Source organism: Agelaius phoeniceus, chromosome 6, assembly GCF_051311805.1.
Source record: "Agelaius phoeniceus isolate bAgePho1 chromosome 6, bAgePho1.hap1, whole genome shotgun sequence".
Taxonomy (NCBI): Eukaryota; Metazoa; Chordata; class Aves; order Passeriformes; family Icteridae; genus Agelaius; species Agelaius phoeniceus.
Window position 1 is genome coordinate 20,055,818 of NC_135270.1, and position 60,948 is coordinate 20,116,765.

A 60,948-nucleotide genomic window follows, 5' to 3' on the forward strand; every position below is an offset into this window, starting at 1 on the left:
GGTCTCTCAACCACATCCCTTTTTCTCTTGAGGACATAAGAAGAGCACACCAAAACTGTACTGTACAGGTTTTACACATTAGTGAAGCAATGATGAGTTTCTCCATGTCTTTCTCAAGGGAACTTTGAAGTCATTCAAAGAGCTTTGGGAATGTATATTTTAATAACAACCCAGGACCGTACTTGCTGGGCTTTGCATTTGGCTTTGCCATTTTGTTTACTACAGAGTTTGTGAAATAGGGACAAGCCATAAACATCCACCTAGCCACACTTCTGCAATGACATGCTCTGACATGCTCGAGTATTTTCGGTGGAAGTGTTCCTGCAGCCTTCTTTGTGGGTTTTCAAGTCATCCAGTTAGGGAGAAAAACAACCATAACATGTTACTGAGGTCACAGATGAATAAGACATTATGAATAGTCATGCTGGAAACAAAAGCTTTGGTGAATACTTGGTGAGAACTGTGGGGGTTGACAAAAGTTTGCAGAGCAATTCAAATTAATGAAGCACATGGAAAAATGTTACCTTGTGGATATTTTCCAGGAGAAAAGAGCTTTTGAATAAACTGTTCGATGTTGGGATTCACTTGCCCTTATTCTCATCTGAGTTGTGAATCATCTGATCATCGGCTTGAAGGTAAATCATTAAGTAAAAAAATTTAGGGGGCGGAGGGGGAGGAGAGGGTGGCAATCAATGTGTCAGGTTTACCCTATGTCCCAGAGCAGTGAATAATTGCTGTTACTGTAGCAACAGATGGCTTAATGCCTAAGCTTAAACTTCTCCCCAGCAGTGTCAGATCTTCTGAGCGGGTCATAAATAAATGTGAATATATAGATATAATTTTTGCATCAGAAACTTTGCCAACAGATAAAATACCTCTCTTTCTTATGCCATTTTAAAGGAGAGCATATACTAACATGCCCACATAATAATAACTTGCCCATTTGTGACAAAGTTTTTCTCCATATCACATCTTATTGCCAACAGTAACAGTCAACAACTTCCTTCATGAACTGCTGTGATTTTATCTGGAAGTTTCAATTAGATGTGGGCTTGTAAACTTTTCTCAACTATAGATTGTGAACATTTATACATTTATTCTCCCAGCTGTGTAAAATGATACAGTTCTTTACAGCTCTGGACCTGAAAGATAAATATCATATAACCTGTCTTCAATGTTGCAGAAAGTCTACAGTAGAAAAACATTCCAGATTTTCTAAGATCAACTCCAGAGCCTTACATACATAATTTTCCAAGCTAAACATCAACTCTGTGGTCATGGGTCCAGACATAACTGTCCTTAATATGTTAAATAGCAGAAACATGCTGGAACAAAAAGATAGGGTGAAGTTGAGTGTTAGAACATTTACTTTTCTCAATCTTACATAATCTTAGCACGTTAATCTGTTTTTCCTACCTCTGAGGTAGATTTTATAGATTTTTCTCAAGTGATGCAATATACTTCAAGTTCACTTTGGTCATTCAGTCACTTACTTCCCCTTTCTTCCACAAAATAAGAGAAGGTTTGCCACCTGTCAGGAAATTTCCAGTGAAAGGACAAAATTGGTAGCAGCAATCAGCTGAAAGTAAGAATGTGCTTATTACATGAAAGTACGTGCTTAGCAATTAAAATTTTCTAAAGCAACATTGTAGTTGTTTGTGTGCTTTATGTACAGTATTAAAAATAAAATAGTCTACCACATGTAATTTATGAAAGCAGCCAATAACGAGTTCATTATTGCATAGCAAGACAATGTTGCAGTCGTGGTTACAGGCCTAGCCAAAGTCTTTGATCCTCTGGTTCATTAATGTATAAATGAAAAGACCTTAGCTAATTATCTCAGTAACTGGTCTCACTCAGGTCCCAGTCAGTTCTTATTCAAGGCTTACTCTTACTCTTTCATTTTCTGTCCTCTATGCAGGGAGTGAGTCACCTGAGTCATGATTTATTGTCCTTTCGCACAGGAGATTTGTTATTTTCATACCTATGTCCAAGGGACTCATCTGTCTATAAAATTTGCAGTTGAAATAATTTGAAAAATGCCAGGTGATGTTGCTATTTGCAGTGACACCACTGGGTATTAGTAAAGAGAAGCTGATTTTAAATAGCCAAATGCAGCACCCAAGAGTTGAGCCAGCCCCAGGGCTGAAATGAGTATCATCAGAGCATCACTGCACTCTTTGGGCTTCTTCCTCTGCTCCCAGGCAACCAGGCTGTGAAACTGGGAATGAGAGTCCATGTTAACAGGGCATTTAAAAAATCCAGTGAAGGTGAATTTTTGAATATACCAGCCTGGCTACTAACAGTGCGGTCTCTCAGAAGTGAACAGCAAATAATTCTTTCTATCAGCTCTCAGCTGTCTATACTAAAACATATAGTTTAAAGCTTTTGTTCACTTTCAAATATTTCAAATGGTCACTTCTTTTCAGATAAATTTTAGTCAAAATTATATGTGTATATATATATATATATATATATAAAATATGTGTATTTATAAAATAGAAATTCATTCTGAAATTTAAATTATTGAAATCTGATCTTGACTGTGATTCTAAAATGTGGTCTTCATTTTATACACAGCTTTTCAACTTGCATCTCAAAGAATAGTAATAGTTACAAGTGGTGCTTCATTGATCATTGCCAGTCTCTCTCCCCTTCTTTCCCCATCTTTTTCATTATTTTAATAATGACAGTTCAGTGACAGCAAATAGAAACATTATGTTCCTGCCTTAGAAGTTGCATACCAAATTATTTTACGCCAGGATTCTATGACACATTCTATATTTCTTATTATTATAAACAAATCACATTCCATGAAGAATTATGTCATTAGAAACTCACATCTAATTCATAAGCAACAATATTTAGATGATAAATGTTTGGAATAGTAAGATGGCTGATATGCCTTCAAGTTCTAGTATAGTTCCTTTTTTGTTGTATCTTTCAATGAAACAATGTATGAACATATCATGGCTTACCTGCCTCCACTGCAATGATTTTCCAGGGATGAGACCTGGTGCTGGGAATGGAATCTGTTTTATGCAACTATGCTATGTGGAGAAAAATGCTGAAGGTAATATTTAACAGTGGTTGGACTCACATATAATTCACCACTATTTTCAGGGGAATTTGCTTCTGTGATGTTTTTACTGCACACAATTGCACATGAACAGATGGCTGCTTTCTTTCTTTCTCGTATCCTTATGGACAATGGATTTTATGGTGCCTTGGCCCCTCTACCTACCAGTATTATTGGAGATGTGAAAAGAGATATGGGGTACAGTTTAGAAGATGAAATGACATGGTGAGAGGACTAAGACAGTAGATTATAACTGGAGTATATTTTTCAACATGATCAGGGCAAAACTGAGCTGAATAAACTTCTGGCCAGAATGTGATAAATCTCTGAAGAGTCTGTAAAGGAAGAGGTATGAGCACCATTCTGAGGAATGTTTAAAACTATTCTAGATGATAGACTGGTTACAATGATAATTATAACAGTAGTTACAATTCATTAAATACATGAATTGACCAAGAAACTGCTTTAAAGGGACAAAAGACCCCTAAAGCCTATAGCAACATGGTTTGATCACTTACCTGGCTTGGTTTGAACAGGAAGCTAAACTAGACACATTCTGATGTCCCTGGGAGCCTAAAGTGTCCTATGAAATCACAGAGCGGTTAAGGTCAGAAAGGATCATTGCAGGACATCTAAAAATATAAAAAGCAAATAAAACATACAATCAAATGTATGGTGGAGAAAAAAGATATGGAAAGTGACCATGCCATTTCCTATGAAGTTGGAAACTTCTCTTTGTATTTTCCCACTTTTTTCCGCCTCTTCCCTTATCTTCTCCACTCCGTTTTGTCTTCTGTAAATTTTGGAATACTAACTTATTTCCTGTGTTTCCTGTGTTGTGATCTGAGAACATGCTCCTTGTGCTCTTTCTGTCCATATGCAAGAATGCTCAGATCTACAGATCTTTTGCCTGCCCCCCATTTAGGTTAGACCTTCAAGACTTTTAACTAAATTATGTACCTGGCAGAAAGAACAGAATATCCAATCCATTTTAGTAGCAATGGTGTAATCTCCTAGTACAGAAATTGACTGAAAGTCTCTGTCTATTCTTTCCTCCAGATCTGGCAGCCTCAGTAGGTGTTTCCCTCAGGTGTGCTCTGGAGAGGCATTTCTGCAGTGTGTGTACGTGTGTGGGGGTGCATGATAAAGCCACCTGTCTCCTTAATCAGTGGGGAACTGATTCCCACCAGTGGGGTGATTGCAAGAGGCATTGCTGCCTCTTAATATGTCTGCATGTAAGTAGAAGCATCTCCTGCAGGGCATGAGACCAGTGATGAAGTTTCCTGGAGATCACAACTCCAGCTCCAAGGCTTTCACTGTCTTAGGGAGCAGCTCAAGGAGAGACTCACTCCTTTGAAATTCAGGGCTGTTTTGCTGTGGGTCACTGAGCCCAGTTTGCAAGCCACAGAATAAATCCTTTTAAAGTCACTACAATTCTTCTCATTCTTTCCTCCCACAGACGCAGAATGCCAGCTGCTAAAAGCCATTTCAGAAAGGGCATGGGAGAAATCCGGGAGAAGGCTTTTCTTTCTAAATAAATCAAGTCATTAATTCTGACTAATGCAATGTTGTGTAGCAACCCTATACAGGGGTGATGAGGTGCCAGCTTCACATCAGTGTGCCTCACTGCAGTGCCTGTGATACTGTTCACATGGTCACCTCCCAGATTGAATAGTCTGGTTTGTAAGAGGCAGATGAAGCTCCTCAGTGCAAACATCCACAGGACTGAATTACATTGGCCCCTTGTCCTGGAAAAAGTGATGTATGTCTGCTATAATCTGGGAACAACGTGCCAGATGTAAGGATAAGAAACATGAAATCTTTGCCGAGTAAAAGGCATCTGGAAAATATTAGGATTATCAGACATGAACAGCTCACCTCAGATACTAATGCAACAGAACTCCAAGGATAAAGGCTGAACTTCTGTCCCCCTCAAGTTTAATTACCATGATAAGTGCTAGTGCAATAGCCTGGTACACAGTCTGGTATATCCAAGATCTCCCTTTATGGCATCTCTAATAAACTCAGCAGAGTCTTCATCTTTAGACATAACCACTGGAACTTGGAATGCCTCATGAACAGGAATGTGCTCATCTTTGTAGTGTTACATCTTTATAGTGTTTCAAGAAGAGTAGCCTCCTTAGCATTGTGACTGAGAAACCTTGAGAGGCAAATTGCTGAAAGATTCTGACAGAATCCAGACGACTAACCCAAGCATCTGAAATCCTCTCTCTCTCCTCCTTAGAGAAAGTCTCTCTCCACAGTGCAAGTTTTGTAGCGGCAACCAGCTGACTTCCAATGGGGTCAGTGTTAAATATTTGCTTATTCTATCCCCCATCTTCCTTAGAATGATATTTCTGGTCACACATGCATCAGACATGCATATTCCCTGGCAGATAGTGTGCTAACTCCCAACTAAAGGATGCAAAGAAAAACTCTTTGGAAATATAAGGATATAGCACAGACATCCAGTGAAAGTTTCTCTTAAAAGTTATTTAAGTGAAAGCCTAGTAAGGAAAGGGTGCATTGTCTCAATTTCTTTATACAAACAAATAAAAGTCCTTGCAGTTCCATGGAATTTAACGCAGTTAATCATAAACTTGATATTTGCATCTCACAGGCACTGAACATTGTGCAGTTACTGGAACTGGGATAAACTGGTTTCGAAAGATTTGCCTGCTATAGCTATGTTCAAGGGTTAACCCTCACTCCCCTGCTCAGATGTTGGCAAAGGAAATCCTCTCATAATCACAAAGATTGGAAGTTAGCCTATGAATTGTTCACATCTCTATCTTGCAGGTAGCTGCTTGCTTTGAGATGCCCTCAAAAGATCTGTTCTGGTAAGACTCCTAAGGCTAACTTGAACGATGAAGGGTTGGGTTTTTATTGTCCTTTGTACCTATATAGCTCTTAGACCCCCCTCCATTCATTTCTGTGAAGCTATTCCAACTTAACCTAATGGCAGATATATCCATTGCCTGACTCTAAATGCTGAAATCTTGGAGTCTTCTTTCCCAAATGTACTCTTGTACATGAATGTACTCTTTTAAATTCACTCAGCTCACATTTATACACCAAGACAGAAAAGTGCATAAGAAGTTTCTCAGTTTATCCCCTCTGCAGTCATTCAGTTATGCAATGCTCACTCACATGCATGCAGACATGCATGAAAATGCACTCATCCAGAATCCTGCTCTTCAAAGTCATGAAGAGTGAGAAGCTCACATTGAAGATCACATTCATGCTGTCCTGGGCCTTTGCTGGGCATATTCCAATTTGAGCAATCCAGGGGAGTAGCAGTGCTACCATAGATCCCTCCTAACTATCAAATCTGTCATCTCTCAGTCAGTTGCTCTGGATCTCAATTTGTCTGTCTCTGTATTCTCAGTTAGGACATGTGTTGTGCCATCCTGTCCTTACACTGCTTTTGATCTAAATCTGGACATGGGTAATTTTGTCCAGGGTTGTCCTTGACTCCTCATCTCTGTTTCATTATCCCAGGCTGTATGGATTACAAGGGTGACTGCCTTGCAAGTAGCTGATTACAGTGTGAACAGTTCCAATTTTTTCATGTAACTGGTCCTGCCATTCCTTTTTAATCTGATTTTATTGGCTCCTAATGTGTTCTGGTAGCATCTTGTTGCTTTATTTTTTAATTTTTTGCTTTCCCAGTACATAACAGAAATTATGCATGCTCCTTGTAGGTCTCTTCTAGAGATTAGAGACCTACAACCCAAATAAACTAATCTAGAGATTAGCTCAACCTAAATTCTCTTTCCTGAACAGTTTTTAAGTTTGGGAAAGTTCCAACCATTTAGATTTTAAATGACCCCATAGGGCTCTTAGGGAATCCAACACTCTTAACCGGGAAAAGTTTAATTTGGGAAAACACACTGCATCATAAGAATCAGCACTCTGTGTCTGGGAGCCATTTACCCACTTGCAGGTTTCCTAAAATGTTTGATATATTTTGTATATAGTGAAATACAGTCACTTACAGTGACTGTACAGCACTTACAGTGCTTACTCTTACTTTCCTTAAAATTGTACTACAATTTCAAAGTATCTACATGACACAAGACCTCTTCTAAGTTCTATAGCTGTGCTCCAGTTCCTATCTCTGTCCTAGTACAAACTTATAATTTCTATATTCACCAAATTTTGGGAGTGAGAGGTACAACACCCAGGAATGGTTATGCTTCTCCTGATTCCTTATGGTTTTAGCATGTTCTGGTTTATTAATGGAACAGCAGAAGTATTTGAGGCCTACTAAAAGTTTATCTCATGATATCTATGCTCCTTTCTTTTTTAATCTTTGTGCATTACTTTGTGTTTGCCTTCTTTATGTTCTCATGATTTTGCTTTGGTTCTGTCAGCTTCAAAGTGTTTGCTAAGAGATTCAAACCACAACAGCTAGAAAAGACCCATTAGGTCATTTTGCCTGTTGTTTAACACCTCTATTGCATAGTTATGAAGTTTTCCTCTGAGACAGCATTGCACAGTCAGTATTGCCTCATAATAAATTAAATCTTTTGGAGTTCTGAATAGGCAGTGTACACAGCTATATAAAGATACTATTAGATATACATTGTCAAAATCTCACAGAAATCCAGGGGACTGTGTCAGCTCATATGGGCAAAAGATAGTCTTACAAATAGATTCTTACGAATTGATAGTGTGGACTCCATACAAATTTTTAACATTTTTTCTTCAAATCACAAGCAACACATGATTGATGCTGCCCTGCATTTAATGGCTTCCTCATTGCTACACATAATTTTATTTGTCACAGATATTATTTATTAGTATTAATCTTTGTCTCCCTATTTCTCATACAAGTTTATTCCCAATGGTTTGCACAACAATGGTGCATTGAGTTGGTTTGACCTGCACACTGAGGAGACTAAAACAAATAAATAATTAATTATAAGCCTATATTATCTCTAGGATTTGCATTTCTTTCTTTCTTTCAGTGTTTGTATAAGCAATTTGTGTTCGCCCTGACAGTTCATTCTGGCCATTTATTACCCTTATCTTTTCCATGGAAAACTTGATATGTTATTTATATCTATTTTTCTTTCTATCCTATCCCCATTCTATTTCTCACTGCAGATGTCTGTGCCTTTTTTTCTTATTAAGCTCTCTCTCAGAGCATAGACAGTTTTGCAGTGGTCCTTGCAAAGTTTCTTACATAACTTTTTTTATGCAAGTTTTTCAATTCACAGACGCATACTTGATTTTGCCTTTTCTGTACCTTTAGACTGACATGATGAGAGAAACCACTGCAATGTTTTCAAGAAAAAAATCCAACTCTTGATCTGTGTGGCAAGGAGACTAAAGGGTGGTGGGGGTCCTCTCCAGGAATAGAAGTGGTGCTTAAATGGTATTTTCTGGTTGGCAGAGGTATTTGTGGGAAAGGAATTTGAGGGTGTTTGTTTTTTTATCCCTTTGTTTATCAGGTTATCCAGTACCTCTTTTGAGGCATATCTGGATTTTCAGGATACATTCTTCTCCTGGGGAGAACATACAGACCCAAGGAACTTTGTTGCTTAATGATTTTCAGTTTATCAGATCAACTAACAGAAGGTTGGGGTCTGCTTGATGACTATTATGAAATACTAGAAATACTAGAATATATAGCTGTATTGGTTTAAAATTTGAATCTTCACAAAATTATCTGCAAAGCTCATATTCTGCTGTGACCATTGCCAACCTTCTTATCATTACTTTCTTATAATTTGTCTAGACAGTGATTGGCAGAACTGTAATGGATTTTTCTTGAGATTGATTATGTTTGGAAAAATGCAGACAAAATGCTTAGGCTGTTTTCTAGACTCAGGTCATTATTTGGGAATATTAAAAAAAAAACCTACCATTTTTTCCTTCTTTTCTATGTGAAAAGAAATCTGATTTACAGAACTGCTAAGTACTAAAATCTGAAATGAGAATGAATAGTAGATGTTCTTTCAGTACTTTACATAACTATAGAATAATAAGTGTTTTAAATACATGGTGCTCAGGCAGCTGAAAATGGATACCTTAAATTAATAAACGCCTTTGTCTTGATCTTTTTAGGATTCTCCATTAAAATAGGGACAATAAATTACTTTCTCATCCCACCAGGGATTCATGAAAATCAATAAATGTTTTTGTGCTAATACTGTAATGTTAGTGCTAATGCATTAGTACAATGTAATACACTAATCTACATATATTAAATGTTTATTTACATTATAAGTACATGTGTAACTATAATACCTAAAATACCATGAGGATGAACAGCATAAGAAAACTAATAAGCAAATGAACAGAAGTTTTCAGCACAAGTTTGATTCATATGCAGCAAATACAGCTCAGGGCCACTCCCTGTATGCATAGTATTGGGTAGCTTCCCTTTGAATGAGTACCCCGTGGTCTGTGCCCTAAGTACTGTGCCTCCCAACCTGTCCCAAGGTTAATAATGTTCTCTTAGTTCTGTTCCCTGTGTACAGTTCCTAGGTTTTGAATAAGTGGCGTGCAGAGATGGCTGTTTTGGCATTGAGTAGCCTCTGGGTTGATCCCATGAACAAGGCCTTTAGCTCCCCCCTACAGACCTCTGCCAGCTGTACTGAGAGTAGCTGCTGGAGCAAATGGAGGACCATTGGAAAATTTGCTTTTTCAAGTTGGTGGATGTACAGGAATAGCCTATTTTATCTGCTAGGAAAGCCTTGGGAAGCCAGGAAGTGGAGAACACTTGCTGCAAAAGAAAGCTGAGGGAACGAGGCTCTGCCTCATGAATCCATCACGTAGATTTTGATTTGAGGGGAGAGCAGTGGATGTTGTCTCCCTGGACTTCAGCAAGGCTTTCAACACTGTCCTTCACAACATCCTTGTAGGGAAACTCAGGAATTGTGAGCTGGATTAATGGACAGTCAGGTGGGTTGAGAACTGGCTGAGTGGCAGATCCCTGAGGGTCATGTTCAGCTCACAGGGTCTGGCTGGGGCCCTGTCACTGGTGGTGTCCCCCAGGGTTCAATACTGGGCCCAGTCTGGTTTACCTAATTCATCAATGACTTGGAGGAAGGGGCAGAGGCCTCCTCAGCAAGTTCCTGCAGACACAAAGCCAGGAGGAGTGGCCCATACCCCAGAGAGCTGTGCAACCCTTGAGAAGGGCCTGGACAGGCTGGAGAGACGGGCAGAGAGGGACCTTCTGCAATTCACCAAAGGCAGGTGCAGGTCCTGCTCCTGGGCAGGAACAGCCCCCTGCAGCAGCACAGGCTGGGGCTGAGCTCTTGGAAAGCAGCTCTGTGGAGAAGGACCGGGGGTCCTGGTGGAAAACAAGCTGTCCATGAGCAGCAGTGGCCAAGAAGGCCAATGGGATCCTGGGGTGCATTTGGAGCAGCAGTGCCAGCAGGCCAAGGGAAATGATCCTGCCCCTCTACTCAGCCCTGGTGAGGCACATCTGGAGTGCTGTGTCCAGTTCTGGGCTCCTCAGGACAAGAGAGATTTGGAGCTCCTGAAGCAGGTCCAGCAGAGAGCTACAGAGATTATTAAGGAGCTGGAGCATCTCAGTTAGGAGGAAAGGCTGAGGCAGTCTGGCCTGTTCAGGCTGGAGCAGAGATGAATGAGAGGGGACCTTATCAATGTCTATTGGTGTGTGACAGGAGGGTGTCAGAGGATGGAGCCAGGCCTTTCTCAGTGGTGCCAAGCAATAGGAAAAGCGGCAATGGGCAGAAACTGATGCACAGGAGTTCCACCTGAACATGAGGAAGAACTTTTCTGTGAGGGTGACTGAGCACTGGAACAGGCTGCCCAGAGAGGGTGTGGAGTCTCCCTCAATAGAGATATTCAGGATCTATATGGACACAATCCTGTGCCATGTGCTCTGGGATGGCCCTGAAGGTTGAACCAGAAGATCCACTGTGACCCCTTCCAAGCTTGCCCATTTCATGATTCTGTGATTTGTCAATAAGCTTTAAACTGGCTAACTTTGGTTGGATTTTATTTGGAACGGTAAATAGTACACTAGTAATTTGACAGCCTGTTGTAATCAGTCTGTGCTTCAAACATAAATGTTCCTGAGCTGTCCAAAGAAAAGGCAGTAATACAAATACAAATTATAAATACAAAGTACAGAACTTTCCTTAGCCTTTTTTGAATTTGTCAGAAAAACATATAGTAGTATATTCATACTAGTAATTTTGACAATTACTCAAAATTTTGTTGCAAAGCCAATGCCCATGATGGAAAATTTCAATTTAGCCAAAGAGCTAAAGGCTAAAATTTAGCAAACTGTGAAGAAAAAATTACAAGGTCTTGCAAGCCTAAATCGTAGGAAAACTTAGTAATAGGTGGCATTTGCCTGTAACATAGAATACAGCTTGGAAATAGTATCTCTTCTATTTCTTCTGGCTTCTCTAGTGATGTTTTTACATAAAGTATATTATCTTCCAAAGTTTATGAATCCATTCTGATTTTGTTGCAGCAGAATGAAGGCAGGAATCACATATTATTTGAGAATACTGTGTATTCTCAAACTGTTTGGCATGTCTAACCTACACATCAGCTTTATACCCACCTTTTGATATTCCACTGGAATTTAACAAATGAAGCAGAGATTAATATTAATGAAAAAACAGAAATTTCCATACATTTGTTGTCTGTTTTCATCAGGTGTCAGACATTACAGTGAGAGACGCCAATTTAAGAATCTAGACAGATTTAGGTAATTTCCTTGATGCTTGATGGCTATAATTAAATTAATTCTGGGAATCTGCACTGGCACTTCTGCCATACTGTGATTGTGGCCTCCAAGTTCCTAGTTATAAAGTTTTTAATGTTTTCTCTGCCACCTAGAACTGTGTGGGGACCAAATTCATGTTAATTTTGTGGCTGCAGTGCTAAAGAAGGGTATGCTGAGGGAAAGGCCTGGCTGTCTCCGAAAGCCACCCGTAATCCTCTCTGTGCTGAACCACATGTAAGTGTCAATAAGCATACTTGGGAGCATGGGGGCAGCATAGTTGGCCAGGTAGGGCAGTAAATTTAGGGAGCCACCACCCTGTGTGGCACCCTGCCTTTGAAAATAGCACAGTAATAAATAATGCATGCTGGTGTGCCGACCAAGCTAGCTTCACCCTGTCCAGACCTGTTGGTACAATCTGCTTTTTTGTCTGTCTGGAAGTATTCTGCGTCTTAGCCACCAAAGCTGTCTCTGCCCTTAGGAGCTGAAACAGAAAAGGCCAACAGTCACACAAACAGAAAGTGACATTCCAGTCTCAGTACCACACTGGAACCATTTATTTTCTGCTTTTGCTGATGTCCTTTCTAGCAATAGGAAAATTCTGCTTTCCCTGTCTATGATGTGACCCAGTGGTCACATCCTCCTGGGGTGCTTCTGCAGCATATAGATTAATTTCAGTGTGATTCTTTAATCTCCCATGTTTTGCTCAGTGGCACAATGTAAGACTTTCTTCCTAAAGGTACCCTTCCTGGGAAGGAAAGTGCTCTTTTCTGCTTGCTAGTTCTTTGCTTCTTAGCTTTTCCTGCTCTGGACTAATTGTTCATGCTGATATCATGCTAAGGCATTATTTTGATGATGAAAGCTATAAATACTCATCAAGACATGACTTGGTATGCAAATACTTGGACTCAGTGACATGAACACTTAGAGAAATCTTGTAAGTGCTAGGCCTATCAAAATAGTTGCTTAGCTGTCTGCAGGGACAGCTTCAGTCCTTGGTGTTGTAAATGCAAGACAATGAAGCTTTCCAAGATGGATATTTACAGTCTTCCTTCTTCCTCAGGGACAACTTTCTTTGATAGGTGAGACTCAATGGAAGCCATGGAACTTGATCTAGCCTGGGTGAGAAATAATTGAATCTTCCCAAGCAACACTTGTACACAGGTGCACCTTATCTATGTGATCAAAAGGAACTTAGTTTTTAATTGGTGGTAGTGTGGATGATAGGAACAAAGGTGACATTCCTTGAGTCTGAGATCCATTATTTATCTTGAAATCAGGTTCAGCATAAATTGTATTTGTGAAATATTTCCCCTACATTGACAATGAGCCTTGATTAATAATTAATACTATCTCTGGATGTTGAAGGACAATCCATTTCCTGTGCTTGGTAAATCTAGCACTGAGAACTCCTGTCAGCATCTGTCAGGGGAAGATTTATGATGAGACTTGGGACCAAAAATGAGCAAAGATTAGAAAATTCACTTCACGCAGACCACTGAACAGTCACTGAATAATAATTTTTAGCATTTCTTGGTTTATACATACAAATTAATGAAACCTCAGAACGTACGCACATTTTAGTGCATTTTTAACTGTTTCCATGTTGGTGCATTGTTTGACTAGTGAAATAATGAGAAACAGAAAAGGTTTCCTATTTTCATTTGGGCACCTGGTTGCCTGCTCAGGTTCATGGTTGCAGGCTGGAGGAGTAACTCATATGTGGTCAAGGAAAACTTTGGACTATGCACATCTATTGATTCTCTGCCCTGCTAACCTGCATATAGCTGAACTTTCATACTCAACCCCATATACCCACACACTGATTATTTTTTCCCTCATTTTGTTTCTTACCTACTCTCAAATACCCAGAGAAGCTGAAAGACCAATAGACTGCCCTTTCATGCATTTTTCAGGATTCTCAATGTATAAAAGAAAGGTCTGAGCTCATCACATGGGCTCACCCAGTCTACCTCCCTGTCAGCACATCCATCTCCTAATGTTATTTCCAGACTAATTTTAATTTAGGACGTTCCTGCTTTACACTTCTCCCCATTCTAATTATGATCTCCCTATCTACCTGAAATAACCTCCATTTAAAAAATAAAATAAAAATGAAGGGATGGTCTTAAAAAAACAACTACAAAGAAATCAATCCCTCATCCATTACCAGGTTTTTCTTTTGTTCTGGAGCCACGCGTGTAACCCGGTTAGACCTGTTCTCTTTGAATGCCGAGGACTGAGCTGGCCTTATGCAAACGCTCTCAACCTCATCTTGGTTGTTGTTGTTGCAGGTCCAATCAAATGAACAGGAAGTGACCTAAGGAATTCCCCTATTGGCTGCTTGAGTGTTCAGCAAAATGTTTTAAAATTAGTATCACATCCATTTATCTTCACTCCTGGGAGTCTTTAGTTGACATAACCTAGTACCTGTGCTTACCAACCTACTCTTCTGTAGACAGTTTTCCCATTGCCTCAGTTCAGGATTTCCACTCCAGAATCTTCAGCTAAATGAGGTAAGGTGTTTGGGGTATTTATTTTTTTTTCTTTAATGCACTTCCTTTAAAATACCACCAGTGACAATAATTTAAAAAAGAAAAAAATTGTCTGCTGGACTCCTGGCCACTATACCAAGCCTCTCCCCATTTTGGAACAGCAGCTAAGGTCATTTATTCAAAAGGCTTTTTAATGTTACAATAAAGATTTCTGCTTTCCTGGTTTGAACTTGTATCTTCTATTCAAGTATTTCTGTTGTGTTTATGTTTGAATGGGGCCAGATCCTGAGAATCTTTTCTATTATGATGAATCTAATAATATTCCCGGTCCTAAATATGCTGCTTTTGTCGACAGAGTTGTCATCTGTTCAGTAAGACAAGGGGTGAAAAAGTGGACTTTCTCAATGCTATGGAGAGTCCTCGTGTCACAGAACTGGGATACACTCCACAGTGACTGTGTTTTGGTTCATTTTAGTGATGAGGATGTTGATGGGCATGGTGTTTGTAACAAAAAAACCCAAAGTACATTTATAATTTGGCTTGGTTTCAGCCTCAAGGCAGTTTCTTGGCAGTTGTGTGATGAAGGAGGTTCTGCTGATCTTAGTTCAGTCTAAGCAAAAACTGCACAGAACCCAGCTCAGGCACTGGGTAGGTAAATATAGTGTGAGGCCCGCAGTGTTTTTGCTTGTTTAATTTGTTTCTGTTCCAATGGTAATTTTATTTTAATAGAACCAGAACTGGCCCCTTAAGGTATAGACACAATTGTTAAGGTAGCTGTAGAAGAGAATGTGAAGAAAAAGTTGCTCCAAATCTGTGTTGATTTTGTGAAATATGTGTAATGGACTTAGTGACAAATGTTTGCATTTCACCCTGTGAGACATTTTAGGCACATACTTGTGTGTATATTGTTATAGAGTTATTCAATTATATCAGTAATGTGCTTTTTGATTACTATCTAAAGGCATATGTTGTGTTTGCTTCTAAAGTACATTCAACTATCCTTTCTTTCCTACCTTTGCCATTTTTTACAACCAAACAACTGTTAGAATTAAACAAGCTCATAATGACAGAAATGTACCTTGAGGATAAAGTTTCATTTAGTCATTTTATTTATACTTGTCTCACTTGATGCCGTGGATCAGCAGATCTAACATGCACCAGTATTTCCTGCAATTTGTGAAAACTTCAGTAATATTAAATAATGCGCTCCTTTAATGCTTTGATGGGAAATTTGCAGGGTGTAGTTTAAGCCGGTTGTGTGACATCTATTTTGTGCTGTAGAAAATATCAGAGCTGGAGAATATAGCAGTTTTATATTTAATGCAAATGCAGAAATCAAAGAAAAAGGCTGCAATTAAAACTAGAAAAACAACAGGATTAAGGTGTTTCACTTACAAATATCACAATGACAGTTTAATTCCTGCCCCAAACAATTTTCAAAACCAAGTGATTGTTGCAATAGCAACGTAAGACTTGCCAGAATTTTTCAGAGATAATTATGTGACTTCAAGTAGAGCATATATTATAGAAAACTTCCCATCTTGAAAAAAAAGTCCAGAAGTCCAGTAATGGGAAATTCCCCAGAATGTTTTCAAGTGTCTCAGCAATTAAATACCATTCTTCTAAAAATATTTTATCTCATTTTCAGTCTGACATTGATCTCATTTATCTCATTTTCAGTCTTGCTTTAACATTCAGCCACCTGATTTTGTTGTCTTTTGATGGTTATTGGGAAGTTCCCCTGGGTAGGAAATTTCTGTTCCTTGTGTAGGTAGCTGGGGACAAGTCTTTTCTTAGCCTAGTCTCTGATAATTGTGGTAGTCTGAGCTCCAAAGCCTGTTCCTTTTCATGGAGACACTTGCAGTACAGTGAAAGATCTTAACCTGTTTCACTGTAAGCTTTTCCATCCTTTAATCACTTCAATTCTCTCCTCTAATTTTTCAACATTAGCTGTGAAATTTGGAAGTCAGGATGGATCAGAGTCTGTAGAGTGCCAAACAGAGATATTATGAGTCAATATACTGGGAATTCCAGTTCAGGGGTTTATGAAGTGTGCCCAAGGCTTTCTTAGAGCAGCCATTCTCCAGACACCCTTCTCCCCCTTGAGCACTGGTCCTGTATGCAGACACTAGGTTATCATTAGCAGAGTCACTGTTCCCTTGCATTTAGCATTTCTATTTTTTTTCTACTTCGTCACTTGTAAAGCCTATAACAATGGTAAAAATACACATTTTCCCCAAGTCCTCATAATAAAGGCTCTCATATCAGATCAGAATATCTCTTTGCTTGCCCCAGCACAAGTTAGGTCATGCTTCACAGCCACCTGTAGTGTGAGAACCATATATTTACCCCAGTTGTGGTGAGATCAGGTAGTAGAATGTGGTCTGCTTTACACGGGATATTATTACCTTTTTGTCACCTGAGAGAATATGCTGTGGTATTGCCATAGTAATTTCTTATTACTTTCGATATTCTCGGGGTGTTGAGGGTTATCAGCAGTGGTGGAAACAATGGGAAAGCTGGACAAGTTAAAAATCAAATCATTTAGCTCCCACTCAACTTCCTTAATTTTTTTTCATTCCCAATGAATTTTCTTGTTAACATCTGTACTTGTTCTGTCTGAGAAGTGCAAGGTAGCAAGGTGCAGTGGAAAGAGATCAAACTAAAAAAATAATCATCCAGAAACACAGATGAAGAGATATTAGAGAGGAAAAAGAAGGATTTCTGTATATGAGTCAGTGTTCAGGCAGCAGGGATATGTTAGTCTGTTGCGTGTCCCACAGCAATTTGCGCCAAACTCCCCTGTGAGGATGGAATTCTACACCTGCTGAAAAAGTGTGTATTTATGTACAATTCTCACAGAAAAGGATTAATGATTTTATTGACTCAGCAAACTCAGAGAACTGCCCACAAGCCATGACACCTTTCCAGAATCAGCGCTTAGGTTTCCTTCCTTGTTCACCCCTTCCATGCTTTTTATAAACATGTTTCACTTAGTGACAAGACCAAGCCAGGAAAACTTCTCGCTAACCGTAATGTAGCCTAGATCTGTTCTGTGGAGTCTATAGTCACATGCTTTCTGTTCCTATTAACTTGTTCAGATTCAATCCTCACAAAATTGTCTGACCTCTTTCTGCAATACCATGAATACCATCTCTGTGAACTGGGGCAATGACCTACTGGTTGGAAAGTGGGTGCTCCAGGACAGAACTGTCCGGCTTAAAAATTGGTCAGTGTGCTGAGATCAAGATACAGGTAGAGATGAATGACCCTTTCTTAATCTGAGGGCAATGTGCCCACCCTTTGTAAGACTTTCTGGTCTTACAGAGCTCTCTTTCTCATTAGCCTTCCTACAGCTGTAAAGTAAGTATTCTTGGTGAGGTATAGGCATTCCTGCAACAAGCAGCACATAAAAAGAAAACCGCCACCAACTTAGTTGTTATTTGTCATTACTAATGACACACAATATTAGGATGTGGTACAACAAAATGTAAAGGGTTTTTTTCTTTTCATGTCCACAAGGAAATGAGCAGAAACACTATTTTTGTAGCTAGCATAGTTTGTGTTGTTTAATAAAGTGTCTGTCCCATCTCATAGCTTCACTACTACTGAATTTCAGCCGTAAGCTCATGAAATTTTCTTCCTAATGATAAGCGCCTTGTGAGCTTTGGTGAAGTTCAACACAATCTTCAGCAAAGCGCTCTGGCTTCAGCCGCTCAGCTGGTGTCCAAGGGCACTTCAAGATCTCAAACCATGAATGGCTGCATCTCTCCCTCACTGTCCCTGCCTCAGCACACTCTGCAGCCTACGTGTGTTATGGTCTCTGATGATATGAAGAAGTATTTCAGTAAAAGTTCAAGAAAAAGGTACATTGTAGACTTGGTAACAGTGAAACTCACGAGTAACACTGCAGATCAGAAGGCTAAGCAAAGAAGGATTTGTTCTCACAGATGGTATACAAAAAAAAGTAAGGATTTATTTTTGTTTTTGAGGAAGTCACCAGGAGTCTTAGTATGAGGGCTCCTTTGAGCTCTACTGGGGATGCAGTTTGCACCAAATCCCTCATGAATGCCTAGAATACTTGGGGCGTTTGTTGGTCATTGGTCTACAGACAGGTGAGAATGAGTAAACATGGAGTCATGTAGCCAGTGGAGCAATCGACTGGCATTTGGCATTTTGCATGTCTCCCTCTGAGGAAGAGCTCTCAAAGGCTGCCTTTCCAAAAGCTGACATTGCACATGGTTATCATTACCTATTCCTCTGCTGATCTTGTGAAATGTGCTTCACAGGAAAGAGTATGAGACCTAGCAGACAGAACAGCCAACTGGAACTGGGTAATCACTGGTTACAGACCAAATAGATGGGGTAATAAAAGAGAATTGGTTTGTGGTGGTGGAAAAAAAGTAATTTTACCTAAAGGAGCTACAAAAACATGGAATAAAAGTTCCTGCCTATTATGGAGGAAGGATACAGACATAAATATTTGAGATACTTTCTCAACTCACAATCAGATGTAGCCAGAATAGTCTCCCGAGCCCCTGTAAGTCTGTAAGGATTAAGAAACTATGTGTAAAAATGTATTCTATTGCCTAAATTAGTAGTGCCATCCCAAGAAGAATTGGTTTTGTTTTTTAAAACCATTCCAGGTTTTCTTTCATTTAGCAGTGAGCAGTTAACTAATTTATGTTGCTATATAGTTAAAGAACCCTTGTAAAACTGCCCAAGATGCTGTGGTCAGGAATCAGACTAAGTTCATGATATAGTGATTACCCCCAAACTTTCTTAATGATTTTTACTGCAACATGTAATTATTATTACACAATAGTTTAAAAGCTTGCATCTTGATGATGCACTTTCAAAGTATGCTTGGTTAAGCAATTGTCTCATAGATTGGAGGGGCTTTATCAGGGAGTCAAATTCTGACACACTCAAGGGTGCTGTTCTCATCTCTTTTGCAGTAAGATCTAACATAGCACTCACATAAAAGGCTTAATATTCCCAGGCACCTGCCCTGACAGAGGAAGATGAAAAAGTTTTAGAAGATTGAATTAATGGGTGATTAGATGAGTAAGATATCCTTATAGACTTATAAAAATTGGAATGTACAAAATGAAATAGATGCGTTTTTTTCTGCATTTAGTGACTCACAGATATCCTTACCCTCTCTATGACTTTTAATGATGGAGCTGTAATACTTTGTAACAACAAGTAGAAACCTCCTTTCCTTCTTTAAAATCTTAAATACATTTGGACGAGAGTCAATCCTGTAAATTTCTTTGTTTGCCTGTTGCTAATTCCAACAGTCATAACAAACACCTTGCTCTAAATACATGGAATTATAGATTAATTTAGGCTGGAAAAAATCTCTAAGATCATTGAGTCCAATCATTAACTCAGCACTGCTGAGTCTACCACTACACCAAGTCTCTAAGTGCCATATCTATGTGTATCTTAAATATCTCCAGGTGTGGAGACCCTATCACTTGCCTGGGCTGCCTGTTCTAGTGCCTGCTAACCTTTTTGGTTTCCTGATATTCAGTTAAAACTCCCCTGGTGTAACTAGAGACCATGTTCTCTCATGCTGTCACTTGTCACCTGAGAAAAGAGACTCCTTTCAGGTAGTTGTGGAGAGTGATAAAGTCTCCTCTGAGCCTTTTTTTCTCCAGGCTAAAAAACCCCAATTCCCTCAAATGCTCCTCGTAAGAGTTGCAAATCCCTTATCTCCTCCACGGGCTTTCTTCCTGTAACTTTTAAAAGAGGAATTAGATTATTTTTTCTCCAATTCCAACCAATTCTGTTTTCTAATCTGCATGGCTCCTTGATTTAAAAATCCTTTAAAATGCACAGCTGTTGGTATTTGGCATGTCTGTTGTGTCCGTAGGTATAAGTGAGTGGCTGGCATTGTCTTGTAGAGAGAGAGGGGCTGTTCATGCCACGAGTCCTAGACAGAGCTCCTTTCCACTTGCATGCCTGCAGGTTTTGCCCTGTGCTGCAGTAGGTTTTTTTTGCAGGAACACATGTATGGCCTGAGAGCTAGGGTGCCCAGGGCCGTCCTTCCGCAAACTGTGGACTATAAGCAGCAGATCAAAGCATCAGCCTTTCTTATGCTATAAAACATCTTAAATCTTTAAAAATCTAATGAAGATTTAATCATTAAAGGTAAAAAGTAAAGAAGAAAAAACTCTCCAGCATCTGCAAATAGCTGTTATAAGGATCTCTGATAATACTCCTTTTTCAGAACATTGTTAAAATAGGTATGATTCCGTGGTAAAAAAACCACTTTTGAGGAAAATAGCTGTTTGAAATAGCCTGGAAACATTTTCATTGGTTTTGTTGGGAAATCTCTTCCAGTTACATTGATGACTAAGATACATAGCAGTACAGGGGAACAAAAAGAACTGGAGGAAGCAAAGTTCTTTTTCTGATTTCTGACTCCTCCAGCCTCCCTCCCAGAGTCCACCTCTGCAGTCACTGTAAGACCAGGCATTCTTGTGCCACAGATAGATACTTGAAGATGATATTTTATTCTGTTTTTCTGGTTACAGGATTATGGTGTATTGAAGAAAAATTACTTGTCCTGGTCAGTCAGTCTGACTAATTAAACGGCAAAAAATTAAAGAAAGAGGGGAAAAAAGGAAAGAAAAATTTAAAAAAGAAAAGTAAAAGAGGAAGATGAAGAATAGAGGTGTTCTGTGAAAAAGAATGAAAGGGATCACAAACTTCACATCCTAGCTTGGTTTTGAGGCTGCCTGCATTTCAAGATTAGTGTGGTTGGGCTCTGCAGAGGGTTCCCTGGTCACCATGTGCACAGCAGGCATGTTAGGGGAGTTTATTGCTCCCAGTGCAGCTGCTCTGGGGTAATTTTACTGCCTGTGTACCTCAGTTTTATGCTTCACATTTCTGTCTTTCACAAACAATTCCACATAACAGAGTTGCACATTTGATGCTTGAACAACTTGAATATACGTTTTTACATGTCAGTTGATTCCCTGTTGCCAGGGAACTTTCTTTTAAAAATTCCTTTCTTTCATTGTGATTAAAAGAGAAAATAAAAATAACCCAAAACCCAACCAACAAAAAAACTCTAAACAACACAACTAACAAGACCCAACCAACTAACCAACCAAAAAACCCAAACAAACAAACAAGCAAACAAAAAGGAAGGAAGGAAAAACCCCTGTAGAAATAGCCACAGTTCCACAGAAAAGAAATTTTGAAATTCAGCCAGCTCTGCTTAGGAATTCCTAACTCATTTTCAGGATCATACATAGGTCAAGGGTAGCTTTTTTGATTTAATACTTCAAGTGCAGGTTTAATTGTTTGGCTAACTTATCATTCAAATCTCTACTATTCATATAATAGCCATGATGCATAGAAGAATCTTGTTTTCAGTTTGAACAGGTCTCCTTTTTTTTCCTTGAGAATTCTTTCTCTTGTTGAATACCTTCTCCCTGCCCTCAAAAAACCCACATTCAACCTAACTCATCTGCATGTTGAAAGATTTCCCAGAGACGTGATGCAATGGATAGCAATGGAGCTTGAGCTGGAAGATAGGAGTTGGACTGACTTCCCCATTGACTTGTTACGTGTCTTAAGTGAATAATTTCAGCTCAATGTCTCTGTTTTCCTATTTGTAATGTGGATGCACTGCTGGTTCCTTCCTTCATTTCTATGTTTTGTGCTATTTACTGCCTTTGCTGTGTGTGCGGACTCTTCTGCTCCGTGGTTGTCAGTGTTTCAGTTCTTCCATCACCATAGATTCTACTACAGTAGATGAGCCCTGCAGGCTTAATTTTCAGAAGAACTTAGAAGTAGCTCAGTTCCCAGCTGAGTACCTACTTCTCATGGACTCAATTTTGTTTTTTTTTTTTTCTGTGAAATAGTAAATTAAGAGATGGAGAGTGTGTGGGTTCATATATGGGAAAGCAAACCCTCCCAGTCTTTCAGGTTTTATCTCTCAAGAAAGTCACTTTACTGTTTACACTTAATTTGATGCTTTTTCCTAGTAATTTTTGAACCACTTAGCTGCTTTTTCTTTGTGCATTTTGCATGATACTTCTGACTTTAGTCCTAGAACCAAGTGTTGCTTTGACTGGTTCCATTGATGGAAAAGAATAGTATTGAGCTCTTTTCTGACACCAGGTTATTCTGTAGCAAAGGATGTGAAACAGGAGAGAGTTCACATAAGAATTGAAAGAGCACATTTGTACAAAACCCAGTGGGAAAAGCTCTACCGTCAAACCAGCCCCGGCTGTTGAGGCAGATGCCTGGCTTTGCTTTTTTTGTTTATATTCCAGCAAATCAAAGCTGACCTGTGTTGTTATCGGAGTAGAGCAGCAGGTGCAAAAAAATAACTCTGCTGCCAACTCAAACGAAAGGGTAAGACTAATACCCTCTGGGAGGTATTGAGGAGATAACAGAGAGCCATGCCAGCAACTGAATTAACGGCTCTATTTACGGTGGGTTTTACTTAATAACCTGCTCCTAACACTGACACATAAATACTCCATTGTATTGTTTAACGCAACCACTGGAGAAATCAATGGAAACAGGATGGGCAGCTCTTGCTGTGCCAGGTGAGAAGGAGCGACGCCACGGAAGCGTTGCTCTTCTAACCACAGGCAGGAGGGAGACAAGGAAGGTGGGAAGGTGTTCTTGGCTTTTACAGAGGTGGGGAGAGAGACATCGTTTCCCACAGCTTCTTGACTTACCTGTAGAAAGTGGCTACAGAGCAAGGAAACCTCATTTCCCTATTTTCTGTTTGCTTTAATAAAGGCAGTGAGCATAAACAGGTGGTGGCACATATGTAAAGTCCTGTCCCAGTGACATGTGGCTCTGGGAGGCTCACAGTGCTGGGAGCAAGGGGGAAGTGAGCCTGCTGCTCCACCAGCAGTGCAGCAGACAGCCCTTGTGCTGGAGTGGGACACTAGGGAAGTGGTCTTGCAATCTCTTACTCTTTTCTCAACAAATACAATATGAAGAAACTGCATGGATACAGCTGGGCTCCAAGTAAATGTTTACTGAAAACACAAATGTGAAAGACTGCGTCGTAGCAAAAGTAATGGTCAGACAGCAGCTTTCTGAAACGGTGTCGATGGGTCCCACTGGGATGTTTCGGTGATAGCCACCCATGTGGGGACAATTTCCTTTGCAGACAGAGATTCACCTTGGGATACTTGGTAGTCTGGGGAGGAATGCAGGGCAAACAAGCATCCTGGATGGAGCTATCCCATAGGTGGGATCAGCAAGTCCCAGCTTGATGCGAGGGTATGTGGTAGAGGAGTTAAAAACCTTCTCTGGCAGCTCTGCAGAATGACTCTTCCCACCATGAACCCTGCATTAGCTCTGCTACATCTTCTCTTTGAAATATGCTCTTCCTATCCCATCAGCAAAAGAGTGTGATCATACTGTGGTTAGTCAGGCGGTGGGTTGTAACATGGTATAAATACTTCTATCAACTGGGCTGGATCCCCAGAAAGCTGCATAGTTTAGCATAAAATTCTTTGTGCTTAATTTCCAGCTTCTCTGTTAATTTGTGCTGCAGCCCTCACATATTTAATGAAGAAGTACAATCAGTTTGTTGATTGAATGAATCAATTAATATAAAAAGTAGTAGTCCAATGGGAAAATTTGCACATTCCCCAAGGCATCTTGCTGCTTCGGGCCTCCATCCCAAGTTCCTTATTCTGTTTGCTTCTCTCTCAGAAACCAGCCCTAAAGAGGAACTTTGCAGTTTCCAGGTAGAGGCCCTTTATTAAAACAAAACATATGAAAAAGAGTTTACAAAATGGAAAAGAGAAAAAACACAATTGTGCTTTTTTTTTTTTTTTTAAAGTAGGCAAATTAGTGGTTGTTACTGTTGAAAACCAGACAAAAGTCCCATAACAAAAGAGAAGTGTTGGTGGTGATAGTGGTTAAAGTGAACTTCCACATGAAATACTGGCTGCTGCTGCAGCATGTATCTGAGTGGCTGTTATGTCAGCACCGAGTCAGCATCTAATGAGAGCCAAACATGAATACAAACACAATTATTACTGTTATTATTGTCATTATTCACTAACAACTGAACAGTCACACAGGCTATATTAGCAGTATGGAAAACATTTCCCTCAATACGCTGTTAGTCTTTAAAGCAATGCAAAGAGAAGCTGTCGTGGAAGGTAGAGGGAAGTGGTTGGGGAACCAGAGCCAAGGGAGAAGGAGAAGGTGTTAGAACATGATGGTAATATTTTGTTAGCTGATGAGGTTCATGCGTAATTATAGACGTGTGGCTTGTCAAGTTACAGGGCCATCTAGAGTGCTTTTTGGCCATTTGTATATTTAGTGTATTGTAAGCAAAAGAAAGGTGTTTAGCAAAAGGAGATTAGGGAGATGAGCTGGCTCCTGGTTAGAGGAAGGATGTACCAGAGAGATAGGAAGGACATGAAAGGAGGTGTGGAGTTGTTCCATGAGGTGTGGTATTAAGTGCTGAAAGAAGAATAAAGAGCAAAGGCAGTTTTTCCCATTATTGTGTTTCCAAGACTCTGTATCCCTGAGGCTAGCCTGATGAATCTATGGCAAATGACTTCTAAATATTCAGGAAAAAATGGTTGACCCAAATTATCATGAACTTGCTGAGGTGGTGCAGACAGACAGTAATGAAAGCATTGCTATATACCAGTCAAAGCCAACTCTGAAAAATAAAAAAGAAAATAGCTTATTTTTGGCCAGTTATTTTTGGCCAGTTTTTAGTGAATCTAGCTACTTGTTCCAAACATTCTAAGAATACATTACTGCAAATATAATCCAAATATCTATCAAAAGAAATAAATTTTTTCCTGACTCGCTTTTGTATCAGCTCTATGATAGCTACTTCTAATATTATTATATGGATCTGTGCACAGAACTTTGGCAAAAAGGAGGATGAAGTTTTTGACAGTAAAATAAATGATGATATTATCCTTTTCATATTAAAAAACTAGTGGCATGGCAAGAAGGTGCACATCTAGCCTGTGATGTGACAGGAAAGTATGGATCTGAAACACCAGATCCTTGATAAGTGGCAGGTTGCATTTCACTGTTTTCTCTGCTAAAGTAACATGACAATTGGGAAAATTTGAAGTACAAGCCCTTGGTAGTTAACACGGTCAGACACATCTATGCCTTGAGGATTCTCTGTTCACAATCTGCCTTCTGTTTGCTTCTGATTTAGAAAAACAAACAAACAAATATCTCCTCTTATAAAATTCTTCCTTTTATTTTCATTTTACTAATGAGTACCTTGAAAATTGAAGTCAGTTCATATGAAGATTATTGGGGAAAAAAAGGGGTCAGAGAAAAACAACCTATGAAACTTTGCATATCATCAAGTAATTTTTTTTCCTTGCATTCATAAAGTGAACTTTGTTCTCTCTCAAAAAGGAAACTGAACTATGGTTTTGTCTTTAAATTACATCGTTAAAAGAGAGATAAGAACCAAACCCAAACCCTGGAGCAGAGGGATAGCCCAGATACAGATCTAGATCCTAACTTTTCTACCCAAGGTTCTCTTCAGTTAAAATATATATGCAAGATTTTGAAGCATCCATATGAACATGTTTAAACAACCACCACATATCTCTTACAAAAGTTGCCTTGTAGTGCATCATGAAAATAAGATCTTTAGTAATAAAATATTCCAATCAAGCTTTATTTGATTTTGTTTATCACGATCCTATCTGTAATGTAGGTATATGTTAAACATTCCTTTCCCATTCATCTTCCTTTTTCTGGTCTTTCAGTTTACCTTCATGTATACATTTAATGTACAAGGTTCAAAGAAAACAAAAGAATAAACCAAAGTCTTCCTTTCCAAAAGCCCACAACAGTAAATGATCAAGGTCTCAATATAGTCTCTGAAAGCTCACTGAGAGCTCACCAGTTTTGCACATGTAAAGGTGGGTTTATGCATATGAACCACAGCTCTATACTCCAAAAAATACATAAGCAAAGAATCGTGCACTTCAAAGAGTTGTAGTAGGAAATAAGATTTGCCCAAATAACCCAAAGCAGAATCCTGAATACTAAAAATTTTGGAGATTATTTAGTAAAGTTTTTATAAAAATGATTCCTTGAACTTTATAGTCATAATGTGATTCAGTAACCAGATTTTGTTACTGTGGCCCAAAGGGCACATGAGATGGACTAAAAATGAAATGCATCAAATGCTCAGTATGTTTTACAACAAATACTGGGTGTGATCAGAGTGTTTCTTCATATGAACTTTCTTCAAAGCTTTCTAAGATTTTTTTAGTTCTCTTAGTGGTGAGTCTTCAGGTTATCATCAAACAGGTGAAGCTGCATAGACTGTCACCTGAATGGTACCTTGCAGGCCACAGCAGAGTGGTCCAAAGTTGAACTTTTTGCTGTGAAACAGATGCCTGTGCATAATCAGCCTGCAGATGCATTGTTTCTTTTGAGGCTTCTCTCTGCTCTGTAGGCAGGGAAGGTAAGGAAACAAGGAAGTGTGTGTGCTAGCTACACACAAGGAAACAAGAAACCTGTAGTGTGCTAGCTACAATTGAATCTACGTGGCCAGAAGAGAAGCTAACACACTGCAGAAAAGGTCACATCTGAAAGTGAGCAAGGATGATACCTTATGTAGGAGTCTGGCACAGACACCAGGCATGAACCTGAGACCTTTGCAAATTAGACAGATAAAGATCACAGGGCAATCTTTGGGTCAGCCATGGCTGTATATATAGACACACTGGCTCAGACTAGGACCCTGGAGCCCTGGTAGTAATGCACATTAAATGAAAGGGAATAAAAAAAACCATAACAGAAGACCCAAAGCTCACAGTAACATGCAAACAGGCTTTCAACATTCATATATTCAGCTTGTGCCTGCCCTTACCACCACTGGAGGTGTAAAATAGCTGGTTGGAATGCAAAGCAGCTAATTGATCATATACATTACAAGTACAAGGCATTTAGGTTTCCAAAGCAGCCGTATGTGTAAAACAAGTCCACTATGTGGACAAGTGCTATGTCCTACATGTCCTTTGTGAGGTCTTGAAAACTTTGCCCATTTAGTAGTCTTTTGATTTTTCAAGAAAAGGATTAAAAATACAGACTTTGTTACTCTTCAGTTGCAATTAACACATGGTATTATTTATTTTAGATCACTGTGTAAGTCTTTGACTGTAATCCAAGATGCAGTAATGATCTAAAATATTTAACATACTCTGTAGATACTTGTTCCATAAACTCCAAGCCCTGAAAAGCAGGGATTGTGTCTTCACTGTGTACATAACACACTTCAAAGAAAATAGACCCAGGTGAAATCTACATTTGAAGTTCAGCCATAATGGTAAAAGGGGAAAAATGGGGAAGAATCCCATAGGTAAATATGCCAAAAGAGATCCACCCTTTTGGACACGCCAGGAGGAGCTGCACTGAGCTTGTCTCAGCTAGAAGTCCCTCTTAGACTTTGCATAGCTTACAGGTGGAGTCATGGCTTAGTAGTTTCAGTCTGTTTTGCCCTAGACGTTGTTGTTGTGTTTTGAGCAGAGTGCTTTACCAGTGGGATGGATGGCAGGATGGTTTTGAGCAGAGTGTTGTGTTTTGAGCAGAGTGCTTTACCAGCAGGATGGCTGGGGGCCCCGTCCCCTGTGGACCCCTTTCTCTTATGGGCTCCCCTTCACACCCCCTTAGTTCATTTCAGAGTTGTCCCCATGAGCAGCTATACAAATTGATATCAGAACAATCACTCTGTACTACTGAACTACTTCAGGATTCAATCACTTTCTCTGTACTGCTTATTCGCCTTTCCTGTGTTTGGAATTTTCATGTCATTTAATATAAGCTGTTCTCAAAAGATTCTGGTTCAAAGAAAGGAGAAACTCTTTCCATGGTTGTTAAGATTCATTGTGTTGAATGTGGAAATGGGGATCAGAGTAATTTATTTTCAGAGCACACCTGTAGTGCAATAAAATAATTCGCATAGAGTGCACTATACAGTGTTCAAGGTTCAAGGATTTGTAAATATGTTTTTCTGTAATGCTGGATTTGCTCCACAGGCAGGCCATGGCTCCTTGTTCTTTCCATTACCGCTGTTTACTCAGAGTGGTCAGGTGGTCATGGAAGAGAAGAAGAGCAGAGCAAATGACCTGCTTCTACTGCCAACTTGCTGGGTTGTGGCTCAGCCAAAGCTCCTTCAGACTCCAGTGAGAGCTTTTACTAAGAGAGACCTTCAGGGTTTAGTCTTAAAATACCACCTGATATAATGAATGTTGGTGAAAGATTTTGTTTTTAAATGCATTAATCCCTTCTAATAGGACTCTAGAAGGAATTTTGCTGCACACCAGTGCACAACTATATCTAACTGCGCTGGCTGAGTGAAGTGTTATTTGCGTAGTGTTATAACTCCAGAGACAGCACCATTTCAGGGGAACAGAATGGGATTGTGTGTACAGACACCTGCCATGCAGACATAGACATTTGTGTGTGTATGTCTATAAAAATACATGTGATTATATATTCAAATGATATTTCATCCATGCTTTCATTTAAAATGTACCATGTCATAGTAGAGGGAAAGATTTCAAGGGTTTTTTTATTTTATTTTCCAAAATATAAGCTCAGCTAGAGACCCTTTTAATACAATTTCCAGAGGAAATGAGGCTTTCCTGGTAATTCCGTGTTTTGGCTTTTACATATGGCATATAAGAGTCTTTGAGTTTCATCACCAATTTTAATTAAATTTGATATGGGGGTAGAAGTCCCAGAGATATGAAGTTTTTACAAGATTAATGAAAACTGGCTGCCAAGCACAGAAGGAAAATCCATTAATACTTGATCTGAAAGAAAGAGTGACGCTTGAGCTCACTGCTTTGAGACAATGAGATATTATGAATGCCCCAACCGTGGGAAAAACTTCAATCAGCACTCACATCTTACTAGACACTAGAGAATCCAACCACAAGATACACATTCATAGGAAACAAGGCTTCATTAGTTCCACAACTCACTTTGATACATGGAATATAATTAAAAGAAAACTGAACATTTTATGTGTCCTTCCCCTTGAGGTTTCACACCCTTTAACTGGGTTTGTCTGTATGCTGGGGAGATTTGAGCATTTGGCCCTGGACTAATGAGGAACACACTGGTTCCAATATCCTGACTCAAAATCTTTTCAAGTATGGGATGAGACACTGCTATAAGCATAAATCTTCCATGAATTTTTAGCAAAGAAAGGCATATATAGGATGACATGAAGAAAATCCCAGTTTAGTTTTCATACAAAAAATATTGTTGAGCATAATGCTGTATGCTTCCAAGCAAAGGTGTGGAAGCTGTTAGTATGACTTTATAATCCTCCTGAACAAAGTGCTAGAATGATTTCCAAAGAAGGAACACCCTTGCATTAAGATAAAGGAGGTGACCTGAAAATTTTCAAGACACCAAAAAACCTGTTCCTTGAGTAATACACAGAACTTTGGCAAAGTTTAGGTTAAAGCTAAATCCAGTCCTTCTTCTGTGATTAATGTCATATTGTAAATTCTCCTTCTTAGGCACAATTGTTCCTACAGGTGATACTAGAAATTAATTGAGTTATTGAGGTTGAGATAATTTATTTAGCTTCCCAAACTGGAATGATTGATTAATTAAATTGTAAAGCAAGTTCCATGGACATTATTTGAAAATAATATTAATGTTCAGGGATACGGCGAAGAGCAGTTATCTGCTAGGCTGCGACAGGGAGAGGACATTTTAAAGGAAAATGACTAAAATCCATATCTCAGGAAGAGGCTGTCAAAGTTCTTCTTTTCAGATCTGTAATGTGCATTGGTTTCAGTTACTGCTAGGGTGGAAAAACTGTGCAAGACACATGATTTGGTTTATTTAGCTATCCATAGCTTCAGTTGCTGAATAAAAGCGTCATAGGATCTTTTGGTTTGGAAATTCACCCGATTAGTTATGAAGAAGAAAAAATTAACTGAATTTTCAGGACTAAATTACTCAGAAATAATTTCAGTTCATATGCACGCTTTCCCAGGTGTACTTGTAAGCCTTTTGCACAAGTTATGAATTCTGTGTAGAATTCCAGAAACTACAGAATTTGCGGTATACAAAACCACATAACACAGTACTTTTAATTCTGAGATAGATAGCTTCTGAAATTGTGAATTCAGTTCAATGAATTTAAATTATGAATTGCATATTATAATTTTTTAAAAAGAAATGAATTCAACAAACTAAGTTTCTAAGTGTGTTTTCCTAATCCTCAATTTTTATTGTTTTCCTAGAATAGATGGTATTTTACCTCACCTCTATTTGATACTGTAATAAGGTCTTTTTCATTAATATTTCATTCATTCATACCTAATTGTCTTTAATGATTTAAACCAAATTTAAAGAAATAACTTGATACATCATCAACCTTTATAGCCTCCGAAGTGTATGTATTGACTGTCATACGTTATTGCTTAAAAGTTCTTGCACGTCAAGTATATAATTTATATGCATTATAGGCTGAACATGTTTATAATCATGAGACTGAATTCAAATTCTTCCTCACACCTTCTCACTCACAATACTAAGTCACTTGGCCTTTACACAGGGCTGAAAAAAGTCTTCTAACTTGTATAAATGTACTGACTGATGTGATAATCATCTTTCAATTTGCCAGAATGGGACAAGAAGAATCTCTCTCAATTGTTAATGTTTTATAACAGAATATCTCTACTATGAGAAATTAAATCCTCCTTGCTAGTGGTCACTGAATCACAGATTGGCTAGAATTAAAAGTGGAAAGAGACTGACAAATCATCCATGGTTTGATTTTGCCATTCTGTGTATCTACCAAAAAAAAAGCCCTAAGCTACTTTACACTGTAAAGCACCATTCTCTGTGATAAACACTCTAAGGCTTTGGTTTTTTAGGCAATTGTCAGTAACCTCTCTCCCTTTCCCTCTATAATACATATCGGGGGTAGGGGGGTGCAGGGAGGAGGGGGAAGAAATAGGTACTTGTAAGTTTTAAGTTACATGGTTTATTTTAAATGACAGAGGAAAATACCAATCCAGGTAATTTTCAGACTGCTTCTTTAAAACCAAGGCTGTAAGTGTTTCTATTGACTCCTTGTCTTTTATCAAAAAGGTTGCTGGGCATCAGCTTGTAGGGGGTACAGATGTGCTCTCAGTGGATATTTTTCACTGGCCTCAGTGGATAAACAGCCAAGACCAGTGGCTTTACCCTTCACAAGTCTATTTTGTATTTCATAACCTTTTTAATTCTAGGGTGAAGTCTAGTTGCATGCACATGCCATCCTGATGTCTAATGTTTTGTTTTTACAGACTTTGCGGCTTTCAATATTTTTGAACAGGGGTTTGGTTTTCTTTTTTTTTTTTCCCCTGTGTATATAAGAATTACAATCCAAAGCCTTTGTAATGTTTAACAAGCTACTTTCCCGATGTCCTCACAAATATCTTTGGTTATTATATATATTTTTAAGCTTTACAACTTCACACCACTGAAAGATAATATAAAACGTCGAGTACCCATCACTGGGGAATTTTGTATACTTTAATTGGAATGGTTAAACATGGGATAAATGTAACATTTTTCTAGAATGTCATACAAGTAGGTTTTTAGTTTTTAAAGTAAAAAAAAGTACAGGACAATATTACTCATGATGCTAATGCTAAGATACATGGAAAGGAAATTTTGCTTAAAAGAGGGAATGCGGTCTTGGGGGTGCTGTCACTCCACTATATTGATTCTGTACAGACAGCCACAAGAATGGCTGTCTCATTTACAAGATCTTTGGCCATCTGATTTTTTTGATTGGTTGAAATGTATGATCTGTGATATTTGTTACCAAGAAGTGTTATAGACACTGCTGACACAGATCAGATAAGAAACTGGGTCAGCTGACAAGATATTCCCTGTAAGGCTACCTCCCTGTAACACTTTGGGTATATCCTTCTGTGTGAAGGATTTTCTGAGCATGGCTTGTAGTCTACCATATAGTTTCATTTGCAATTATTGGAAAGTTCTTTCTTTCTCCTAAAAGAAAAAAGAAAAAAAGAAAAAAAGAAAAAAATAGGAAAACTTGTTTAAATCACATTTCTCTTTAAAGCAGAAAAAAAAAAGTAAAACTATTTAGTATTTCATTTCTCAAAGCTTGGCAGTTTTCATGTGTTGCTCTGTCAGGAGCCTTGTCTTTTCATTCGGCTTCTTTTCTGATTACAGATTATTCATTTATGGATGGGCAGCTGTAGAAACTTGCTTCTTGCGTATGCAAATTAATCATGGTAATGTTTATCATAAGGAGATTTTGTGGCAGTGGAAAAGGGGTTGTGTCAACATGTTCTTGATTTCAGTTGTGTCTTCTACAAATGGAATTGGCCTCCTTGCTTCACCTTCAGTGGATTTTTTTTTTTTTTTGCCATTTACCTCTTGGACTAGACACCGCTCACTAAGGAAGCTGTTTGATTCACTTACAGATCATGATTTTGGAAGGAGCTGGCAGGATGAGTATCAATTCCAGCAGCAATCTACTCCACCAGCAGCCTTCCTGGACAGACGGATATTCCACATGCAATGGTAGGAGGAATTGAACTGCTCTGAGCAGTATTTTTGGGAATAAAGCCAGGGGAAAGGGGCTGCTACACCTTTAAGCATGTACAAGTATTATTTTTCAGTAGTACTAATTTACCGGAGTTTCACTTCTGGTAAGAAAAATTTTCTTTTGTTACTTCATTTGTAAAAAGCTGAACTTACAATAGGGACCAGTTTATTGTTCATTTCCTTACTGGCTCTCTTTCTTAAAATTTAACTTTGTTGAAAATGCCAGAAGTTCTCTCTTAGTCCAGAATTCTTTCTCTCGTACCTTTACCCCTCGTGCTTCCTCTGAACCAACATTACTGTTTAATGCTAATCACCCCTCTGGCTTTCCAGGGGAATAGTATTTTTATTCCTTTGCTGTATTTGCTTTTTCGATTCAAATTTCTAGATAGCTTTATAATTAGACTGGCATTAGAGCACTAAGTAGCTTGTGGCTTGTGATTTTTTCTCTTTATTTCTCTTTACTGTTTTCTGATTAATATCTGGGTATGTAAAAATGTATTCATATATATTCTCTCAGTATAAAAATATATATAAACCTGTATCTGTATAGGTGCTTGACATACTTTTAGAATTCTCTTCATTATTCAATGGACAGGTAAAATTTAAAATCTACGCAGACAATCATATGCTACTCTTGTCCTTTGGATCCAAATAATACTACAACAAACCTTACAATTAAAGTTCCCACTTAAAGAAATGCTTATTCTTTTTGCTGTGTAATTTCTAAATACACAGGAATACATCAACATATGCTTAATAAATGTGCTTGTTTTTCTATAATATTGTCATACACGAAAAAAGTAATGTCTGAGTTTCACTCTTCCATAGGATTTTGTGGAGGCAAATGGTGGGGGTCTACATCCAAGTTGCAGGGCGAAACTCCTCAGGATTCACTTATGCTTTAGAGGTACAGGAATCTCAAAGCTCAGACCAGCCTGCCCAGTAACTCACCACTAAACTTACTTTTACCTAAGATACTTTCTCCTCTCACGAAAGTATCTTTGCTAACATTAGGATTCTCATGGCCTTTGAAATCACTTTACTCTTCTGAAGTGATAAGAATACAAATCAATCTCCTTTTCAGGGGATATATGACAGCTCCAGCATACCTTTTTTCGCTGACATACCACATTTTAAATAATTTCCACACTCATTCCCCACATCCTTCAATAGTAGGATGAGGAACAGTACTGCAAACTCCCTAAGTTACTTACACAAGCCTTGTTGGCTAATATTGATAGAGAAAGCTGAATAACTATGGGTATTGTTTCTTTGTTACCTGGAAACTGTCCTGTACCTTAGCTGAAGAAGCCTGAGGTCTAGTGCGCCTGAGTTAAGGTGATTTCCTAAAATGTGCCAGTTCTGGTGCTTGTGGTCCTCTGGCAATATCCACTGCTGTCAGTGTTTCTCACTGTGTGGTTAATTTTCTTCTAGAGGAGACTGGGAACAGGCTGGTGCCATATCCTGGAGCAAGGTCCCTGCAGAGCTAGGCCATGGCAGTCTCTCCTCCCTCTGTAATCTCTCATGCCGTCAGCCTTAAACCCTTCTTGCACTTGTGAACATTTTATCTCACTGTCACCTCTGTCTGGCATAGTCCATTTTCCTCCTTTCCCAGGGAATAAATTGCACTGAACTCTGTGAGGACAGACCAAAGCAATCCTGCCTTTGCTCTTATCTTACATAATGATCCTGTCCCATGTAGAATTTCTTCCATTTGCACATGCAAATTACTGTCGTGCAATGACATACAACTGAGAGCAGTTAAGGAGATTGCCAAGAAAAGACTCAGACATTCTAACAAGAAAATTAGGCAGCTTCCATAGCTAAAAATGAGTTTTATAACTACATTCAGAAACCACCTTACATGACTACAGCAATAATCTGCACCATCAGAATGCCAGCTCTGTCGTGGAACCATGGCCCACACTGATAGGCTTTTACTGTGGAACATTATGAGAGTGCTTTTAACTTTCTTTTTCCCAACCCCATAATTAATATTTAGCCCCTACTAAGTTCTTATTCAAAGAATAAGAATAAGAATCATGTCTCCTTATGAGAGTTTTGCAAGGCTTTTCCATCATTTTCTGATGCAATAAAGTAATTTTTCCACACATCCCTTTTCAGCAGTATTTCTGTAAAGTCTCTTCCCTCAGAGAACTTTGGTGTATTTAGCCAACATTAATAAGTTAATTCCTGCAAATCAATCAGCCAAGAAGTGTGTAATGAAATAATGCCCAATTTTTAGTTGGAAAACTGAGGCCAAAACCCCCACAATATCTTCTCCAGCAATAGCTACTGAGCCAATGTTAAGGCCTGAGAAAAGCATCTAGATCTGCAGACTTCCAAGACATGCAATTTGGCTGTAGATCTTATTGTTGATGACTATTATGCTATCAGAGACAGCAAATATTTTTTTTCTTTTCCAGTATCCAGTAGCTTCTATGGAACCCAGTGGCACGAAATACACCCACAGTACTGGACTAAGTTTCAAGTCTGGGAGTGGCTGCAGCACCTCCTTGATACCAACCAGCTGGATGCCAACTGCATACCTTTCCAGGAGTTTGATATCAATGGGGAACATCTGTGTAGTATGAGCCTGCAGGAATTCACTCAGGCAGCTGGGACAGCAGGACAACTGCTTTACAGCAACCTCCAGCACCTAAAATGGAATGGTAAATAAATACTAGAGAGAGACATGTGTACATTACTCTGAATTCTGGATCTTCAGAAGTCATTTACGTTCCCCAGAAGCCTGCCTGGCAGATTATACTTTCTATGTTTGCTATTCTGCTTATAGCACATTTATGGTATTGCTAAATTTCTTGGATATGACTTAAGGCAGAAATCTGAAGGATGAAGAAGAGAGGGAATGTTTTCTACTCCAAAATCAGCCCTCTGGCTCAGGTGTAGAAGTTGCTGCTTGGAGCTAATACATTTGATTTCTCTGTGCTCATTCTCACACTTCCCATCTGCCAATTTGCTTTCTTGCAGGTCAGTGTGGAAGTGACATGTACCAATCTCATAATGTCATTGTGAAGACAGAGCAAACAGGTGAGTAGCAGTTGGGTAAATTGTCCTTTGAAAAGAGGGGATCCCTCTTCCAAGGGAGACAAATCAAAGTGGCATTAAATAAAAGGGAAAGTGTATCATGCAGAATTAAAGAAGCAATACAGATGTCAGTCCGTGCCTACTTCTGAAGTTGCAGGTAATACCACATGCATGTGGCCACTTTTCCTGGGAGACCTCTGCAGTATCAGCAGTCTACACTGATGTTCAAAGTTGGAATAGTTTGAGGTGCTCCATGGAAGCAGCTTTGTAGAGAACTTCATTCTACACTTCATTCAAAAGATTTCAAAACAACTATGTTAACAATATGCTCCATTAAAAAAAAAAAAAAAGGAAGAAAGAAAGGAAGAACAAATATTTTGTTGTGAAGTGCTGTAATGTTTAAAACACGAGGAGATTTCCAAAAACCAGCTTGGAGAGAAAACAAAATGTTACATTTTAAATGTTACATTTTCTCCACAGGTTTCAATGAAACTGAAATTCAGGCAGTAGTTTGGTTTGATCAAATCTGCATTTTTGCTGTTGCAGTTCTTTCTGAGTGTGTTTATAGTTAGATCCCTTTCCTCCCAGGGCTTTGTTCAACTGAGAAAAGAACTTGAGCTTGATTCAACCGTCCTCTTCAGGCACAATTATTTTCCTTGTTCCTTTGCCAGATCACGCCTGTCCATATCCACACACTCTATCCCACTAGTCCCAGCCTCTTTGTATGTAGGTGTGCCCATGAGCCACATTTTGATATCTGCTGGCAGAAAAAATACTGATCTGTTGCATGTGGTGTCTCCAACAAATACTGTCAGCCTGTTTATCCACTTAACCTGTTGGAGCCCAGCCTCTCCAGCCAGGAATATTGCCCACATTCTCCTTGCAGCAGGCAAGGATTGCAATCTGCAATCCACTCCTGCTATGGGAGATGTGCATGAGGCAGCCTTGCTGCTTTCCATAGAGGTAACTCCAGTAATCCTTTAAGTCCTGATTTATGAGATCCTGGTGTGATATTATTTCCTCCTCCTACCAGACATGAGGCAAAGCACCTCAGCTGCGTATCTTGGAAAGGACTAACTGACGGGTGGTTCTCCTGGATGAGCTGAATCAGGAATGGCCTGGTGGGCCTCTGGTGGTGCCAACCACGGCCAGTTGGAGTGGGTTAAGTTTCTGCATGTGGGGGAGCAGGAATTGTGGATTAGAGCTGCTGGGAAAGTTACTTCTTGTGAGGCAGCAGGGACAGGGCTGGTGGTTTTGAGGGGAAGCCCGGCTCACTCCAGTAAATCATCACAGCTGCAAAGACATGGGTACTGAAAAAGGGCAAAATGAACAAAGGTGAACACTTTCCCCGTGTTCTGGCTGTGTAAGGCCTGTTTTCAGAGGCAACATTAGGCAGATCAGGTGTCCAAGCAAGCAAAGGGTGTGTGCTATTGTAGGAACGCAAGCTCTGGGTGCCCAAACATGCAGCTATTAGTTAGCATGCCTGCTAAATTCCTATGTCATAAGTGGTAACTTGGCCAAACATGATTATTTAGCTGTAACTCATTTTGGGGTTTTTGATTTCATTTATATGAACATGAAAAAAATTAGGTTTAACCTAGATTTGAACTTTCTATCTCATCCCTTCTGACCTGGTTTCAAAAGAAAAAGAGATTTTTAAAGCTTCTGACCTTAAACATGCACTGTGAAGGAGGTAATTTCCAGACCAGTGTACAGGTCATAAAGACAATATTTCTGTTCTGCTTATATTGATCCATATGACCAGAAGGTCACTAAAAATTATTCCTCTTTAATCATGAAGGTGGTTTTTAGGTTAAGGATGGGGACATAGTGTGCCTGGAATAAAATGGCCCTTCATCTAGCTTTAGGCTTTGATGTTTCTCACTATGTGCTTAAACAATAAGCTGTGTTTCAGAGAGGACTTTCGAGTTCTACCATTATAGAAATAAACACTCATCATAAGCATCCTTCTTTTTTACTAGATATTTGAAAACACTTTCATCTCTGTGGCTCCAACGCACTGTCATAATCATCAGGGGCTGAGAATTCAGGACTGGATTGGGTAGAATTAGAGTTGATCTGGCATAGGAAACCTCCTCCAAGGCCAGGCATAAATGATATACTAGTCAGGAAAAGGAAGAGCATAATACATTATTTCTAAAAGTCAGTGCTTTGTGTAAATATATTTGCCTGAATATGCAAAACTCCATGCATAATTTGAGTGAAAGGAAATAATTTTGTACATAGCCCCTTCACTTCTTGGTTCTCTTGACAGCTTTTCTTCTTTTTTTTTCACATTTTAAATTCTTTCAGTGCTCAATATTTACCTCTGTGCTGAAAAACGTTCTTTTGGTGATCTAATTTTCTTTTTGGTCCTTTACCTTCAGATCCATCATTAATGGTGTCCTGGAAAGAAGAGAATTATCTTTATGACAGTGGCTATGGTAGCACAGTAGGTAACTAACATCACAATACTTCATGCATTCTGAGATGGCTTTATTGTTGTCTGAGGCTATTAGTTTAAACGTCTTCTTTTTAATTCCCAGACTTATTGGACAGTAAAACATTCTGTCGTGCTCAGATTTCCATGATGACACCTAGTCACCAATCTTCTGGTAAGAAACTTGTAATTATATTTTTAATTGTTTGTCACTTGTCCCAGAGCTACTGACATGTAATAGTCTCTGTGGTCTTCTGTCGTAGGATTGCATCTGAGCTTCCAGTAATTTTCAACCAAGCAATGATGATTCTGACAGATTTATTAGCTGTCATTATTACAATAGCTTTCTTTAAAGAAATGCTTCTGTCTTCTCTCTGTCAAGAGGAAGATGATCAAATAATCTGTAATCTCCACATATCTTTTAAAGTGACTGAGTCAAAGGGGTAAACATTAGTGTCAGAGAGACAAGACATTCCAGCTACACCACGCTTTCCTGAGGTGCAGCACACGGGGCAAACAAGTGCCCCATTCCTCCCCAAAGCGGCTGTGCTCCCCGGTGAGCCCGTGATTCATGCTGAACAGGCTGCTGGCTTTGGGCCGGGCTGGGCTTGGCCTGGGGCAGCTGCAGGGCAGGCACCAAGCCCTGTGCCCAAACGCACCGGCACAAGGGCTTCTGCTGCAGCCTCTCTGAGCTGACACGGGGTGCCCACTGAACCCCCCGCCTTCCGTGAGGAAGAGCTCAAAGCTGCCTGCTGAAGGGCAGGAGACACAGCAAAGCTGTGCCCGGCCAAAGTGCAGTCTGATCACACTGGTGAAGGCCCTGTGGGCCCTGTCCTGGCACCAGCACGGAGGCGGGAGAGCGAGGCAGTGGGGAAAGAATAAAGCAGAGGTGGCAGGGGAGCGAGAAAGCGGGGAGGGAAGGCAGGTTCTTCTTAGGAGGCCGTCAAGCAGAGATCTGAGGGAGAAGGCACTGGAAGTCCTGGGAGGAGAAAGGAGAGTGTGTTGCTGTAGTCCAGCCTTGCTCTGGGGACAGCCCTGGGCTTCTGTATGTGCCCATGGCCCCAGCCCCTGTGCCTGCCGTCCCCTGCTCCTCCAGCCTCCTGAGCTGGATTGGCCAAGTGACATACTGTTTAAACCAATGCACTCAGCTACATTAATTAAATTAACAAAGAAAAGTAACAAATTAACAGAATTAACAACAATAAAAACCCAAACCAACAAAAAACAACAATAAAAAAAAAAAACCAAACACCCAAAAAACCAAAAACCAAACCAAACCAAAAAAAAAACTACCCTCCCCCCACCCAAAAAAAAAAAAAAGGACAGAGGGAGAAAACTTGACCAGAATAAGAAAACCATCAAACCTTAAAAAACCCCAGCCAAACACCCTGTCTTTCTCCACCACCTCCACCCACTCTCACAAGATGGCTACCAGGATTTCAGGGCTCTCTGACAGGGCTGGGGACCTGTCCAGATCCTGGCACGGTGTGTTTATCTGCTGACTGCTTAAGCCTAGAGCTAGGGTGGCACGCCAAGGGCACAGCCTCCTGTAAAAACTAAATTTGTATATCCCGTAAAAAAATGGCTCATTCCTGAATCATATGCAAATAATGTGTAACCTTTTGTCAAAAGTTTTGCAAGACGGCTTTGTTGAAACTGCATCATAACTCTTTTCATCTGTCAGGCCCCAGCCTCCTAACATGGCATGTTTGAAACCAGTCTCCACGTAGGAGCTGTGGCAGAGCAGGAGGCTATTTACACAGCTGAAATCCAGAATAAATCACTGGCTAGGCAGAAGGCAGCTGAACTTCCAAGAATAAATTTCCAGCTAAGTGGAGCATAACAAACATTTGCAAGCGAATTGTGGGATTTTAAAATGAGAAGGATTTATATGAGGGCAAATAAAGAACTGGGTCCTGCAGTCGTTACCTGGAGTTCCCACAGGCTTTTAATAACATATGGGGAATAATAATCTGAGGAAAGGCAGTGAAATAAGCCTCATTTTACTTCCCCCAAACCACACCCCCCTCCAAGCTGAGTGAGGTTCAGGCTAGTTCCTGCTCTTTGAGAGTGGGAAGGCAAAATGACTCAGAGCACGTTTGCTGCTTGGGGGTCAAGGACAGTAATTTATCAGACTTAGAATAGCAGAGGTTAGGCCTATCCCCACGGTCTTGTTCAGTTTATGTTTCCAGTTATGTATGAATAAAGCAAGTGTGTGAATAACTTTGCATCTACCTTTTCACATGCAGTTATTGCAGTAGCTTGTGCAAATCTGACAAGTTTCTATGCAAATAAATATTTCCTGTGAGTCATTTTCCCATGCAAATGCCTGGTTTCCATGAAAAGTATGATAATTGTGCATTCATAGAAGCTGGGAAAACATGCGTGGGACCTTAAGCTTTGCTTTATGGGATTCAGGGACAAGGTATGCTGAAAAGCAAACACAGAAGGGGCTCCCTCTCAGGTCTATCCCACAGATTTTGTGAGACTTAGAGCAATCAGATGAAAGCTATTAATTAAGTACAAGAGCAGAGCCAGGCTGCGGTGGTTTGGGGGCGGGAGGGTTGAACGTGCAGACTGCGAGGTAGGTTACATTCATGAACAGGCGGAACTTCTTTTTTTTCATTTCTGAAGAAATGCTTGTGCCAGAAATCCTATTTCTCCTCTGGCTGGCTGCAGGTGATAAAGTACCATTGATGAGAAATGGCTTGTTCCTATGGCTCTGAGCCACAGAGAAATATATGCTTGTCCTGCTGCCAAAAACTCCTACCAGCGCAGCCCCTTTCCCCCACCCTGCCCCCCTAAACAACAGCACTTTGCCAGTTCATTATGTTTTAGTCAGGTAGGTGTTCTGTGCATTGGTACCAGCACATACATTTCCCATTAGATCATCTCTTCAGAAACAAATAAGCCCCCAAAGATACGTGCTTCAGCAAAGACTAAGATAATGGGACAATTCAGGATTCCTTTTACAGATGTGATCATCCTATTTTTCTCTCTCTCACACACAATATGAGGTGAGGTATTTGTTAATCAAATTTAGCTTTCAAAAGTCAAATGTTTACCTCTGCATTCATTCTTTATTCATCAGTGGTCTCTTTGAGAAGTGTGCTGATTAACATATAGTACAGAAAACAAAACTCTCCCTCCTCACTTAGATTACCTTCCGAAAAGTGATTATCTTTAGAAGAGATATTTGTTCTTTTTTGTGGTTTTATTTCTTTCAACCTGCTAGTCAATGGAAAGCCTTTAATCAAATTTACAAATAGGCTTAATTTTCCTTCTCTGCAGACTCTTCAGATGCAAAAAAATCGCAAGATCATACCCCAAAGTCCCACACCAAGAAGCACAGTAAGTCAACATCCATGCTTATAAGGGTTGGTTAGTTGATTGAAGGAAAAAGAAACAAATGAAAATCAGATCCTATTTGGGAGGGAAGAGGAAGCATTTTGAATGCAAAACTCGTTAAATCATTATTGTGAATGAATTCGGAAAGGATCTGACTATCTAGTACTGCTCGTTTGCGTCATTTTTGGACTCAATATTGTTAAACTTTTCAAATTGTTTTTATCAGTGAGGGCCTATGGGGAAGCAACCAGAAACCAGCTTCCTCTGCCCTGTATTGAGCTAGGCTGGTGGAGTGGAGGAAAGGAATGATGAGGAAGACCCAGGATTTAATCAGAAGGGCCTGTGCGTGGGCACAGTCATGCTGGTGCCTGTGCCTGCCAGGTGCAGCACACACCACAGACCCTGCTCAGCATCTCCTTGCAGAACTTCTCACGCATGACATCACAAGCAAGCACCTGTGCCTCAGTCTTGCCACCTTCTTATCCCCTGATATGACAGTCTCTCCTCTCCCCTCACCTACATTTTCTGCAAGTTTTTATACAACCTGACTCTGAAGACAGGATACCATAATTGTGATTTCTGTACATAGTTCCATTTACATATTTTACCGAGATTTTTTGATGCTGAAAATATCCTATGTATGTCTTTTCCATCCTATTTACTTCCCTGATTATAGGGAGGAAGCTATAGGAAAGCTTAGTATTGGTCTTTCACTGCATTTTGTGGTATTTGCATTCATCCTTTTTCAATATGACCTCCAGATTATGTCTCTTCCTGACTCTTCTTACTCTTGTTCTGTCGCTTTGCCCCAACAGAACTCCTGAACTTCATATCTGTACATAGATATCTAGGTGGTGGGGGTTTTTTTTGTGTGTGTGTGTGTGTATAATAAGGTTGTTCATGAGAGGATCAGACCGGACTGGTGTGAAGAAAGTCCTGGTGTGAAGAAAGAACTGAGGTCTGTCAGCCTGTTCAGCTTGGAGAAGAGAAGGCTGAAGGTTGACACATCCCAGTCTCCAGCTTCCTCAGGAACGGCAGTGAAGGGGGAGGTGCTGATCTCCTCTGTCTAGTGACCAGTAATAGGACATGAGGAAATGGAGTGAAGGTGTGCCAGGGAAAGTTTAGACTGCACAACAGAGAAGGTTCTTCACCCAGAAGGTGGTCAAGCACTGGAACAGGCTCCCCAGGAAAGCGATCACAGCACCAAGCCTGACAGAGTTCAAGGAGCCTCTCAACAATGCTCTTAGTCATATGGCTTAGTTCTGGGATGTCCTGCAAGAAGCAGGGAGTAAGACTTGGTGATTTTTATAGGTCCTTTTCAACTTGAGATATTCTGTGATTCTAACATCTCATCAGTCACAGCCTGGGCATATAAAACAGGTGACACTGGCAGTCTGGGCTGATCCTCCTCATTTCCAGTTCCTTCAGTACTGCTCCATATCATGACGATAAGTTACTGATGTCCAGATAGTCTACCACATTTTAATGGGTCCAGGAAACAATTATAATAATAAAGAAAAATAATGGATTCGTTGACTTAAATCTAATTCTACTTATACTGCACTGCATACCATTTTCAAGTTACCTTCACATCTTTGACTAGCTTGTTTCCTTCTTAATTTGGTCTAATTGCATGCTTTTGAAGTCAGACCAAAGGACTGCTGTCTTACTGGCTCACCTTGTCACTGTGTTTGTTATTCTTCATTTGTAAACTACTTCATCTGACTTGATGGATTTTTTTTTTTTTTTTTTTTTTTTTTTGACCTGGACTTTCTGGTGCTATCTTTATAGTAACTGTGAGATGTATTTGTGATTAAACTGAGAGGTCTACCTGTTGAACTTGGAGATCTGTTTTCGTCTTTTCTACACCATGGTCAAACTTTTTGGTTTCCTTTTTACACACGGTTTTGGCTGGCCAGTTTTGTCACTGTCTTTCTATCCACTCTACACCTTCTTACTTACTTATTCATGCAGAATGGCAGTTCACCTCCTGTGCCTTCTGTCTGTCTGTTAAATGCAAGGAGGTTCAGTGCCTCCTTCACAGTAATCTCAGCTGTTTCATGTGCCACACAATAATATCAGGTTACATGCTGTGCTGTAGACAGGGATCAGGAGAAATGGGCAAATGAGATGAGGGGAAGGCTTAAGCATGTTCTCTTTAGGGCAGAAACAGTGCCAAAGGCAGAAGGAAGCAGTGGGAGGTTTGGACTCTGCTTCCCCTGGTTGCTGGGGCTCCTACCTACCTGCCTGAGGCCAACGTTTACCTGCAGTCGAAAGGCTGCCAGTGTTTTTCACCTGCATATCTCTGAGGTGGGGGTCCTGTGCTCCAGAAACCATGGCCTGAGTGTTCACCCTCTGTAGATGACATAAAAATTGCAAGCATAGCCCAGAGAGCTCTTGAGACACTCCTTCCTGCCCTCTTTCCTTTTTCAGACCCTCGAGGAACTCATCTTTGGGAATTTATCCGAGATATTCTTCTCAATCCTGAGAAAAACCCAGGATTAATCAAGTGGGAAGACCGGTCAGAAGGTGTCTTCAGATTTTTAAAATCTGAAGCTGTGGCTCAGCTGTGGGGAAAGAAGAAAAACAACAGCAGCATGACTTACGAGAAACTCAGCCGGGCTATGAGGTGAGCTGGATGTTGCTGAGGAAGACTGTGGCACATACACAGACCAACTGGATGGAGGATTTGTCTGACTTTTAAAAATGATTTCTCAACAGCAGAAGTTGCTTTCTTTGACAGTCTCTTACACCAGTTTTCAGATTGTAGCATGATCTTTTCTTCTCCTGTTTCTGTAAAATATATGATATATAAAACACAAATAATTGCTAATAGATGTGTAAATTCTGTTTACAACCAATGTAGGAAGGGAATATGGTTGCAGAAACCTGAGAATGTTTAAATGGCCCAGTAATGGCTGGAGACCTTGTTATTTCCAGCAACATTCAGAAACTAGGTATAACCCACCATCCATTGTCTTAAAATCGGCGTTAGGATTTTCTTTCCTCTTTAATTCAACATTTTGAGAATTTTTCCATAATCTCTGAAACTTCAAAATATATTTTTAAAGGGGTGATGAGGTTCTTTCCCAGTCTGATTTTTAGATCCTGGCTTATCTGGAAAAAAACCCTGTGAAATCTCGTAAGAGTGTGTGATAAATACAGCAATATGCTTTGACCTGAAACACGGTGAAATTCAAACTCAGAAGCTAATTAATATAAAGGAAAAAGAAAACATCAATTTTTCCTTCTCTGTCATTCAGTTATCATGATCTTAGATATTCTATATATATATATATATATCTCAATAGAAAATCAAGACTTTTTAAGCTAGTCTAAGGGATTGTCTAGTTGGCAGTGGCCTTTTAGGTGAATTTACTCTTATATATTTTTCTGTTTTTATTTTAACAGATACTATTACAAAAGAGAAATCCTTGAGCGTGTGGATGGTCGGAGATTAGTATATAAATTTGGAAAGAATGCTCGTGGTTGGAGAGAAAATGAAAATTAAATATATCAAGAAATAACATTTAAAACACATGGATGTAAATATTCAAAGACTATTTTCTTATATTTATGTATCAAACTGGGGTGAGAAAACAATTCTACTTCTGTCGGGAAGAAAGAACATTATCATTATTGGTGTTAAAATTATTTTATTTGAAGTATGTCCTGTATGGGGAAAAAATGTACACAGTTTTCTGTGATATAAGTTAACATTATAGAATTATGATTATTTTTCCCTTCTTGTGAAGTTTTCCTCTTTTTTTTTTAATCATACAGGCATAATGTGATTTACGAGTCATGTAAAGAAAGGGAAGGAGCTAAATATTAGGGCATTTAGGGAGTATGATAATCCACTTTGGAAGGCAACAATAAGTGGAGGAAACAGTAAAGCATCTCTGAGCCAAGTAGCCTTCTTCCATAGTCAGATGGTTTATAGCTTTCCTTGGCCAATACCACTTGTTCCTTCCTGCCTCTGATTTCTGAGTGTTTTAATACTTTGCTGGCTTTCAGCTGCTTTTCTTGAATTAGACAGTGGGTTCCTCTTCAGCTGGCTTATCCCAGCCACAGAACAGTGGCTCTGCAAGCTGGCTGTCAGCATGTATTTGGAGAGCCCATACTACCTCCACCACTGAGACCTTTTTTTGTGGGCAGACATTTAGGACCAGACCTTACGTGATACTCAGTGTCCTCCCTAACCTCCTGAACTGCTGGAAGAGTGTCGATCTTGGGGACCAACAGCTGTTGAAGGAGGATTGTTTTCTGACTGGGAAAACTTATTAAAAGGCACTGGTTTCCCAGTAGGAATGTTAGTAATCCTCTCACCCTCTTGCACTTCTAATTAAAGCTTTCAAATGTGTGCCATATAGAGCAGTGAGGAGGTGGGCAAACAGAATCTTTATTAATCCCTTGGCATGAGGAAGCAGTCTCCCCAGCTGTGGTCCTCCTGGAAGGTCAAGTTTCACTTGGACAGATACTTTCAAAAAACCTTTGAGAAATGCAAAGCTAAACTGTGTGTAAAATATTAGTTCCCTCTGCTTTCCTCAAGTCTAACTCTGTACTGCACTTATATTTGTCATTTGTGCTTGGGATTCTTGGAGGAAAAACCCCATTAACATAAAGACACTGAAATTTTAGGGACATTCAGATCTGGGTCAGTATTTTGGGTTCACCTCTAGCAGCACTATGCAGGCACTGAGTGTTCATCAGCAGCTTTTCCTTTCTCCAACTCACAAATGCTTTCTGCCAGCACTGAGCATATGCAGAATGTAGGGAAATAAAATCTAGAGAAGGCAGCACTTCACCAGGTCACTGAGTACGTGAGATGTGGGAGTCGAGAAACAGGATTGTCTTGGTGATGTTAACAGAGGTGAAACCAAGATCAATTTCAAATTACTTTTTCAGGGATTGGAATTTGGAAAACAATAACAGGGACTGAGAAGTCCAAATTTAAAAAAAAGAAAAGGAAAAAAAAAAAAAAGAAAATCAAGCATATTAAATCCATCCAATATCTATTTCCTGAGGCATCCCCTGGGTTTGAATCCATATTAGCAAGATACAGCTGGAGGTTGCAGGATATTCTATTTTTGTTTGTCTTAAAAGGAAATAGAGATGAAACCAAGAGACAACAGAAGTATCAATCTGAAGGGTATAAAAAGTGCTTAGCAATAATTTGTAGGCAAACATGAGAGCCTAACTTGTTATCTACACATGTAGGGCACGTTAAACAATAGCACCACCACCTACACTGTGTATGCGAGAGCTGGCACCATCAATTACCCATACATGACAATTTTTACTTTTCATAACCTGGGTGGAGAGAGCTTCATCTTATTTACAAATCAAATAATAAGCTTGTGTACTTCAAAGCATTTTTTCTCTGTCTATCTCTCTTTGGTTTTTTTTTTTTTTTACTGTCTGTGCTAGCCTTGCTTGCTTTTGCAAACTCAATAATTTAATTTTTTAGCTTGATTTGCTACATTTCACTTCCTTTACCATCATTTTGTAGTTCATATAGCAAGGATCAGGCCACCAGATAAGAAGAGCACTTTCACTTTGCTCCTAAGACCATTTCTTCCCCTTACCTGATGGTTGTTTGTAGCCCTTTGCTCTATGCTCTTCACACCACCTCCACACCCTGGGTGAAAATCTGAGATCAGTGGTACCATCACAAATCTGCAATGCAGTTGTACCTTGTCTTAGGTTAATGTTTATCTTATAGCAATGGATAGTAATACTTCTTGGATTTGCTTTCTACTTGATCTCTCACAAAATTTCTTGGGAGATAAAATGAACCTGCGATATATACGTGCCACCACTTGGTTGCTGAGCAGCAGCTAAACCTGCTTTTGAAAGGTTTTGAAAGACAAAATTGTACTTAGAAGCATTCTGTATATATTGAGAGAGTGTTTACGTTGGGGTGCAGTATAAATGGTCTTCCACTGTCACATCTTTCAGCACATGGAAATCATGCAAGTCTCTGTTTCCACCCTGCAGAACTTTGCAGTGTTGTAGGTACTTGTCATTCAGCATTACAATAGCAAAGTTGGAATAGAAGCCAGCCAACATTTACTCTGTTTTACAAACCTTTGCCTAAGACAAACACAAAGGACTGTTTAAAATTACAGTTCTTGCCAAGGACAGATGCAACCAACCAAAGAGAGTCTTTTTACCAGACCTAAGCAAACGGAGAAAATGAAGAGATGAATTTTTATGTAAATTGCTATTTAAACAAAAAGCATTTCTGATTGCTCTTTTATTTTGTGTTTCAGAGGCTGAGCAATCATATTTTTAGATGTATCCTTTAAGTTAGCGGCTGCTGAACTGGTAGCACCATGTGTATAGATTTTTATTGTACTATAATTTTTCGTATGTATAAAGCTCTAGATAGGAAAGTATATTGTATTTATACAGTCAGATGCAAATCACAACGTCAAAGGGTTGGCATGAGCACTCTCAATATTTTCTGCACAAAATTAGAGCAACTTGCTCTAAAAACATCCTGAGAAAATGTATGTAGGCTGTTGAACTACATAGACATTAAAATGTTTAGTTACATTTTCATGTTTCTTTCTGCAGCACATTGCATAATTCCTGCTTGCTTCTCACAGCACCGTCTTCAATGTCTACGTATGGAAACAAATCCAAGTTAGATATTTCACTATTGCCATTGTAAATCTCAGCTTGGAGACAATGTATTCACAAAATGGTTCTAAAGACTGTTTCTATTTTTGTGAATATGATATAAATTCAAATAAAACACTAATGAAAGAATATATTTGATTAATTTTTATCTTCCCTTTTTTATTTCTTGTGATTGGAAGTGACTAATGTGAATTCTTTCAGTACTGAATAATATTTTAATATTTATGAAAGGACTGCCGTAACTACAACAAAATCGAATAGCTTAAATTTACTGATATGTTGAAGACCTGATCTATTGTGAAGATACCCAGTTTCCAAACCTGTTTTATGTCTCACAGGCCTCACTGAAATAATGGATTATGTCAACACAGCTAGATTGCCTTTCTTGTTTGGCTGCTAAACTTAACAAAGGCCTGACTTCAGCACTGATTTAACTTCAAGGTATTTTGAAGTGTGCGCAAGGGCTAGGCTGATTAAGGATGCCATTACTCAAACCGAGCATTTCCTTTACTGAGTCAAAGCAGCTGAAACGAAAAAATCCTGTCCTTTGTGCTATTTTCCATCTAAATGGTGGCTATGCAAAGGGGACATCTCTCCTGATCTACTCTGCAGTTTGAGGTAAAAAGAGTGAAAATGCCTTCAGTTAAAAGCAAGTCAGGGCAGACTCCTCCTGTGGCATTTGCAGTCTGGGGGCTGTGGCTGTGCCAGCTGGGTGCGAGGGTGCCCTGTGCGGCCATCCTGCAGCCCCTGTGGTGCCCTGCTGGGTGTCCCGGGCTGGCAGCACCAGGTGGTGCAGAGCAGCCAGTCTGACACAGAGAGCTGAGCCTGCTGCTGGGCCATCACATCTGGAGTTGGGCTGGAATCTCAGTCAGGAGCTTCACTGCAATAGGACAAGCCTCATCATCATGCTCTAATCTGCAAACGTGAAGAATTTTAAGCGAGTGGTTCCCCTGCCATGGAAATGATGCATATGGGTGTTTGAGGATGGTGCCTCTGGAAGTGTTCAGTCTATATTGAACCAGCCTATATTTGAACCTGGAATTTCAAAGGGGCTCCAATATTATGTCCAGATAAATAGGAGAATGGGTTTGAATTTTGAACCCAAGTACAAACCCCTTGTTTAGCATGCAAAATCAGTATCCCAAGAGTGGTCATAGTTTAAGAACTTGGGAGTCCCAAATTAGGCTTCAAAAGGAATCGGAACTAGATTTCAGGCAAGTTCAGACTGAGATTTAAATGAGCACAGCTGGTTTTCCAGTAAGTGATTGGGGCTTTTATTTCTAGCAAGCTGAGGCCAATATTTGAGACAAACAAATATTTGAGGCCAAATTTTGAGACAAAAGTTTATTACACACCTAATAAACTCCCCCCACACCCCCATTTAAAAAAAAAAATTAAAACAAAGCAAAACTCTTCTTTGGTTGTCACTTAAAATCGAAGAAAGCTGCTGCTTTCAGCTGCAGTCTAAGGCCATGTGAAATATAAACTCAAAGCAAAATTCAGTTTACAAATCCTATGTAAATTGAGAATAACTAAGAGGAGTGCTGTAAACAGAGTCTACCTACATCTTAACACGATATAAATTTGTGTGTATGTCTGCATCAAGGACAAGTGAGAATTGCTTCAGGTAAGCGAAATCTGATACTAGCAAAAAAAAAGATGATTAAGAGTTACCAATAATAATAGCTTCCAAAAAATGGGTTAGTTACAATAATTTGAAAGAAAGGTTATCTCTCTGGATTTTCAGTATTTGCTCCCTTGCTGATGAAGATTTGCACAATGCAGTCTAAGTCCTAAACTTTGAGCAAGCCAAGAATTTTCTCCATCAACCACCCTTTCCCCAGATATTCAGCTCCTTCAGTCACTTCGGTGTTAAAGAAAATGATAGGGAAAGAAACAAATAAAGCAGGAAGAAGTGACTGGGTCAATGACCAGGTCTTAATGCACCAAAAATTCTGTGTGGAAATACAAAGGCTGTATGTGCAAAAAAATTTAATAACATCCAAGTCAGTCTATTTATAGTCTTTCCATCACAAGTTGGTCGCAAAAATTAAACACAAATTAGTGTTTACAAGTTTAATTATAGCTTTTAGAAGAACAAGAAATTATAGCAATATTCCTGTGTGTACTGCATCATCTTGTGTACCTAAAACAAATTTAACTATGAAAAATGACTGAAGCATTATTTCTGCTGAAGAATTTCTCCCCTCTGTATTCAGTAGGATATGATATCCTCTTTGCTTTCATCTTGGCTTGAAATTCAACAATAAGATCCAATCTCAACATGGGGAATGAAGAAGGAGATGGATGATCTGTATTGTAGCAGGTATTTCAGCAAAAGGCAAATTGTAGCTTGTTCTTTCTAAATTCTTGGTTCCTTATTTAGCATTTATACTGTCCCTGCGAACAAGATGTGAAGTTGGGGATAAATACCACTATCAGTGACACATCTTGTGAATTTTGCAGAGAGGGAGCCTCCCGGTCCCTCTGTAGGAGTGGTGAAGAGACCTTCAGAGCATGAAGATTGTGAAAGCCCCCTTCTTATACCTGAGTATGTTGAGAGGCTGAATTCAACACCTTAAAACCTGTTTCCTAAAGCTCCTGCCTGTGTTTTGAAAGCTTTGGACAATAATGAAGCCTTCAGCATTGTGTGGCAAGGGGATAATTGTACTTCACAGCTCACTAGGGAACGGCACAGGATGGCCTCATAGCAGCCAGAGGTGAGGAGAAGTGCTATGTTTGAGTCCCTGCAGAGCCTCTGGAGACTGCAGGGCTCTCCCTCTACTGAGGTCTAGTGCCACTGTACACCTTCATCTGCATTTCTCAAATGTGCCAAGGCAAAGAGGGGCTGGAGACTTTTAAGAATGCATTGCAAATGCTTTTGTGAGTGCTGCAGAAAGGTCAGAGGGTGACTGGCACTGCTGAAGTTCCTGGAGGTGTTGCTGACATGAGGATGCTAAGACACAGGTGCCAGCTGGAGAAATGGTCTGGGAGAAGGGGACTCTCCCTTCTTCAAGTCTTGCTAGCTTTGCTCTCTATTTGTCCACTTCTGTCTCCATTTTTTTCTCACATCCCTTTCTCAAGTGGTGTGGTTGTAACATCACTGACTGTACCCACCAAAACTGCTCTTTCCCTGGAAGGGAATATAAAGTGTTTGTCTTCTGAGTTGTTGAGTTCTAAGACCAAACCGTCTGGCTCTAGTTCATGTCTTTATAGGCGGTTAATTTGCCATAGTGGGGAGATTCAAAAGTGCAACCCAAATCTGTAACCAGGGGCTGTCTTAGGGAGTCACTGGATTTCAGAGAGGATGGAGGCTCACACCACAGGTCTGATCTTGCCCAGCCTCCTGTAGACTGTGGTACTTCTCAACACAGTCATCCTGTGAAGCCCGTGCCCAAACACTGACAGAAGGAGAAACAACATTCACCACCAAATACTCATAGGCTGGAATCTTATGCTGTCTAAGATCCCTGTATTTTCAAAGAAAGCTTAAATAGACATACAATTAATTAAAAAAAAAAAAAAAAGAGAACACATCACCTTGAATTTCATCCTGCTCACAGCAGATAGAATCATAATGTCTCAGGTAATTAGCTTTGCCTGAGATGATGATCACTCATTTTAGGAGTATATAAAATCTATGAGTTGTGATGTGAGGCAACCTGCAACTCCCCGTGCATCCTTCTAGAATTCCCTCTGTACTCCTGTATCTCTCTCTAAATCGTACCTCCTCTCCTGGGGAAAGGCTCCCCAGAGCTTATCAGATTCAATTATTGCTGTTTCATATCAATGTTCTCATGTGAAATCAGAATACAAATAATCCAAGACTACCTCCATACCCCCAAACAATTACAAATGCTGATGAATCACCAGTTATTCATGCCAAACCAATATTTTTCAGTATTTTATAGTTCATGAGTGAAGCATTTCAGCATGTTCAGACTGAAATCACTGGCATGCCAGGAGGCATTTCATGGAGAAGGGCACTCTGCATGGGGACACATGGCAAACCCAGCAGCTGCCATGCAGTCATATTTGTCTTATGGACACTTTGTATTTTTTCAAGTAGGTTTGGAGGTGAAGGGTTAAAAAAATTATACTTACTTTCAAGAAAGTTTAGCGTTAGATGATAAAGCTAATCCAATTTTTTACTTTGCTGCCACTCTATGACACACACATGCACTTTGCCCTCCTACTTCCCCAGACTTTTCATCTGATGTAATTTTTAAATATACATACAATGAAAAATTATGTGGTGGTGTTAAAACTTTTTTTTTTTCTGGTGTGTAGAAAGAATTTAATTCACTATGCATGGATAACCCATTTGTTTATACTCAGGTTAAGAACAAAGCCAGCTAATAAGCTTTGCTGTCACCTTAAATAAATGGTTTCACAAGATAATAACTCCATGCAGCTACGCCCAAGGGTCATCAGCATTTTTAAGGACTCTTTATGTTTCAGAAAAAGAAGTCACACTGTAAAAGCCAGCAACACTGTGGGAGAGCTATTAAAAACTGGTATTTTGTTTGGATATCAAGGTTAAGAGTTACTGGGGACCTGTGACCACAGAGGCTTTAAGCAGATCCCCCACCCCACAAAGGGCGTACACCAGCAAGCCTTTCCTCAGCTTGGAGGAAAGCAAGGCTGGAAATTGAGCCTTATCACAAACATATGTCCCAGATCATCCCCCATGTGAAACACCTTGAGCTTGATTGCAGATAATAGTCATAGCCTGTTCAAGCTGACTTGAAATCCTGCTGAAAGGGCAGCTCTGGCTCCCTTGTCTTGTTTCTCTGTGCCTGTTTGTTGCCTAGTGTTTGTACCAGCACTGCCAGATCCAGAAGTTATTCTGAAATGAAAAAGGTAAGTCTTTTTGTTAGATCTCCATATGCTGAGGCTGCAGGATCCTTAGTCCCAACTCAAGAGAGCAATTGGAAACCTGCAGTCAGAGGAACAGGAGTGGGAGGTGACTTCCTGCCCCTTTAGCAACTCTTTCAGTGTAAGCCAATTTGTGAAACCTGAAATGATCGCCTGCTTCATGGAGAGACTTCATGTGTGTCTGTGTGAGAACCTAGGAAGTGTGTAAATATCTAAATTAGCAACACCTTTCTTTTAATTTTGTATGGTAATGAGATCATTTTGTGTTTTACTTTTATGATGCTGTTTCTCTGGCCTTAAGAGTGTTTTTGTGTGCTTATCAAAGCACAAATATCCAGGGACCAGTGAGACTAGGGCACAAAACTCTTTTAACACTAAATGTGGCAATCCAGGGGTATTGCAAACTTCCTCTGCTGAGCAACACAGCCAAGTTTTCTGGGGAGTCAGTAACACAGGGTATTTGTTTGAGAAAGATACCTCCTACTAGTGAGTGTCCCCAGAGGATGGTGAGCAGGTCACATGAGTCACAAGGATCTCTGAAACTCTGACATCTGTGCCTGAGGAGTGAGGGAAGAAAAGGAATCAAAACTACTGATAAATGGGTTTGGGATGATGTTGGTGTTTTTTATTTGTATCACCAAGATAAAGAGACATAAGTAGTGGAATGTAACTTTAAAAAGAGAAACTGCAAAGATGAGTTTTGGGAATAGCTTCTTGACTTGTCCTTCTGAAGGGCAGGTTGAGTAACTGGAGCTGCTTGGTCTGCAGAGCTGTTCCATGCTCACTATGCTGCAGTGCACAATCAGAATTAAAAACTATTATAACTGTTATGACTGAAATTGCAGTGTGATGCATCAAGTCCTTTTGAACTCTGGATGCTGCATTTGCCTGTTAATATCTGAGAATAATTACCTCATCTCTCCTAAGAGAAGTGGTTGAGGCCCTGTCACTGAGCACCAGTAGGGCCTGATTTTCAGAGGCAGTGAGCAATCACCTATCAATGAAAAACCAAGATGGAAAATAAACTGCAGATAACAGACTGGTGCCAGCAGGATAGGATAGCTGTGAGCTGTTACATATTTTTTCAGTTTCAAACTTTTGGGATTGCATTATTTGTGTTCATGTGATATACTAGTAAATATGGGTTTTTTTAAAAAATACTCTGTAATCAACCCACACAGTTCAGTTCCTCTGCCAGTTCCCACACCCTCTTTCCTCTGCCTACTGAAAATGCTTGGTTGAAAAAAATCCTAAGAAACCACAAGTGGAGTGGATCATCACACCCCTGCAAAGGCTTGGTTGCAACAAATTAATTTCTCTTGGCTAGATTCTTCCCAGGGCTTACACATCTGCCCAAAGGAGTGAAGCAGAAAAATGCATCTCCTACCTAATGCTGAGCAGCAACTACACATTTGGTTTTGGGTGTGATGTCCAGGCCAGACATCTGCTGTGGGCACAGAGGTGATGTGGAGACAGCAAAGCTTCTCTGCCTCAGGTGGTGGACATGGGCAGATGGGGAACTGCCCTGTGAGGAATAGATGCTGCTGCTTCCTTCCAGGAAAATTAGCAAAGAAAATATGACTCTGAGGAAGTTTATGGGTTTATTTGAAGCAAGACAGCTACAAGTCCTTTTATACCCTGACTGAGGTACTAAGAGGTCTATGGTCCAAATGTTTGGGTAGCAGAAGGTGGATTCCTTTACAGCTGGGGAGGCCAAGATACTGCAGTAACAGTGCCCATCCTCCTTTTCCTGCTATGTCCTGGTGAAAAGGCAGGTAATGCACTGCAGTGGAAAGGGATAGCATGGAGAGCTCAGGGTTTACTATCTTGAGATATTCTGGAGTATGTTGGTTTTTATCTACCAAATGCAATAAAGCATAAATCCTAGATATGATCTGGATCATGTGGAGATGTACCCATGACCTGTCTGTCACATGTGTTCATATATCTGTGTGTTCCCAGAGAAATTGTCCTATATAGTGGGAGTTCAAAATTGCCAAGCATTTCAGGATGTGTCCTCTCATTTTCTCACTGGAAAAGTCTGATTTTTTTTTTTCCTCTGGCTATTGTTTTGAGATAATGAAGTTGGAGGCTACATTCTTCTTTCCTTTAGTGTAATTGTAAAAGTGTTTCTCCTAAATTCTGCTTTTGATAAACAGAGTGATGTGTTCATACCTCTGTGACGTGCTATGTGCTTACTTATTAAAGGACTTTGTTGTGTGCACAGGAATATGAAAATAACTGTTTTGGTTTCAGTCACTTGGAGGGATCTTGTAGTGGATGGTGCCAACCATTCCAGGCAGAGACTCTGCAGCTCATCACTGTGCCATGGTGTATCCAGCCACAAATCTTTCTCAGTGCTTCAGGTGATTGCAGCTGAAGCACAAAGTTGGCTTATGACAGATGTCTGTGTGGGAGATGCAGCTGCAACACCTATTCTTGCTGAATTATTTCTGGAGCATGATATGTTTGAAAAGACCATTTCTGCAATGCCTTTTGCTTTATTATACAGCTTTATTTTCTGCTCTAATGTGGGGAAAGCAATAGTTTGCCACAGGGACCCAGTATAACCCACAGATGAGACAGCTCGGGTAATGGTCTCTGGAGTTTTTTTCTCATAAATTTTTAACTCTACTTTGGGCCTGTCAGTTTTATTTCACCATGTAGAAACTATAACCTATAGCTGAGTGTGGTATGAAAGTGGAAAATTTCTGCTAGTAAGGTTTTTCTTGATGCATGACTCAGGGGAAAAAACAGGAAAGAAATACTAGGTTCTTAAATTAATCACAATGTTTTTTGCATTGGGTTGGTTTTATGCCTAATTTTTATCCAGAAAGCATGTTGCAGTTAAGTAAAAGCAACCATGACTTATGACTGCTAAAATTTTAACATATTATTTTTTTTAAATATTGTGAAAGTTTAAAAAAATATATTGCAATATATATAAAAAGCTATTTTTTTAGTTTGGAATAGATTTGTTTTATTTTTTCTTTTTTCTCTGTACCCATCTGACTAGTGAGAGCCTTTTGAAACTTTCCCACTGGAAATTTGGTTGGACTCCTGATCAGCATGCCCACAAAAATCAAGATCAGAAAAAAAGAAATGACACCTCAGAATGGAATGACTAGAGAATATGAACTGAATGTTTCACATCAGCAGGTCTTTCCAAAATCTGTTCAAGTGGTTTAGGAAGGTGTTTGAGGCGATCTTTGAGTTAACAGTGTGTTCAAAGAAGAAAGTCAGAGCTATGGTAAACTGAAAATGTAAAAGCAGAAACTGTACTGTAAAAGGGGATGGTGAGGAGAAGAGGACCAAGTCAAATGTAGGTCAGAAAGTGTAACTGCAGCTTCTCCAAAATTGCTACCCATACTCTATTTGCAAAACACATGTAAAGCCACAATGGATTTCCAAGGACAATCCCAACCACTGTTATGCTGTGTCAGTGTGATAGGCTGACATTTCTTTATAAACAGGAAAGAGACCATGTAAGGTTTACATGTTTAGGCTTTTGACTGCTTCATAGATACTTTCATAAACAAAGCATGAAAACAGGATCCTAATGAAATTACTCTAAACTGTGCTCAAACTCATTGCAAAATTGTACTCCAGGAGTGGCTATTAGTGATTCACTGTCAAACTAAGTTGAATTAAATGTGACTCCCCTGTGATCTTTCATGGGCCAAGTACTATTCAGTATTTTCATTAATGACTTTGCTTATGAAGAAACAGAGTCAGTTTGCTGAGTTTGTAGGTCATGCCAGCCAGCCCTTTGAAGGAAAGGGTAAAAATTCAGGATCACGATGATGATACGCTAGAAAAGTGATAAGTAAATAAGTAAAAGGCCATTCCAGACAAACAAAAGCAAGAGCAATGGCTCAATGTGTTGCACAAATATGCAAATTGCACAAATATGAGGTGGTAATGACTTATTGGATGGTTGTTTTGTAAAAAGAAGGAATGCAGTGTTGCAGTGGCTCACCGGTTATAAACGAGTTGGCAGTGCCATGCTGCTGTGAAAAAAATAGATGAGAACACATAAATAGGTGTGACAGCTGTGAGATAACAACACTGCCCTTCCAGCCTACTCAGCAGAAGTGGGACTAGCTTTAGATGCAGCAACATGTTCAGCTTTGGACACTGTACTTCCTTTAAAATTAAAAAAAAATAAAAACCCAAACAAAACCAGTTACCTGGTAGTGCAGCAAGAAGGACTGGAGAGCTAATAAAGATATTTTATGAAGAAAGTTTGGAAAACCAGAGTAATTTTACAGAAGGATAGTAGCAGTCTTCAAACATGTAAAAAGTTGTGAGACAAAAAAAGATGAATCTTTCCCCATTACTAGTGAGACAAAAAGAGCAATAACAAGCTAGAATTATAATGAATGAAATTTGGGTTACATGTATGCAAGAGATTTGTGATGGTGTGGACAGGAATCCCAACAGCAGGCATTTGTAAGAACAAGTTAGACCAACATCTTAGGGAAGTGCAGATGATCTTTCTTTTGGGTGAGGGATGAACTGGCATCATCTTAGATCTTTTCCAGCTTGTCTTTTTATGACTCTGCAGTATGTCTTCATGAATCATGTAAGCACCAATGAAACACAAATGTCTCCATGAAAAAAATATTTTTCAAAATCTTCTGACCAAGCTACGTACATTGACAGTTCATAAAGTTGGCTTTTGTTAGGATTTCACTGTTGTGTTTGGTCAATTTTTTCTATATTTTGCAAGAAATCATAGGCATTTCTTGGACAGAAGAGTAGCATGTGGACAAACCATTTAAATGCAAATATGTGCAGTATTCAAACTAGCTGCAGAGGACAGGTGGGAGAACAGCTCACAATGACCTACTCTGAGTCATGTTTGAGCCTCACCTTTTTAACCTGCTAGGTAATTGTTTACTGTGTACTGTTTCCCTGCAGGTGAGTGATAATGAAAGTTCAAATGTTAAAAGAAATTGAGAGGTTGTTGTTCTCATTACATTGTGGAGAGCATTAACCTAGACTGGTCTATGCTGCTACACTGGCAGCATCATGTGCTGCAGATAACTGCTGTCCTAGCTACAGAAAGATGCAACAAAAAAATTCCTGTATGCATACAACACAATTTCATCACCCAGCCTGGTGCAGTGTCCTAAAATACCTTTCAATCCTGTCTTCAAAATATTTTTGTCAGAAACAGAAGTACAGTAATCCTCACACCATTTCTATACACGAAAGAATGGCAGTCTCTAGTTGGTGTTTTTGAGATGCTTATGTACATGCCTATGTAGACTTGAGCTGAATCAACTTCCTCAGTGAACTATGAATAGACCCTGAATGCAAATGCATCTGCCACGTTCAAGCAGCTGCCCTGCTCTGGGATTGTCCTTTCCTTTCATTTAGCTGCCACAAAGCGCTCTCATTTCTTGTGAAATGCCTTTGCTGAAAGTGTTAGAAAAATAAGGTTAAATCGGCTTTATTTATTTGTTAGAAAAAATTCTTAACCTTAAAAAATGAAAGGTAACATAGACATTTCTGGTTTGACAGAAAAGATCATCCAACCAGTTAATAAGCCTGCCTAGTTGACTTTTGTTTCATGAAAATTGAAACTTTTAGCCGATCCCGTTCTTCTGGTAGGCACCCAATGAAAGGTGAATATGTGGAATTGGTTTCAAAAGAAACAGAACAAGTTAAAGGAGTTCGTGCCATTTTTCCCCCCTTTTTTTTCCCTTTTCACATGTAGATCATCTCTTTTGAAATAGTTTCATTCTCTATTTTCACTCTCCAGTTTTAGTCTTCAGCTGAGTTCTCAGCTAAAGAGAAAAGCTGAGAAATCTTATTATTGAACTTCCATATCGCTATCAACAAAGCACCAAGGAAAGGAGATCTAGCCATCCAAAATGCAGCTGATAGAAACAAAACGCCTTAGTGTTGATCTTCTAAGCTGAGTTATACTTGCTCTGTAGGAAAGTAGTAACAAAAGCCTGGCTGCAGCCTACTAAGATCAATTATCTGAGGATCCTCTGTAGTGAAGGAACAATTTTTGTGTTTGCATGTTGGTTTGGGACATGCAGGATGTGCAATGCCTGTGTTGGGAGAGTCAGCAGACAAACACTGCAGGTCAGCAGCACACTCTGCACAACACTGCAGGAAGAGTAAAAATCCTATGCAAAGAAAGAGCAAGCCTATGCTGGCTGTGGTGTCAGATCAGATCAGTTTGTAGCAACAACAGATAAGTGCTAATGACTAATTTACTTAGCACTACTAAGTTAATTCTATTACCTAGAACAAGGCTCTCTCTACCTTTAGCATTTGGAGAATTCCAGTGCAAAATCAAAAGAGAGATGATGACCCAAGAGTTAACAAGAGGGAAACATCTTCCTGCACTTGCCAGACCACAGCAAAATGGATTTGGCACTTAGTTCTGTCATCCTCAGGTACATGCAATGATGTCGGGCTTGGATATATCAGCAATCAAGGACTCAGTCTTATGCTGCTATCTTCTGAGGATAACTTGCTCTCTTCCTGATGCCTAATAGGAACTGGGATATGCCTAATCAGACCAAACAAAAGATGTAGAGATTAAACTGCACCATTGGTATGCACTGGTGAGATGCCTGGGGAAGATCTCTCACATGCAACAGCTTCATTTCCATGCTTAAATTATTTACTTCTTTATTAAGTCCACTTGAATCAGCATTTCATCCCAGGAAATTAAATGTATGTGAAAGAAGAGTTGGCATCTTGACCACAAGATATGCTATAGGTGTGGATTTAAATACACAAGCCTGCAGAGTTAGATATTACTAATGAGGGAAATAGAGCAGAAAAATAATTTGCATGTGCTCACTCTTGGGGGGAAAAAAAAAGTTACAGAAATCCTAAAAGATCAATGAAAAGAATTTATAAGCTAAAAGAAAGCAGAGATATCACAAAGATATGAATTCTCAAAGTACTTCTGTTTCAGTTCATGGGTAGACTCTTGATTTCAGCAATGTAGGAAAGGTGGCAGAATGATCTGCTTATAGTTATGATACAGCTTTAAGACTCTCTGAATATTTCCATCATTCTGAGAAAAAAATCTATAGCTTGTGAATAACTCTGTCCTCCCCTGCTCAAGACCAGAAGCAGTCATGATATTTTGGCATGAAATGTTTTATCTCCAGAAACTGCTAAGGTAAAATTTTCCTTATGATCCCCTGTAGATTTTATTGTCATTTTAAAATCGGCTCCTGCCTCACCCCTTCTCAACTGCAGGATACAGGAGGAGGTCTGGAGAGATGCTGCTGGAGATGGCAGCCCTGATAGACACCAACCTGGTGCTCCAGGGATGATGGTCCTGCGTAGGCACCATCCAGCAAGAAGTTTTAGTGATTCTTCACGTGAGCTGTGAATAGGAGCTGACTGCTGCAGATGAAAGATTCCATATCCCAATTACTCACTGCTCAGTTATCCAACACCCCCCAAGGTTTTAAATTTCTAATGAAAGCACACTTTGATCTTGATTCTCTCGAAAGAGGGCAATTTGTTAACCATGAATCAATAGGATTGCCTCTTGCCATACCAAATAGTTCAGCCATGTTTTAAGAGCTTTGTAAAATCACTGTAGCAGAGAAACTGGGAACTTCTCTCACTGAGAGTTTTCTCTATTCTTTACAGAATCTAGGATGTGATGTAACTTTTCAGTCTGGATTTCAGTTGAATTTGTCAGTGA

At 39.6% G+C, this 60,948-nt stretch overlaps 1 protein-coding gene across 2 annotated transcripts; it reads left to right on the forward strand.

Annotated features, from left to right (window-relative positions):
• The first annotated feature begins 32,626 nt into the window (after positions 1-32,626).
• On the forward strand, positions 32,627-45,237 carry EHF (ETS homologous factor). Of its 2 annotated transcripts, XM_054635585.2 has the most exons (8): positions 32,627-32,866; positions 35,317-35,562; positions 35,882-35,941; positions 38,326-38,394; positions 38,485-38,553; positions 41,670-41,729; positions 44,160-44,355; positions 45,138-45,237. In XM_054635585.2, the coding sequence occupies exons 1-8, from the start codon at positions 32,770-32,772 to the stop codon at positions 45,235-45,237; spliced, it is 897 nt and encodes a 298-aa protein (XP_054491560.1). In that variant the 5' UTR covers positions 32,627-32,769. The 2 variants fall into 2 exon arrangements, with proteins under 2 accessions (XP_054491560.1, XP_054491561.1); XM_054635586.2 differs by lacking the exon at positions 38,485-38,553.
• The last annotated feature ends 15,711 nt before the right edge of the window (positions 45,238-60,948 follow it).

Bases quoted from the DNA above. Each gene is read 5' to 3' on its own strand.
- EHF (XM_054635585.2), top strand. From the start codon at position 32,770: ATGATTTTGGAAGGAGCTGGCAGGATGAGTATCAATTCCAGCAGCAAT. The intron at 35,942-38,325 runs GTGAGTAGCAGT...CTTTACCTTCAG, and splicing joins TGTGAAGACAGAGCAAACAG to ATCCATCATTAATGGTGTCC. The intron at 38,395-38,484 runs GTAACTAACATC...TTTAATTCCCAG, and splicing joins TGGCTATGGTAGCACAGTAG to ACTTATTGGACAGTAAAACA.